The 72089-nt window shown below is 35.2% G+C and overlaps 1 long non-coding RNA gene across 1 annotated transcript, besides 4 other annotated features; it reads right to left on the bottom strand.

Moving 5' to 3' along the window:
• Positions 1-35520: 35520 nt before the first annotated feature.
• On the bottom strand, positions 35521-59630 carry PURPL (p53 upregulated regulator of p53 levels). The gene is made up of 5 exons (NR_038848.1): positions 59403-59630; positions 56227-56387; positions 54121-54283; positions 37587-37687; positions 35521-35973 (listed from the first exon to the last, which is right to left on the bottom strand). It is a non-coding gene; the product is annotated as a p53 upregulated regulator of p53 levels (long non-coding RNA).
• Positions 58946-60145: an enhancer, noted in NCBI's record as "MED14-independent group 3 enhancer chr5:27471884-27473083 (GRCh37/hg19 assembly coordinates)". NCBI's record gives its function as "activates an origin of replication core promoter dependent on BRD2, BRD4, P300/CBP and CDK7 cofactors, and independent of MED14, by STARR-seq in HCT116 cells {active_cell/tissue: HCT116}" and the evidence as "EXISTENCE:reporter gene assay evidence [ECO:0000049][PMID:35650434]".
• Positions 59158-59365: a silencer, noted in NCBI's record as "fragment chr5:27472664-27472871 (GRCh37/hg19 assembly coordinates)". NCBI's record gives its function as "represses an EF-1alpha promoter that drives an FKBP-Casp9 reporter gene in an ReSE screen in K562 erythroleukemia cells {active_cell/tissue: K562}" and the evidence as "EXISTENCE:reporter gene assay evidence [ECO:0000049][PMID:32094911]".
• Positions 59420-59939: an enhancer, noted in NCBI's record as "OCT4-NANOG-H3K27ac hESC enhancer chr5:27472090-27472609 (GRCh37/hg19 assembly coordinates)". NCBI's record gives its function as "activates a minimal SCP1, AML or CMV promoter by ChIP-STARR-seq in naive and primed H9 embryonic stem cells {active_cell/tissue: H9 hESC(naive and primed)}" and the evidence as "EXISTENCE:reporter gene assay evidence [ECO:0000049][PMID:30033119]".
• Positions 59570-59859: an enhancer, noted in NCBI's record as "active region_22430". NCBI's record gives its function as "activates an Ori minimal core promoter by ATAC-STARR-seq in GM12878 lymphoblastoid cells {active_cell/tissue: GM12878}" and the evidence as "EXISTENCE:reporter gene assay evidence [ECO:0000049][PMID:35858748]".

Below are 72089 nucleotides of genomic sequence, written 5' to 3'. Positions count from 1 at the left end.
TCCTCTGTCATCCTGTGTCCTACAGGTTATCTGTATGAAAGATGTCCTACTGGGATATCTGTAGGAAGGATGCTGAGTTATTCTGGAATCCAGGAAATGTTTTGCCTCCTTTGAAATTTAAAAATGAGTATTGGGAAATGAGGGCAAAGGTAGCCAACTAGATCCAGCCAGGAAGTTCTACTTCCACTGAAAGATAACAAAATATTGAATACACCAACATACTTTAAGCAGATCTCTGGAGATGAAACACCAAGTGTCAATAGTGAGGCAGCACAGAAACTGAGACTGAAGAGAGAGGAACCTGGCAGCCCTGCACAGATATGCCAAATGCTAGGAATAGTTCCTGGTCCTGAATGGCTCTAAGAGAAGGGAGCACGGCTGTGAACACAGGGAAATATAAAAAAAGGTGCATGGCTTGGTAAGTGCCTACATGCTAGCCGTTAATCTTAAGAAGCATCTACTGAATTAAAATCCAAACTAATATATATCCCTATGAAACCAAAGGCAAGAGATTAGTCACAAATAAAGATCCTGTGCATAACCTTGGCCATCTGAAACCATCTAAAATGAAGCCAATTGACTATATTAAACTGACACTACCTTTAAAGACAAGCCGTCTCAGATGAGAAAAAAATCAGTGCAAGAACACTGGATATTCAAAAAACCAGAGTGACCCCTTGCCTCCAGGTAAGTCCACTGGCTCCACAACAATGGTTCTTCACCAGAGTGAAATTAATGAAATGACAAATATAGAATGCAGAATCTGGATGGCAAGGAAAATCATCAAGATTCAGGAGACAGTTAAAACTCAATTAAAGAAGGACAAAGAATTCTGTAAAATGATGCAGGAGCTAAAGGATGACATAGCCATTTTAAAAAAGAACCTAACAAATTCTAGATTTGAAATATGCACTGCAAGAACTTCATAAAAGAGCTGGAAGTATTAATATTGGAATAAACCAAGCTGGAAAAGGAATCTTAGAGCTTGAAGATCAATCCTTCAAGTCAACTCAATCATACAAAAATAAAGACAAAATAGTTTTTAAATGGATAAAATCTCCAAGAAGTAGAGATTATGTAAAAAAAAATCAAACCTGCGATTTATTGATATTCCTGAGAGAGGAGAGAGAGTAATAAACTAAAAAAAACATATTTGAGGATATAAACCATAAAAATTTCCCTAATGTCACTAGAGAGGTTGACATACAAATTCAAAGAAATAGAGAGAACTCTGGCAAGATACTGTACAAGAAAACCATCCCTGAGAAAGGTAGTCATTAGATGCACCAGACTCAGTGCTAAAGAAAGTATCTTAAAGGTAGCTGGAAAGAAAGGTCAAATCATATACAAAAGAAACCCAATCAGGCCAGCAATAGACCCCTCAGCAGAAACATTACAAGCCAGAAGAGATTGGGGTCCTATTTTCAGAATCATTAAAGAAAATAAATTTCAACCAAGATTTTTTGTATCCCATTAATCTAAGCTTCGTAAGTGAAGGAGAAATAAGATTTTCCTCAGACAAGCAAATTCTGATGGAATTTGTTACAACTAGGCTAGCCTTACATGAGGTCCTTTAAGGAGTACTAAACATAAAACCAAACAAAAAAAAAAGATACTACCACAAAAACACAGGTAAGCACATAGCAGACAGGCACCATGAGTAAGCAAGTCTACATGACAACCTGGTAACAACAAAATGATGGACTCAAAATTACATATACCAATACTAATCTTGAATGTAAATGGGCTAAACACCTTACTTAGAATTAAAATATGTATGTACCCAACATTAGAACAACCAGATTTATAAAATATGTCGTTCTTGACCTACAAAGAGATGTAGCTTCACAATAATAGATGGAGACTATTTGCGGACACGAGTTATAAGCAAGCTAGTCCACGTAACAACCAGATAACAACAAAATGATAGAATAAAAATCACACATACCTATACCAACCTTGAATGTAAATGGGCTAAACACCTCACTTAAAAGGCATAGAGTATCACGCTGGATAAAAATACAAGAGCCATCTGTTCACTGTCTTTAAGACACCCATCCCACATGTAACAACACCCACAGCCTTAAAATAAAAAAGATGGAGAAAGATTTACATGCAAATGAAAAGAAAAAAAATAACAGGTGTCACTATTCTTACATCTGATACAACAGAATTTAAACCAACAACAATTAAGAAGGAAAAGAAGGGAATTACTGATAATAAAGGGTTCAATTAAACAAGAATACTTAATTATCCTAAATATATATGTACCCAATATTGAAATACCCAGATCCATAAAATAAGTCATTCTTGACCTACAAAGAGATGTAGCCTCACAATAACAGTGGGAGGCTTCAAAATCTTCCAGACAGTATTGGACAGATTATTAATGGAGAACACTAACAAAGAAATTATGGACTAAACTTGACCCTCAACCAATTGGACCTAATTGACATCTACAGAATACTATACTCAAGAACCACAAAATATACATTCTTCTCATCTTCACACTGAACATATTCTAATATCATGTTTAGTCATAAAAGTAAGTCTCAGTAAATTAAAAATAAAATAAAATAAAATAAAATCATGCCAAACACCCTCTTGGACCACGTTGCCTTCAAAATAAAAGTTAGTATCAAGAAGATCTCTTTAAATTACATAAATATATGGAAATTTTGGAACTTGCTCTCAAATAACTCCTGGATGAACTATGAAATTAGGGCAGAATCAAAAAATTAATAAAAACAGGAACACAGCTTACCAAAATTTTGGGGATGCAGCTAAAGCTATTAAAAGTTTATAGTGCTAGATGCCTTCATGAATAAGTTAGAAAGATGTCAAATTAACAATCTAACACTGCACCTAGAGGAACTGGAAAAATATGACAACTCCACCCTAAAGCTAGCAGAAGAGAAGAAATAACTAAAATTAGATGAGAACTGAAAAAAATTGTGGTGTAAAAATCCATACAAAAGTTCAACAAAACCAAGAGTTGGGTGTTCAAAATATTTAAAAAGATTGATAAATCTCTAGCTAGATTAACAAATAAAAAGAAAAAGAGAAGATCCAAGTAAGTACAGTTAGAAAAGACAAAGATGACATTATAATCAATCCCACTGAAATACAAAGGTCCCTAAGAGACTATTATGAACAACTCTATGCATACAAGTTAGAAAATTTAGAGGAAATAGATAAATTCTTGGAAACAAACATCCTCTCAGGAGTAAATCAAGAAGAAAGTAAAACCCTGAATAGACCAATAAGTTCTGAAATTGAATTGGTAATAAAAACCTATCAACTGCAAAAATCCCTGGACCAGATGAATTCGCAACCAATTTCTACCAACATGTAAAGAATGGGTACCAATCTTACTGAAACTCTTCCAAAAATTCAAGGAGGAGGGGCTGCTCTCCAACTCATTCTATGAAGCCAGCATCAGCCTGATAACAAAATCTGGCAGAAATATAACGAAAAAAAAATAAACCTCAGGCCAATAATCCTAATGAACATAGACATAAAAGTCTTCAATGAATATCACACTGACTCCAGCAGCATATCAAAAAGTTAATACACCATGATCAAGTAGGTTTTATTCCTAGGATGCAAGACTGGTTCAATATATGTTAATCACTAAATGTGATTTACTCCATAAAGAGAATTAAAAGCAAAAACGATATGATCATCTCAATAGACACAGAAAAAGATTTTAATAAATCCAACTCCCTTCATGATAAAAACCTTCGACAGACGAGGCATCAGAGGAACATACATAAAAATAATACATACATAAAAATAATAAGGGCCATCTATGACAAACCCACAGCCAACATCACACTAAATGGGCAAATGCTGGAATGACTCTGCTTGAGAACTGTAACATGATAAGGATGCCCACTCTCACAACTGCTATTCAACAAAGTACTAGAAGCCCTAACCAGAGCAATTTTGGGTGTTGAAACTATTCTGTATAATACTAAAATTATGGATATTTAACATTATGCATTTGTTAAAACCACAGAACTATTTAACAAGAGTGTGAACTTCAATGTAAACTATGAATTTTATTAGCAATAATGCATCAGTACTGTGTTATAATCTGAAGATATTAATAATAACAGAAATATGTGTGTGTGTGTGCACGTGCACACACATGCATGTTTGAGGAGAGGGGCAAGAAAACTGCACTATCTGCTCTAATTTTTTATAAGAATTGTTTTAAAAAGTTAAAAAAAAGTATACAATGACTAGAGACTGTTAAAATTGTACCAAAGTAGAAAAACTGGATTTTATATCATAGAGAATAAAATGATGAAGATTTACTCTATACTATAGCCTCTAATCATTGTATACGTAACAGCCTCTAATCATTGTACATAGAATAAAATGATGAGAATTTATATAACAGCCTCTAATCATTGTATATGTATAATCATTGTACATATAATCGTCTTTGTCTGGCACAGATTTTTAGGATATTTGATTTTTCCAGTATTTAAGGAGAGATTGATATGCATAAGACGGGATGTGTAACTTGTCGGATCAACAGCGTATCGGATTTTCCATGGAAGATGCAGTGGTTAGTAGGTGAGTAGAATGTAAACATACTGGGCCAAGATTAAAAAAAAAAATGGATGAAGAAAGAATCTAAATTAGTGTAAAGGAAATAAATGTTAAACTTCAAGAAATGCATATTAACTGAGGATTTTAATAACAATTGAACTTACAGGGTTATTATTTGAAGTGTGAGAAGATGTAAGCTATGGGAAAGGTAAGGCCGAATTTCATATGCTGTGCTAGAGATTTGTGACTTTATCCTGTCCTGGGAGACAAGTCTGTGTGCATCTTTTGCATTCCATTACATCTTACAAGAGGAGGCACTCACTGCTTTTGTTCCAAATTGTGTTCCAAGTGTGTATACAGAAGAATAGTGGCTACCAAAAAAATAGAAGAAACAGTCAGAGAGGGATGAAATACAGAAGATATGGCAGGAAAAAGAAAAACAAAGAAAAATATTTAAAGTTTTTCAAAGTAAATTATCAACAGTGACAAATGCTTTATAGATCAAGTAGCTTGAAAACTAAGTGAGCCAATCCATTTCAGTAATTAGGAAATTACTAGTGATCAGAGTCATTTTAGTGGTAACTGGATTGAAGTAGATTGAGGAGTAAGTTTGCAGTAAAAAATGAGAGACAAACAACTAGAGCAATGCTTTAATAAAATTAGACAGGCTAGTGGTTAAAAAGGGACCCATGCTGGAGGTAAATTTGTTTAAGATGAAAAAAAAATAGAACATGACTTTATGCTACAGCAAAACAACCTTGAGAAATTTGGAAATATATGACAGGAGATAATCAATGGGTCAATACTTCGTAGAGATAGAGTTCTCTGAAATTGGAAGAAAAAGTGGACATAAGTAAAAAAAGAGTATGTGGGTGTTGTCACATGATATTGAGGAATTCCGGATGTAGAAACCAAATTCAGCTAACAGGAGAGTTAGGATAGTATTGGATATGAAATTTGAGGACTGTGTTATGAAATTGTGTCTTGTGGTTTTGTGCTAAAGCTAAGTCACAGTGATCCATGACAATGATTAAAAACATTTTGCCATTTGTATTCCAAAGACTCCCTGAATTGATAATAATATTGGAGCAGTGAAGGAATAATATAAAATATTCATTAAGGCTATTAAAGAATATTCTTAGGCCGGAAAAAAGGGAAATCAACAATAAAACTATTTCCTTAATCTCTTTTCTAACCCTAGCATTTTATAAATACATAAAAACCCTGTAGAAGAGTAAGAAAGGGTAACCACTTCTGAGAAAGTGACTCCGGAGGCACACATTTTTGATAAGTCCAGTTAATTGCCCAGAAGTTCCTCCAGGCCAAAAGCAATGAATCGGTGAACATTTGTGTAGGGATGGCAGTGCCAATTCCCTTTGGCTATAAAAAGTTTATTGGAATTGATTATTTAAATCTCTTTTCAGCTAAGAGCATGTATGGTTTAACCTAGATTATTCCTTTTATTATAGTTCTGTGTACTTTTCAGGTCTGTATTCACTACTGAATTGTATGCTACCTTAAGGCAAAAAGTAGGTGTTACTCATTCTTTTCTTCAGTCCAGAGTCTCTCTCTCTCTCTCTTTCTCTCTCTATAGATAGATAGATAGATAGATAGATAGATAGATAGATAGATAGATAGATAGAGATATATAAAATGCATGCTCAATGCCTAAAATTATATACACATTAGTTTTAAAAAAGTGTTTGCTAAAGAAAAAAATGCATTGCACAAGGAAAAAGCACTCACTGTTAAATCGTCAGTATTTCTGCTTGAGAATAGAAAAGACAAAATTCCACTGAAGTGTGAGATTTAGTATATGCCCTCTGGTAATCCACTTTCCACTTTCAGAAATAATTGAGATGAATCTAAGAGAAAGATCTTAAAGTGGCCCTGAAGGAGTTTACAGCTTTGCCCTCTTTACCATGAAATACTGTAGTTTTTAGCCAATATCACATACACTACATGGAATGTATATAGAATTTGACATTTCTTTAGTTGTCCTACAAGTCCATCATCATCTGAAAGAAACAATAAAATAGTTGAAACACAATTCTTATGAGATACCAATGATCCTGGCATTTTGAGCAATTATAAGTAATTAATGACATTATCTCTCAAATGCTTTGTACAGTTTTTGGTACAAGACGAGTATGGAATAAATATAAACTTTTGTGTTAGTTTGCTAGGTGACTTACAGAAACAGAGATTTGTTTTCTCACAGTTCTGGAGGCTGGGCCTTCAAGAGCAATGCACCATGTTGGTAGGCTTCTCTCACTGGCTTGCATATGGCTGCCTTCTCCCTGTGTCTTCACGTGCCTTTTCTTTGTGCATTCCTTGTGTCTCTCTCTATCTTCTTATGATGACATTGTGATTTAGGTCCCCACCCTAAGGTCCACAGTTTATATTAATCACCTCTTCGATGACCTTATCTCTAAACATTCACATAGATCAGTGCTCACCCTTATGAGTTCATTTAGTCTTAATCACCTCTTTAAAGTGCTTAACTCCAAATATAGTTACATTTCCAGGTACCAGAAGTTGACACTTCAATTTATGGATTTTGGAGGGCTGGGTCATGTCCCTCCAAAATTCATATATTGAAGTGCCAGCTTCAATATTAAATATAAAAATAATAATGTTAGTAATTATAACATTATTAATAACATCATTATTTTATTATAATAATTATTAAATTATAGTATATTATTAAAATATAAAATACTAAAATAATAATAATTTTACTAATATTCAAATAGCTTAGCAAAATTACCATTCTTTTGTTAGAGTCAGGTGGTAAACTTCTACAATTTTCTTTAAATATCAAGTTTTTTTTATTGTATATTCTTTTGTAAGAAATTACCTTGAAACTTAATAACTTGAAATCAAACTTGTTTTCTTCACAATTTTGCATGTCAGGAATGTGAGAATAGTTTGGCTGAGCAGATAATCTTTGGTCAATGTTGAGTCAGTTGGATTGGCCTGGCCTGAAGAGTTAATTTCTAGAACAGCTGGTGAACACATAACTAGTCTCTTTGACCACCCTCTCTAAACCTCTCCAAAGATGTCTCAACCTCCAGGGTCTTTCCTCATGACCTGAGAATTTTTTTTTTTTTTGTGGGGGGGGGGGGTTGTTTGTTTTCTTTTCACAACATGGTGATCACAGGTTAGCTCACTTTTTTTTTTTTTTTTTTTTTTTTTTTTGAGGCGGAGTCTTGCTCTGTCGCCCAGGCTGGAGTGCAGTGGCAAGATCTTGGCTCACTGCAACCTCCACCTCCCAGGTTCAAGCAATTCTTCTGCCTCAGCCTCCCGAGTAGGTGGGATTACAGACGCCCGCCACCACACCCAGCTAATTTTTGTATTTTTAGTAGACTAGCTCACTTTCTTACATGGCAGCTTCGGGTCACCACAGCTTTTCCATAGTCCAGATGCAGGTGCCTGCAGCGGAAGCCGTGTGCAGTACATCCGGTTCAGCAGGAGCCTTGCACGCAGCCGGCACGTGTGCAGGCACCTGGAGCTGCCCTCCCCACTGTGCTAGCCGGTGTGCGTGGCTGTGCACGGTGGCCGGAGCCCGTGATTGTTCTCCCACACACCCCGCGCCGCTCCTCGAGGGGCTCATCCTCAGCAGGTGCGGAGTCCAGGCCAGTATCATCAGCAGAGCACAGCCTGCTGGGCCGGCCGAGGGGGTGGAACAAACTCAGTGGGTGTGAGCAATACTCAGACAGAACGTGCCACCGGCCACATGGGATCCTGTTACATTACCAAGCATTATTTACTTATCAACAAAATGTAATTGCAAATCTGTGTCCACAGAATATCCCATATGATATCACACAAAGTAACTTAAATAGCCACAACCCCTGCCTTCTGGAATTGTACAATATAGAGCAGAAAACAGACTGCTACAATGGCATTAAATAAAAACCAAAGCACTGAATGTTTGCATTCCGTGCAAGAAAATGAAATCAAGCATGACTTGCATGTCTTCATTACATTTTTATCAAACTTTTACTGGCAAGTAGTAATACTGATTAATCTCAGACATAAATTTAACATGTATTTTATGTATCATTGTAGTACAAAGGCTAGCAATCTACAAAATGCTCATACTCCACAAAGCATGAGAGAAACTACAGGCTAGATATTAATTGAAATTATGGATTGGCTTTGTGTGAGTAACATTTTTATGTATCATTTTCCTAGAGATTAAAGTATTACAGAAATGTTATTACAGGCATTGAAAACTTGATAACACCTTTCTTCATTTTACATAGTGCAACTTGAAAGTGTGGAATAAATATATTTGGGGGAGGAATAAATATATATATCAGTCCTGTATCTGAGATTTGTTTTGCAAAGTTATTCTCCCAATCTTTTCATTTTTCTAAATGCTGTTATTTCAATTTAATTATGGAAAAAAATTTTGTTTTGTTTTAAGGTAAGATACTCATTTCCATAATTCATGATCTTTTATTGTTTAGAGGCAGATGGCTCAAGTATCAAGCAAAGTTTACTTTAGAAAGGCCAAACAATTCTTATTTTAGCATATACTCAAAATAACAGAATGAAAATATCCCTATTTATTGGTGTCATGTACAACCCAGAAAATTTCTAAATCTCATTTCCATAAGAAATGCACGCACACAAATAGTTCTATATCACATAAGACTGTTCAGAATTTCTCTACCCTACACCATAGATCACAGTTTAAAAATTTTTTTCTCATATAATGTGATCATATAATAACAGGATATCAGAAATTTTTAAAAATGCCTACCATACATATGTGAGTTTTGTCTTTTAAAGGGAAAAATAATTGAATAACTGTCTGGATTTCTTGTTTTGACATTATGTCAAAAAATTTCTCTATTTTTTTTTTTTTTTTTTTTTTTTGAGACGGAGTCTCGTTCTGTCGCCCAGGCTGGAGTGCAGTGGCGGGATCTCGGCTCACTGCAAGCTCCGCCTCCCGGGTTCACGCCATTCTCCTGCCTCAGCCTCCCAAGTAGCTGGGACTACAGGCGCCCGCCACTACGCCCGGCTAATTTTTTGTATTTTTAGTAGAGACGGGGTTTCACTGTTTTTTTAGCCGGGATGGTCTCGATCTCCTGACCTCGTGATCCGCCCGCCTCGGCCTCCCAAAGTGCTGGGATTACAGGCGTGAGCCACCGCGCCCGGCCAAAATTTCTCTATTTTTTATCTGAGAGTTTTAAATTGGTGAAAATTGTTTTTCTGTAGAGAAACGTACCCATTTTGTTATTAATTCTCTGCTTGAGCATTGGAATTTTATTTTAGTTTGTTATAGTGACATTTGATTTAATAGAAATGGGGTATTCAGTACTAAAATTGCTTTTAGATAAAGTAGATATGAAAAAACAGTATGGAAAAGATTTTTTTATCTGTAATAGAAAAAGTTCAATTGATTTAATTACATATTCCAAGTGAAAATGTACATTTTTCACGAAAATGTGCTTTAAAGTTCTTGTATATAATACAATATTAGTCAACAAGAAATGGTAGCTAAATATGATACAAATTAACATTCATGTGTGTAGCCTACTCTATAAACAGTCACAGGCCAATTAGTGTGGTAGGATTTTTCATCTTTTCTTTCTTTTTAAATGTTATATTAGAAATATTTTAGACATATAGAAAATAAAACAAATGGCATAATGAACCTTCATTTACACAAGTGTTATCAACGCACGGCCAAACTTCTCCATGCAGCATCCCAACCATTTCCCACCGTCACCATTTTAGCACCAGATTCTTTTAACACAAAGTCTCGATAACATATCATATATTAAAGGCAATATTATATCCCCTTTAAAACATATATGCATGGCTTTTAAACCCTTAGTATCATTAAACAGCCAGTGTTCATATTTACCTGAATAATATGTAAATTTTTCAATTCCTAATTTTTTAGTTTCACGAAGTCATAAGGATATAAATTTTTATTTTCTGAGATCTTCCTACTTTTATCCGAATCTAGCCTTGTCATTGAGTTTATTGTCCCTGTTTTGTTCTGTTTGGATTTCACTCTCAGCAGTTTCTCTTTAGTGCAAGCTTTTACCCTTGAGTGGTGCTTAGGTTAGTTATTTAGATTCTGAAAGAGCTCCATTCCTAAGGATTTCCAATAGTCCCCAGACACTCACTGTAAATTGTAGTCTGTGATACTCCTGTTTAATTCCTGCTGATGTTCTTAGATTTTTCTGCAGTATGTGTTAGCAATATGTGGGCTTCTTGGATCCAAAGATTACGACATGTTTCTTTCCTCATTTTTTCTAGCCCAAACTCTTGTATCAAGAGATTCTTAAGACTGCGGTGGCTAGTTCCTACCCATTCGTATTTTGAGGTTTATGGGAATATATTGTTATGCAATGCATTAGTTTGTTCCATCACAAATTAATATCTTCTAGTCTGGAGTTCAGAAGTCCAAAATCATTTTAGGTGTGCTAAAATGTAAAGATGTCAGCTGGGATGTGTCCTCCTGGAGGCCCTGGGGGAGAATCTATTTCCTTTTCTTCCGTTGTTTTCCTTGGCCTTCTAGAGGCTGCCTGCATTCCTCAAACTCATGATCTGTTTTTCACAAAACTACAAGTTTTTGTCTCTTTGGCACATTTCCCATTTCTCAAGTCTCCCCTGCTGAACTTTTATAAACTCACATGTGATTACATTTCGGGCCTGTGATGGTTAATATTGAGTGTCAACTTGATCAGATTGAAGGATGAAAAGTATTGATCCTGGGTGTGTCTGTGAGGGTATTGCCAAATTAGATTAACATTTGAGTCAGTGGGGTCGGGAAGGCAGACCCACCCTTGATCTGGTGGGCACAATCTAATCAGCTGCTGATGGATATAAAGCAGGCAGAAAAATGTGAAAAGGCGACACTGGCTGAGCCTCCCAGCCTACATCTCTCTCCCATGCTGGATGCTTCCTGCCCTCAAATATCAGACTCAAAGTTCTTCAGTTTTGAGACTTGGAATAGCTCTCCTTGCTCCTCAAGCTTGCAGAAAGCCTATTGTGGGACCTTGTGATTGTGTAAGTTAATGCTTAATAAACTTCCATATATATAATAAACTCATATAAGAGGAGATATATATATATATATATATATATATATATATATATATATATATATATATATATCCTCTTAGTTCTGTCCCTCTAGAGAACTCTGATTAATACAAGGTTTGGCACCAGGAGTGGCTCTAGAGGAATAGAATATTAAGGATGGAGCTCTTCCATTGGTTTTGGGGTTTCTGGCATTGGCTTCTCAATATGATTTGACCCCAAAATGCTAAGCACTCTACTTCTAATAGTATGGAGAACAGTGATAGTCCTTGTCATGAACTGTTTAGAGAGTTATGCAAGATAAATTCATCTGATACTCCGGATTCACCTCTTGTGAGGGGCAAGGAGTTTAGTGACTCTATACATAATACTTTTGACCATATGTGGAGAACCAAGGAGCATAATTGAAGCTGGTTGGTTGCTCCTAAGTTCAGTGGACAAAGTGATGAAAGAGAATGGTGAACTCAGGGATTCTGTCTCCCACCTACAGAAGCAGATGCTGAGCCTCAAATCTGCCACGACTGCCCTGAGTGAGAGTCTTATCTCCTGTAGAGAAAAAGCTGAAATTGTGGAAAAACAGCCACAAGCTCTTATCATGCAAGTGGCTGACTTGCAATGAAAGGTGCCTGCACAGCCTCACCAGGTGTCTACTGTTAAGGTGAGGGCAGTGATTGGAAAAGAATGGGACCCTGCAACTTGGAATGGAGACATGTGGGAGGACTCAAATGAAGCTGGGGAACCTGAGATTGTAAACCCTGATGAACCGTTTTTGCTAGAAGAAACAGCTTCCCCATTCTCAGTAGTGACAACAATCCCTCCCTGACCCATGCTGCCATCAGCCTTTCCACTTTTGTCTGAGGAGATAAACCCTGCACTTCCTGAGACAACAGTGATGGCCTCCCCTGAGGCAGTTGCCAGGCAAAATAATGTTGATTCTCCTCAGATGCCACCCCAAACAACCCTATTTGCTTCTAGACCTATACCTAAAGTCTCAGTGTGCTCCTAGAGGTGAGATTGAGAGTGTGATCCATGAGGTGCTGTGCAACAGTAGAAACGAACTGCTTGAGTTATCCAATTCATATAAACAAAAATCTAGAGAACCAGTATGGGAATGGATATTAAGGGCATGGGATAATGGAGGAAGGAACAAGAAGTTGGATCAGGCTGAATTTATTGATTTGGGCCCACTAAGTAAGGACTCTGCATTTAATGTTGCAGCTTGGGGAATTACAAAGGTTTTAATAATTTATTGGCTTTGTTAGCTGAAATATGGATTAAAAGATGGCCCACTATGAGTGAGCTGGAAATGCCTGATCTCCCTTGGTTTAATGTAGAGGAAAGGATTCAAAGGCTTAGGGAGATTGGGATGGTGGAGTGAATTAGTCACTTTAGACCTACTCATCCAGGCTGGGAGGGTCCAGAAGATATATCCTTGACCAATCCCTTGTGACATAGATTTGTGAAGGCAGCACCTGCCTCTTTGAAGAGCCCCGTAATTGCTCTTCTCTGTATGTCAGACGTAACAGTGGGAACCACAGGCACTCAACTACAAAATTTGTATACAATGGGACTATATTGGATGCCGAGGTGGCAGGTACCAAGTGGAGACACTAAACCATCAAAGGCAAGGTGGGTACAGCTACAGTAATGGACAGCGAAGACAAGACAGCAATCAGAATAGCCTGATTCATGTAAAGCTCTGGCCTTGGCTAATCAATCATAGTGTTCCTACAAGTGAAATTGATAAGAAGCCTACTGCATTGCTACTTAATTTTTAAAAGAAAGCCTGCAAGTCGAATGGAAAAAAGACTACTTTGAATTATAAAAACAGAGAATCACAGCCTTTCAATCAATTTCCTGACTTGAGCCAGTTTCTAGACTCAGAACACCTTGAATGAAGAGAAGCCAAGTCCCCTTGAGGAAGGACCCCACTACATTACTGACAATTTATGCAGTGCATCTCTTTCCCATTCTTCCCCAAGGAGGCCTCCAGTCTTTTATCAGGGTAACTGTGCATTGGGGAAAGTGAAATGATCAGACATTTTGAGGGCTACTGGACACTGCCTCTGAGCTGACATTGATTCCAGGGGACCCAAAACATCACTGTGGTCCTCCAGTTAATGTAGGGGCTTATGGAGTTCAGGTAATTAATGGATTTTTAGCTCAGGTCCAACTTACAGTGGGTCCAGTGGGTTCCCAGACCGATTCTGTGGTAGTTTCCCCAGTGCCAGAATGCATAATTGTCATAGACATACTTAGCAGCTGGCAGAACCCCCACATTGACTCCCTGACTGGTAGCATGAGGGCTATTATGGTGGGAAAGGCCAAATGGAAGCCATTAGAGCTGTCTCTACCTAGAAAAATAGTAAATCAAAAACAATATCGCATCCCTGGAGGGATTGTGGAGATTAGTGCCACCGTCAAGAGCTTGAAAGATGCAGGGGCGGTGATTCCCACCACATTCCCATTCAACTCTCTCATTTGGTCTGTGCAGAAGACAGATAGATTTTGGAAAATGACAGTGGGTTATTGTAAGCTTAACCAAGTGGTTACTCCAATTGCAACTGCTATACCAGATGTCATTTCATTGCTTGAGCAAATTAGCACATCTCCTGATACCTGGTATGCAGCCATTGACTCCGCAAATGCCTTTTTCTCTACTCCTGTCCATAAAGGCCCATTAGAAGCAATTTGCCTTCAGCTGGCAAGTCCTGCAGTATACTTTTACTGTCCTACCTCAATGGTATATCAGCTCTCTGGCTTAGTGTCATAATCTCATTCAAAGACCTTGATCATTTTTCCCTTCTGCAAAATATCACCCTGGTTCATTACATTGATGACATCATGCTGATTGGATCCAGTGAGCAAGCAATAGCAAACACATTGTACTTATTGGTGAGACATTTGCTTGACAGAGGATGAAAAATAAATTCAATGAAAATTCAGGAAACTTCTACCTCAGTAAAATTTCTAGGGATTCAGTGGTGTGGGGCCTGTCAAGATAGAGATATTACTTGTAAGGTGAAGGATAAGTTGCTGCATTTGGCCCCTCCTACCAAGAAAGAGGCACAATGCCTAGTGGGCCTATTTGGATTTTAGAGGGAACACATTCCTCATTTGGGTGTGTTACTCCAAGCCACTGACCGAGTGACCCTAAAGGCTGCCAGTTTTGAGTGGGGTCCAGAAGAGGAAGCTCTGCAATAGGTCCAGGCTGCTGTGCTAACTGCTCTGCCACTTGGGCCATATGACCCAGCAGATCCAATGGTGTTTGAGGTGTTAGTGGAAGATAGGGATGCTGTTTGGAACCTTTGGCAGGCCACCATAGGTGAATCACAGTGGAGGCCTCTAAGATTTTGGAGCAAGGCCATGCTATCTTCTTTAGATAAATACTATCCTTTTGAGAGACAGATCTAGGCCTGTTACTGGGCTTTGGTGGAAACAAAACGTTTGACTATGGGTCATCAAGTCACCATGCAACCTAAACTACCTATCATGAACTAGGTGCTTTCTGACCCATCTTGCCGTAAAGTGGGTCATGCACAGGAGCTTTCCATCATCAAATGAAAGTGGTATATACATGAATGGGCTCTAGCAGATCCTGAAGGCACAAGTAAGTTACATGAGGAAGTGACTCAGATGCATGTGGTCTCCACTCCTGCCACCCTGCCTTCTCTCCCACAGCCTGCACCGATGGTCTCATGGGGAGTTCCCTATGTTCAATTCACAGAGGAAGAGAAGACTAGGGCCTGGTTCACAGATGGGTGCTCATGATACACAGGTACCACCAGAAAGTGGACAACTGCAGCACTGCAATCCCTTTCTAGGACATCCCTAAAGCACAGTGGTGAAGGCAAATCTTCCCAGTGGGCAGAACTTCGAGCAGTGCACCTGGTTGTGCACTCTCCGTGGAAGGAGAAATGGCCAGATGTGTGATTATATGTTGATTCATGGGCTGTAACCAATGGTTTGGCTGGATTGTCAAGGATCTGAATAAAGCATGATAGGAAAATTGGTGACAAAGAAATTTGGGGAAGAGGTATGTGAATGTACCTCTCTGAGTGGTCAAAAACTGTAAAGATATTTCTATCCCATGTGAGTGCTTGCCAATGGGTGACCTCAGCAGTGGAGGATTTTAATAATCAAGTGGATAGGATGACCTGTTCTGTGGACACCACTCAGCCTCTTTCCCCTGCCACCCGTGTCGTAACCCATGGGCCCATGAATAAAGTGACCATGGTGACAGGGATGGAGGTTACCTATGGGCTCAGCAACGTGGACTTCTACTCACCAAGGCTCACCTGGCTATGGCCTCTGCTGAGTGCCCAATTTGCCAGCAGCAGAGACCAACACGGAGGCCTACATATGGCACCATTCCTCGGGGTGATCAGCCAGCTGCCTGTTGGCAGGTTGATTATATTGGACCTCTTCCATCATACAAAGGGCAATATTTTTCCTCACTGGAATAAACACTGATTCTGGATGTGGGTTTGCCTATCCTGCACGCAATGCTTCTGCCAAGACTACCATCCATGGACTCATGGAATGCCTTATCCAACATCATGGTATTCCATACAGCATTGCCTCTGACCAAGGCACTCACTTTATGGCTAAAGCAGTGTGGCAGTGGGCTCATGCTCATGGAATTCACTGGTCTTACCATATTGCCCATCATCCTGAAGCAGCTGGATTAATAGAACAGTGGAATGGCCTTTTGAAGTAACAGTTACAATGCCAACTAGGTAACAATACTTTATAGGGCTGGGGCAAAGTTCTCCAGGAGGCCATGCATGCTCTGAATCAGCATCCAATATATGGTACTCTTTCTCTCATATCCAAGATAAACGGGTCCAGGAATCAACAGGTGGAAGTGGAAGTGGTACCATTCACCATCACTCCAAGTGATCCACTAGCAAAATTATTGCTTCCTGTTCCCATGACATTATGTTCTGCTGGCCTAGAGGTCTTTGTTCCAGAGGGAAGAATGCTGACACAGGAGACACAACAATGATTCCATTAAACTGGAAGCTCAGACTGCCACCCGGAGAGTTTAGGCTCCTCCTACCTTTAAGTCAACAGGCTAAGAAGGGAGTTAAAATGTTGGCTGGGGTGATTGACCTGGATGATCAAGAAGAAATCAATTTACTACTCCATAACGGAGGTAAAAGAGTGTGCATGGAATACAGGAGCTCCATTAGGGTGTCTCTTAGTATTACCATGCCCTGTGATTAAGATCAATGGGAAACTACAATAGCCCAATCCAGGCAGGACTACAAATGGTCCAGACTCCTTGGGCATGAAGGCTTGGGTCACTCCACCAGGAAGAAAGCCACGACTTGCTGAGGTGCTTGCTAAAGTCAAAGGGAATACAGAATGGGTAGTAGAAGAAGGTAGTCATCAATACCAGCTACAACCATGTGATCAGCTGCAGAAACGAGAAAGATATGGGTATTTCATCCTTCTTTTGCTAAAAATATGCTTGTGAAAGTATACAATCGTATTAAGAAAATATCTTCATTTTATTTCCTTTTATTTGATCATGTGACATAAGTTTTATTGACTTCATATTAGCATTTAGTATTGTTAATTTTATGTAATAGTGTTTGGATTGGGGATTGGTGCGTTTCTGGTTGTACAAATGACAGTTGTATTATATTAGGCATAATTATGACCTTATTATTGTCTTTATTTGAAGATTATCTACAGTCTCAGCAGATACGTTTGGGTTCAAGTTGACAAGTGGTGGACTTGTGATGATTAATACTGAGTGTCAACGTGATTGGATTGAAGGATGCTAAGTATTGATCCTGGGTGTGTCTGTGAGGGTGTTCCCAAAGGAGATTAACATTAGGGTCAGTGGGCTGGGGAAGGCAGACCCACCCTTGATCTGGTGGGCACAATCTAATCAGCTGATAGTGAATATAAAGCAAGCAGAAAAATGGGAAAAGGCAAGACTGGCCTAACTTCCCAGCCTACATGTTTCTCTTGTGCTGAATGCTTCCTGCCCTCAAACATCAGACTCCAAGTTCTTCAGTTTTGAGACTCGGACTGGCTCTCCTTGCTCCTCAAGCTTGCAGATGGCCTATTGTGGGACCTTGTGATCATGTAAGTTAATACTTAATACACTCCCCAGATATATGTACATATATATGTATGTATTTTATATGTAGGCAATTTTGCTTAGTAAGTCTTATTTTCACATTGTTAATAATAACAAGTGTTTTTCTGGGCACCTAGGAAATACCATTTGTTTAAAAGCCAAAAGTTAGTATCTATATTCTTATTTATCTTTCAGGTTAAGTATTTTCTCTATTGCAAATTAGCCACAAAATTATAGCAAGTAAAACATTTTGTACACTGAACAGTAGACCTGAAGAGTATATTTCTAGATAGGATAAAAGAACTTGTTTAAAACAAGGTCACAGAAATCCACTCCTATGTTTTGTTTTAGAAATGTAATTATTTAAGCTCTTACCTGTAGATCAGTTATGCATTTTTAGTTAATTTTTGTATGTGGTCTGAGGTAAGGGTCCAACACCATTATTTTGCATATAGATATCTGTTTTATTCAGCATCAGTTTTTTTGAAGGCAATTCTTCCTACATTAAATTGTCATGTCTCTCTTGCTGAAAATCAAGCTATAAGCATAAGGGTTAATTTCTGGACCCTCAATTTCATTTCACTGATTTTATTTCTTTTTCTTATGTCAGTACAACACTCACTCAAATAGTGTAGCTTTGTATTAAGTTTTGAAATCATGAAATGTAAGTTCTCTTATGTTATTCTTTTTCACAAGTGGTTTGGCTTTTGGGGGTTCCTTGCTTTTTTACATGAAACTAAGCCCAGTTTATGAATTTCTACAAAAACTTTAGATTTTAAGTGGCAGATGTACTACTCTTCCTTTCACTTGAACATTAGAGGCAATTATATTTTTCATCATTGGCCAACTTTCAACATTTTTTATCTCAAGAAATAAAGAGGCCTGAGGAGAGGAAGAGAGATGGGGGGATGACCGATATGCAGGAGTCAACACACACAACATGTGTCAATTAAGTTCTCCCTCTTATATGGGTACAGTTTGTGGTACCCCAAAACAATTACAATAGAAACATTAAAGATCACTGATCACATATCATAATGACAGACAGATTAATAATTTTAAATGTTTGAAGTCTTATGAGAATTACCAAAGTCTGAAACAGAGATGTGAAGTCAGCACATGTTGTTGAAAAAATAGCATTAATATACTTGTTCAATGCAAGGTTGCTACAAACTTTCAATATGTAAAAAATGCAATATCTACAAAGTGCAATAAAATGAAGTATGCCTGTACAGGTTTATGTTATCTGTAATTAGATATCATTTTACTTCTTCATTTCCACAATGTATGTTTTGATTTATTTCATTTTCTTACTCAATTGCCCATGCTAGAACCTCCAATGCAAGATGGGAGAGAGATGATGAGAGCAAATATCACAATTCTAGTGAAAATCATTTAATTTTTTACGATTAAATATCATGTTAGCAGTGGGTTTTTAGTAGATGGCCTTTATCAGATTGAGGAAAATCCTTTCTCTTTCTAGTTTGATGAGTTTTAATTATGTGTAGATGCTGGACTTTGTCAAATGCTTTCACATCTATTGAGATACCCATGTAATTTTATCCTTTATTGTATTTATATGGTATATTACATTTACCAATTTTCCTGTTTAAAAAACAATTTAACATTCCTGGGATAAGCTCACATGGTTATAGTGTATAATCCTTTCTGTATGCTGCTGGATTTGGTTTGCTAGTATTTGTTGAGAATTTTGGTCTGTAGTCATAAGTTATATTGGTTTGTAGTTTTCTTGCAATGGCTTTATTTTGTTTGAATCACAGGGTAACAGTGGCTTCATGGAATTAGTTCAGTATTCCCTTCTCTTATATTTTCTAGGAGAATTTTTGAAGGGTCGGTGTTAACTCTTCCTTAAACATTTGAGAGAATTCGTAAATGAAGCCATCTAGACATGGACTTTTCTTTATGGGAAGTTTTTAAATTGATAAATAAATATTTTAACTGTACATTTATTCAGATTTTTTGTTTCTTTTTTTTTTTTTTTTTTTTTTTTTTTGAGACAGAGTATCTCTCTGCTGCCAGCCTGGAGTGCAGCGGCGCAATCTCGGCTCACTGCAACCTCAGCCTCCCAGGTTCAAGTGATTCTCCTGCCTCAGCCTCCTGAGTAGCTGGGACTACAGGTGCACGCCACCACGTCTGGCTACTTTTTGTATTTTTAGTAGAGATGGGGTTTCACCATGTTGACCAGGATGGTCTCAATCTCTTGAACTTGTGATCCACCCACCTCGGCCTCCCAAAGTGCTGGGATTACAGGCATGAGCCACCGCACTCAGCCAGATTTTGTATTTCTTTTTCAGTCAATTTTGGTTTTGTAATTTTGTAGTCTGCTTCTGGATGCAACTTTCTTTTGGAAGTGAGTTCTGAAATTAGATAGCGATAATGCTTGTATAATTGTGTGAATATAATTTTTAAGTAAACACTGAATGATATACCTTAAAGGAGTAAACCTGTTATGTAAGTTGTATCTTAATAAAACTCTTATTAAATATATTAAACAATAATGCATTTTACATGAATTTAAAGTTGAAAACATTCCTTTATAAACTGTATGAACTTAGAGCATTTGGTATGTATGGTGATCCAGAATTACTAGGCTTATAATTATTGATGTATTTCTTGGAGAGGTGAAGTTACACACAATTAAAACTTTTAAGATATATTTAAATATCTGAAGACTCTTTTTGCAAATTTGCAGTTTATGAATGTACCCTTGAAATGTACATTATGCATTTGCTTTTACTTCTTAACAACTGTAGAGGTCTTGGCAGTGAATCACGTTTAAGAAGCTCTAAGATGTCTTACCAAACCGTGAATGATTTACTTGTAAAAGAATGACATTTAACTATGCACCTTTCAAGGGTCCCCAGTGTAAAATGAAACATAGTGTTCTTTGTTGATCTTACGTGATACCCTGTGGAGGTTAGTAAAAATTTATTATCTTTCTTGACTTAAAGAGGTATTTCTTATCTTAATGGTAAAGTGAAAGTAACATACTTCATATGGGTTATAAAAAATATTAACCTTTTTTTTACCCTTAAGGAATTATAGTCAGCCATAAACTCTGTAAAAAGGATGAGATCATTACTTAGATTGGGAGCATTTCAAGATGAGAGAAGATAAGAAAATGTGAATGTCAAGATTTTTTGAAAAGTTAACATTTAATTGCACACTTTACAAAAGTATATATTAAGAAGTCAATATGTTTGATCAAATAAAAGATAAAGTAATTTTTTACACTTTTCTTGGAAAAAAGAAATAGAGGAATTATAAAATAATTTTTGCGATTATAATACCATGATATATAAAGGCCCAAACATATACAAGATTTGGCCATTAATGAAGTTAAGTAAATGTATAAATTTTAAGTGTCTATGTAAGCTTTAAACTTAAAAGCATTTCAACCTATATAGAATCTAATTTTATTTTATCGAATGATAATGCAGTGCCATAAGTGAATAATATGATACTCTTTTATTTTTTAATCTAAAAAGCCATCCAGCTTTATTGAGATAAAATTGGTGAACCAAATTGGATATATTTAAAATGTACAAAATGATGTTTTTATATATGTACACATTGTGAAATGATTATCATAATCAAGCTAATTAACATATCCATCACGTTTCATAGCTAACATTGTTTTGTGTGTGGTGGGATAATTAGAAATCTACTCTCTCAGCAATTTCAAGTGTACAATACAAAACTATGAACTACAGTCATGGCTGGATGTGGTGGTTCATGCCTATAATCCCAGCAATCTGGGAGGCCAGGGCGGGAGGATTCCTTGAGCCAAGAAGTTTCAGACCAGCCTGGGCAACATTGCCCTGTCTCTTCAAAAGGAAAAAAAAAAAAAAAGTTTCACTGTAGTCATTTTGCTATACATTAGATCTCCATGGCTCATTTATCTTGCACGACTAAAACTAGTATCCTTTGACCAACATTTCCCCATTTCCTTCATCTCCAGCCCCTGGCAGCCCCATTCTACTCTTTGCTTGTTTGAGTTTCACTTTTTGAACTCCACATATAAGTGAGGTTATGCAATATTGTCTTTTTTTACCTGGCTTATTTTATTTGGTTAAATATTCTCCAGGATTATCCTTGTCATTGCAACAACAATCTGCCACTCTTTTATTAATAATGATATAATTGTTAACATCACTATTATTACCATTATCAACAGAAGAAGCATCTCTAATATTTATTATATCTTCTATTCCAGCTCAATTATACATCCTTTGCTGTAGTAACATCTGATATTATATGCCACAGTTTTGTAAAGAAAGAAAACTATTTGGCCCTAGTTTAAGAGATGAGAAAAAGCAATGCACAGAAAGTATAAGTAATTTATATAATTCCACCCAGATAGCACATATTGGAATTAGCATTGAGCATTCAAATACATAGACTCTCATGTGGTGATTTGTCTTTTCACCATTTAACTTCTTTTAAAGCAAGTTTATGTCTTACTTACAAACTCATTGGCCTGGAAAGGAAAATCAGAAATTCTGGATTTTAATCTCAGCTCTTATTTCCTCTAGTTTTATTGCATGGGATAATCAGTTCTTTATCTATAAATGCATGTATATCACTATTACTTAAAAATATATTTCAGTTCATAAATTCTAGCTATGTCTCTCGTTTTCTACAAAAATATTCCCAACATTTTTACTTCTACAATCCAATTGACTTGTGATGTATTTCATAAGCTTCTACAGTCCCATAGAGAAAACTAAGTCTGAGACAAAATTAAGAAAGGATATTTATTCATAAAATTGCAGCAAGAGAACACATCTGCATCACTTTTGTTTCAGTGGATTTTAACGGTGTTAGAAATGAGAGTCAATTTTATAGAGTAAGGAGAGGAAATACCTAGACAGTCTCTTATTGATAAGTGCTCTCATAGTGTTGGGAAGCAAAAGGCACTTTCAAAGTGGTCTTCAGATATATTTGGCAATCCTTAATTAGCTGTAAAGGGGCAAGCAAGCAGTTGTGGGGCATTTCAAAAGAGAAAGGATCGCTCAGTATTACTGCAGAGTGTTTACTGTAGCTGTTCATTTCTTAGAGTAAGTGGGGATCGCTAGAATGCTTTTCTGTGGTCAAGCCACAATAATGGTCCTTAATTAGGGGAGAAGAGGCTGCCATGATAGGCAGTTTCTCATTAGAAAGACTTTGATTGCCGCCACATGTGGTGGCTCATGCCTGTAATCCCAACATTTTGGGAGGCCAATGCAGGCGGATCAAGTGAGGTCAGGAGTTCAACTCCAGCCTGGCCAACATGGTAAAACCCCGTCTCTACCAAAAAAAACACAAAAATTAGCTGGGCGTGGCACTCCTCTAATCCCAGCTACTTGGGAGGCTGAGGCAGAATAATTACTTGAACCCTGGAGGTGGAGGTTTCAGTGAGCCAAGATCGTGCCACTCACTCCAGCCAGGGAGACAGAGCAAGACCCTGTCTCGAAAAAAAAAAAAAAAATTGACTGCAAATTTATAAAAATACAACCATGAATAGGGGGCTTATTCTAATGGCACACATTTAAAGTGAAAATTAAAAATTAAATTATGAGATAGTTTTTAAATACAAGATTTTTTTAAAAAATGAATTATTTAAATCAGAATTTCTAAAACTTATGGTAACTTATATTTTAGAAACAGAAAGGTGGAATTTTTTTCCAGCTATGAATCTATACAAAACATATTTAATATTAACATACAAAAATATTCTTAGTGATATCATCATATATTTCTAATATCACTTGCTTTAAGGACTTCAGGCAAAAATAAGAGGACTGCTTGTTGGCTGGTTAATTTGGCTTGTTTTTCCTTCCTGTAACAATTTGTAAGTATTATTCAGGGTTTTTCTCTGGTCTTTATATATGACACGTAAATTTACTGTATAAGATATTGCGCAGTGGCTCACGCCTGTAATCTCAGCACTTTGGGAGGCCGAGGTTGGGGGATCACAAGGTCAAGAGATTGAGACCATCCTGGCCAACATGGCGAAACCCTGTCTCTACTAAAAATACAAAAAGTAGCTGGGTGTGGTGGTGCACGCCTGTAATCCCAGCTACTCGAGGGGCGGAGGCAGGAAAATCCCTTGAACCTGGGAGGCAGAGGTTGCAGTGAGCCGAGATTGTGCCACTGCACTCCAACCTGGAGACAGAGCGAGACTCCATCTCAAAAAAAAAAAAAAAAAAAAAAAAGGAGAAAGAAAAGAGATATTTTTGCTAGGTTTTAATAATTGAACACAAATTAATGATATTTCTTATTCGTGTTGTTACTGCCTTACAACTATTATCATAGTTTAATATTTGTGTATGTGCATGCATGAGTACCTGGACCTACAAACTAAGTCCATGAACTAAACCTGTCATGTTCCAGAGTACTAACACTGAACAAAAATTTCATTTTTTTTCCACCTAACTTTCTCATGTTTCTCATCTTACTCCTTTCTGTCACATCAGCTATAGAGATGAAAAGATCTCGCATGGATAACTATTTTAAGAATAAAATATTTGTGCCCTCATTTGTTCTTTTAAAAGTCAAACAAATATAGTTTGCAAATTGAAGTATTTAGAAAAAGTTATTTTCTGCTTTTTAATTGTTTGGTACTTTAAGTGTCGTGAAGATTTATCTTGCCTAATTTAGTTTCTTGCTGTATAATTTTCACCTTCAGGAGAATACACATTCAAGATATTACTGTTGGATTAAATCCTAGAAATTTTGATGAAGCAGTTGATTGTAGAAATGGAATGGTATCAACTCGTTAATCCATGCTACCTTAACAGCTATGTTGGAACTTTCCTTTTTTACAATAAGAAATCAATAAAAAGGGAAGTAATTCTTCCTAACAATTAAGGGATTCTAATTTTCAGCATTACAGATGATTATGGATGCAATTTTAGAAAATAAATTATTAAGGAATTTCATATATTTGCAGAAGTATGATCAAAATTACAACAAAAACTACTAAATGTGATTATTTAAATCCAAATATGCTCTACTGACTTGAATATCATATTGTGCTATTTATACATTTATTCTATCATTGTGAAAATTTGTATAATGATCTAACATTGGAAATTTTAACAAAAATAAAATATTAATCAAAGAATATTTTCAAGAACTCCCATATTTATGTTCACTCCAAGAATGTTATACTGAAATACTTTTAAACTATTCTGATCATTATATATTTATATAATCATAATATTTCTATATTCTAATTGAAATTTTTATTTAAATAACACTGAGAATTGAAATGTATGGGCTGCTATATGGATTTCACCACAATTTCCCTACCAACTACTTTTATTCATAAAATAAAATGAGACATACAATTACTGCATGAATATGAGACACACAATTACTGTTTTTAAGAATATGAGACATACAATTACTTTTCTTCTTGTGACTAATACATACAATATGCATATTTCTATTGTAACTTGACAGGCAAATTTGATAAATTAATATTTTTAACATAGAATGTAACAGTGATAAATATGAGATGCATATAAATTTTAGGTAAAAGAAATATTATACATCCAAATATAATTTTTTTTTTCAAGACAGAGTCTCACTCTGTCGCCCAGGCTGGAGTGCAGTGGCACTATCTCAGCTCACTGCAAGCTCTGCCTCCCAGGTTCAAGCGATTCTCCTTCCTCAGCCTCCAGAGTAGCTGGGACTACAGGCGCCCGCCACCAGGCTTGGCTAATTTTTTGAATTTTAGTAGAGACGGGGTTTCACCATGTTGCCCAGGCTGCTGGCGAACTCCTGAGCTCAGGCAATCCTCCTGCCTCGGCCTTCCAAATATAATATTTAAGGTTAAAAAATTGAACTATGAAAAATTGAAATGATAAGCTGGAACAAAAATTCTAGATGAGATTATAAGGTGACACAAAGCAGCAAATGAAAAGTGATTTTCTTTTAGCATAATGCAGTTTATAGGCAAAGTTATCCAAGCTAAATTAAAATTATTAAAACTTATGTGGCTTCCATATGTTAGATAAGAATTCTTGTAGTTACCCATATCATAAAAAGAAAACTAAGGCACAGAGAAACTAACTCACCGGCCAAAGTTCACATGGTTAGTTAATGGAAGAGCAGATAATTAATATTTGTAGGGTGTCTTTAAGGCCAACTCCTAAACAAAGTTAGATGAGCCTTTTCCAATATTTGGATTTAAGATGTTATAATTTGCCTGCATTTATTATTCTGAGTTTGTAGAATGATATTTTAGGACATGTTCTGATAAGATTGGAAAACTTTGGCAACATATTCTTATTTGAAAATTCATAAAACCATGTATAGAATAAACACTCTGTGATGCCTTGAGGTTAGGAAGTTGTTTATGTCAGCAAGTCCCAAATTTATTTCAACATGGAATGTTATTTTCATACAGTAAATGAAATAATGGTCCTTGGAGAAATAACACCAAAAATTACTTTTAAATTATTTGCACTCGTTTTTCCTTGCAAAAATGAAGAAGTAAAATATACAGAAAAATGCGTTTGTACTAGTAAATGTAAATATTATAGCAATGTTAGTGTTGAGAAGAGAGCTGTCATAGAAACTAACAGATGGATGGATGCATAGATTCATAGTATTGAAAATCATGAAAAAATAAGATTGAATGAAGTAGAATGGTAGAGTGCTTAATGTTACAAAGTGTTCAAATTTTTTCCACAAATGCAAGCTGGTTGTATCTAACTTTTAATTCCAAACGTGCTCAACACTAGTCTTTTTTTTTTTTTTTTTTTTTTTTGAGATAGGGTCTCATTCAGTCACCCAGGCTGGAGTACAGTGGCCCAGCCACAGCTCACTGCAGCCTCCACCTCCCGGGCTCAAGTGATCCTTTCACCTCAGCCTCAGCTGGGACTACAGGCATGCACCACCATGCCTAGCTAAAGTTTTTTTTTTTTTTTTTGTGGAGATGTTATTTTCCCATGTTTCTTAAGCTGGTCCAGAACTCCTGGGCTAAAGTGATTTGCCCACTTAGGCCTCCCAAAGTGGTGGAATTGCAAGCATCAGCCACTTCACCCAGACAACAGGAGTCTGTTAATATTCGATCCATAAAGTAAATTATTGTATTTTTGTTCTCATGATGTTTCCTTTAATTTATGACACATTCTCATACTTACATAATCACATTAATCTTAGACTTAATTAATATTTATATCTTCCCCATCACACCGAAAGTATTTTAAGAGGTTCCCATGTCTTTGTGGACTTCTCCACCCTTATCATATTGCTATATACAAAATGTAAACTCTAGGTTTTGGAGGATGTACTTTCCCTTTTTCATGAATATTTGTAACAATCGCATCTGAAATAAAATTTGTTTGGATATAAACTTGTGGGTTCAAAGGCAACTTCCTTTAAGAAAGAAATTATTTCTCAATTTTTTTTTTCCATTGGGAAATCTGATGTCTATCAGGAGATGATCTGCTTTTAGTGTCTGGAAACATCCAGAGATTTCTCAGTATCTTTATTGTTAGTCTTCAGTTTCATTGTGTTTACAGTTACGGATATTTCCCTTATCTTCTCTGTCAGGTGTTCCTTTAGTCTTTTGATATAAAGAGGTCTTTCACCTTTATTTAAGTTTTGAAATCCGGTGTATACATTTCTCTCTTGGTGGGAATTCTAGCATTCAGATTTTGGCATTTCAACTTCCAGCCTTTGTAAAACTTAGGTTTCATTTTCTACTTTCTTCTTTTTTTATGTTCTGTTGCTTTTTAAGAGAGGACCTCAATATGTTCCTTTAACTAACTGATGAATGTATTTTCAAATGGATCCAGTCAGCTCCTTATCCCATTTACTGTACTATGTTTCTCACATGCACTATTTCCATTTTATTCTTCCTAGTATTTTTTCTTATATTGATAGTGATATGGTTTGGTTCTGTGTCCACACCCTAATCTCATCTCAAAATGCCATCCCCACATGAGAGAGGGTCCTGTTGGGAGGTGATTGGATAATGGAGGCTGACTTTCCTCATGCTGTTCCCATAATAGTGAGTGAGTTCTCACCAGATCTTATGGTCTAAAAGTATTTGGCAGTTACCCCCTCACTCTGTCTCTCCTGCTGCCATGTAAGACGAGCCTTGCTTCCTCTTCACATTCCACCATAATTGTAAGTTTCCTGAAGCCTGCCAACCATTTGGAACTGTAAACCTTTTATTGTTTATAAATTACCCAGACTCAGGCAGATTTATTACACAGTGCAAAAACAGACTATACAAATAATTGGTACCGTGGAGGATGGGACACTGTTATAAAGACACTTCAAAATGTGGAACCAACGTTGGAACTGGGTAACAGGCACAGATGAAACACTTTGGAGAGTGAAGAAGAAGATAGAAAGATGTAGGAAAGTTTGGAACTTCCTAGAGACTTATCGAATGATTTTGACCAACATCCTAATGGTGACATGGACAATGAAGTCCAGGCTGAGGTGGTCTCAGATGGAGATGAGGAACTTCTTGGGAAATAGAATAAAGGTCACTCTTGCTATGTTTTTGCAAAGAGACTGGTGGCATTTTGCCCCTACCCTAGAGATCTATGGAACTTTGAACTCGAGAGAGGTGACTTAGGGTATCTGGTGGAAGAAATTTCCAGGCAGGAAAGTCTTCAAGTTGACTAGGCTTTATCTAAAAGTTTACTCCCATATGCATGAACAAAGAGGTTAGCTGAAACTGGAATTTACGTTTAAAAGGGAAGCAGAGCATAAAAGTTCAGAAAATTTGTAGTCTGACCATGTGGTAGAAAAGAAAAACCCATTTTCTGGGGAGAAATTCAAGCCCACTTCAGAAATGTTCATAAGTAAAGAGAAGCTGAATGTTAATAGCTAAGAAAATGGGGAAAATGTTTCCAGGGCATGTCAAAGATGTTTACCAAAGCCCCTCCCATCATAGTCCGGGAGGCCTAAATAATTTCATGGGCCAAGCCCAGGGCCCTGCTGCTGCTCCATGCAGACTCGGGACTTGGTGTTTGCATCCCAGCCACTCCAGCTCCAGCTGTGGCTAGAAGGGGCCAAGGTACAGCTCAGGCCGTTGCTTCAGAGGATGCAAGCCCCTAGCATTGGCAGCTTTACATGATGTTGAGCCTGTGGGTGCACCGAAGACAAGAATTAAGGTTTGGGAACCTCCCCCTAGATTTCAGAGAATGTATGGAAACACTGGATGACCAGGGAGAAGTCTGCTGGCAAGGTCCAAGCCCTCATGAAGGCCCTCTGCTAGGGCAGTGCAGAGGAGAAATGTGGGGTTGGAGCCCCCACATAGAGTCCCTACTAAGATACAGTCTAGTGGAGTTGTGAGAAGAGGGTCATCATCCTTCAGGCTCCAGAATGGTAAATCCACCAACAGTTTGCAACATGCAAAGCCTCAGGCATTCAACACCAGCCCATGAAGGCAGCTGTGGGGGCTGTACCCTGCAAAGCCACAGAAGCAGAACCGCCCAAGACCTTGGGAGCCCACTTCTTGCATCAACATTCCCTAGATGTGAGACATGGAGTCAAAGGAGATTATTTTGGAACTTTAAGATATAATGACTACCCTGCCCGGTTTCAGACTTCCATGGGGCATGTAGCCCCTTTGTTTTGGCCAATTTTTCCCATTTGGAATGGGAACATTTACCCAGTGCATGTACCCACATTTTATCTTGAAAGGAAATAACTTGCTTTTGATTTTACAAGCTCATATGTGGAAGGAGTGTGCGTTATCTCAGAGGAGACTTTGGACTTGGACTTGGGATTAATGCTGGAATGTGTTAAGACTTTGAGGGACTATTGGGAAGGCATGATTGTGTTTTGAAATGTGAGAAGGACACGAGATTTGGGAGGGGCCAGTGGCAGAATGGTATGGTTTGGCTCTGTGTCTCCACCTAAATCTCATCTTGTATTGTAATCCCCTTGTGTCAAGGGACGGACCCGGTAGGAGGTGATTGGATCATGAGGGTGGTTCCCCCATGCTGTTCTCATAACAGTGAGTGAGTTCTCATGAGACCTGATGGTTTAAACGTATTTGGCAGCTTCCCCTTCTTGCTGTCTCTCTCTCCTACCACCACATAAGATGTGCCTTGCTTCTCCTTCACCTTCTGCTATGATTGTAACTTTCCTGAGGCCTTCCCAGCCATGTGGAACTGTGAGTAAATTAAACCTTTTTTGCTTTATAAATTACCAAATCTGAGGCAGTTTTTACAGCAGTGTGAAAATGGACTAATACAGTTGGGCATTTTTGTTTCTTTCTTTTTCAGTAGATCTGATCTTGTTCTAAAATGGTTGTTTGTCTTTTTAAATTATCATGCTACTCCTTGGGTGTCTATTTACTTAAATTAACTCATGGTCCACTGAGGTTATTGATTATTCTATTAATAGTAGCTCTTGATATGTATTGGGTTAGTGTTAATGTCAAGTCATGATGTGTGCCCACCAAGTGTGTGCACTTTGGTGACTAAGTTGAAGGGAGTGATACACTTCAGCGTGGAATGTTCCAGCAAAGTTCCTCTTGTTGCAACTCCACAGGCAATTACTCTGGTCAGGGATTCACCTTTATCCCTGAAGGGAGACATATCAGTAGAAGCTGGCAATTTTGTTAGATTTTAATCCACAAAATCCAAGAATTGAGAGAAGGAAGTCATAGAAGATTGAATATCCAAAGGAGGTAATGGTTACCAGAGGCAACACTGGGGAAAAGCAAATGTCAGATGCTGTACACCTCAAACATCTTCAATCTTTATTTGTCAATTAAATTTTAATTTTTTTAAAGCTTGCCTCTTATTTTATGTTACTTTTGCCTATAGTTACTCACCTTCTCCACACCTATAACATTTCAAGACAATCTTCTGTCTTCCTGAGAAGTTTTCTGAGTTTTGTTGGTGTTATTGGTGGCAAATAGCTTTGACAGTGGTTTCGGAAATCATGTTTCATATCCTTTCAGAGCTGATTATGGAGGAGGGAATCAACAGCCTTTGCTTTTGAGTATATTGTGAGGAAGCTAAATGTTTATTTTTATATTTGCAGCCTTATGTAAATAGATAAGATGTGTAGGTACTCAATATATTCTCAATTAACTAAAGAATTTTGTGGATATCAAATTATTCTTTATCTCATGGCAAATATTATCATGAAAATAACTTTGTATTTTGTTAATAATATAAAACATTGGATTTAAAACTAACAAAAGAAAACTCCTTACTAATGAAAATGCTTTGATGATCTTTAAAACACATATTGCTATAAAAACTTATATGAAATGATCAACCAGTTATCTAAAGAAACTTTTAAGAGTCAACTTTTAAGATCAGTTTTTACTCTAATGGACATTTATTCAGTGATATAAAAAAATTAAAAGCCAGGCGCGGTGGCTCACCCCTGTAATCCCAGTACTTTGGGAGGCTGAGGCTGGCGGATCACGAGGTCAGGAGATCGAGACCATCCTGGCTAACACAGTGAAACCCCGTCTCTACTAAAAATACAAAAAAAAAAATAGCCGGGCGTGGTGGCGGGCGCCTGTAGTCCCAGCTAATCGGGAGGCTGAGGCAGGAGGATGGCGTGAACCCGGGAGGCGGAGATTGCAGTGAGCCGAGATCGCATCACTGCACTCCAGCCCGGGCGACAGAGCGAGACTCCATCTCAAAAAAAAAAAAGAAAGAAACAAAAACAAAACAAAGCAAAACAAAAATTAAACTGTTTTTTCTTCAGGTGTAGTGAAAATGTAATACATATATATAATTTATAGAATTACCTGGAAATAAGAGAATGTGTTTTATAAGTAAATATATACATATACACACACACACAGGTGTATATGTATGCATGAATGTGTGTATATTTATACTGTGTGTATATGTGTATATATGTACACATATATGTATGTGTATATATATGTACACACATACACAGACACATACACACATATATATAGGGACATGATTATGCTTTTTACTCAACTTGAAAATACAAATTCTACAATTGTATTAAGTTGAACTATTTATTAATTACCTCATTTTAAGGAAAATATCATATATTATTTAATTTTTATGATTAAAAATACTCTGATAAAATTAAATCGTTAATGAATGCAGAATATAGTTAAAAGATGGAAGTACATTTGAAATCTGAGATACAAAATAGCAGGACTTGAATTTTGCTATTGTATTAAGAGCAAAGTAATATTTCAAATGTAGAAATATATTCAGAGGAGATTTAGCTTATTTAAACATTTTTGTCTTCTACCATTATATCAGAAATTCAGGTCATATTGCATTATATAAAATGAGCACTTCATACATTCACTATAAATTTTATAATATTTACAAAAAACTTTATTGTCTATGATAACTTTCACCTTAATAACATAAGATGATATTATAGGGTACGTAACTATGTAAAATATTGTTTCCTTGTGGACTTTCAGAACAACTACTATGAAATAGCCAACATAGTGGCAAACAGTAATTATGAACATTATACAACCCTGCTTATCAACAGGAATAGGCAAGTCAGAGAAGTAAAAGCTTGTATTTCATTTCTACACAAAATAAAAATGAATTTTCCAAATTGCTGAACTAAATGAACATGTGAGTAAATAATTTCTAATGCCCATAATTTATGTTTGTTAACATTTGCCTGTGTGACCAAAATATAATAGCACAAAATGACCTTGGAAAATATATGGAAATATGTCTAAGTCATAGAAGCAAACCATGGTATGCCTCATATCTCATTTGTTAGAAATTCCTCTCTGCCCTTTTCTGGTTTTGTATTGTTAGTATTAAGCTCTTATGGTCAGGGTTTTCTTTCATAGCTAACAAATAAAACTCTAGGCCTTTGGCTTTCTAAAGCCAAAGGGGAAAAGAAGACAGAAAGAGAAAGCTAAAAATGGAGAAAATGTTTAATTCTCTCTTATGGCTATGGAAATGCAGACACCATTCTGTGTCAAGGAACTAGTTTTGATAAAGTGGTGAATTGAGAATATTAACAAAAGCATCAATCTTATTTGCCTTTTAAATGTGAAGACATATGGAAATGTATAATCCTCTTCAAGTTAGTGTTTAATGAACATGTATTTTAAGGCCAATGCTCTACAAACATTGTTACTATGTCCTCTAAAATACAATCTTTAATCCTTGAAAGTGTTCCCATCTATTTTATTCTTTTTCCGAACTAAATAGTTGCCATGTTAACATTTAAAATATATTTTATATTTTTATGAACACTTTAATAATACCTATGAAGCCTTTTGTTAAGCCAGAGAAGAAACTACATTTACCATTCTCTCCCTTCATGCATGAAAGTATGATTTAGATGGATTCCTTATTAAAACAAATAATTTAACAGTCTTTCATACTTAATTTAAGAAAATAAAGTACTCTATATAAATGATGGTCCCCCAAACTGGACAAAGTCAATGAACTGTGCCTTAGTTCTTGACCATTTGTATCCAGAAATATTTTTCCTTTTATCATAGTATTTAGATTTTACCAAGTCATTATTTTGACTACTATGGTTAAAATATACACTCTATGAAGGAAGAAAGATGCCTATCTAGCCCACCACTTTGTCCCCAAGCTCCCAATACACTCCTGACACACAGAAATCATTCACTAAATATTTATTGAATAAAACAGTGAATTATGAAATTGATAGATGATTGTTTCATTGAGGATTTGGAATTTGAGCTAATAAGTTCTTGAAGGATACCATAGTGAGGGAAAGGGCAAGAAGATGATACTCTGCTGAGTATATGGGAAACATAAAGTTTTTAAAATGCCTGACTATAGTATTTATCAGGATTGTATTTGCACCTAAGATATAAAGTTAAGTTAGAGAAAGTATTTTGGAGAACTGATTTTCAAACCAAGACAGTTTTGGAAGTCTGGTATATATGAGTAAAAGGTTTCAATTTCTCTTTTAAAAAACAGCAGTATTAAATAATATAGAAGATATTGTATAGGAAATATATTCCAGATATGAAAGGACTAGAGGAATGGAGCTTTATTAAAATTAAAATGTATTAAGCAAACTAATTTCTGAAAGCTAAAAATGATTTCTCAAATATATTTATATAACATGTGCTATAGAAATAGTTTCATAAAATATAAACAAAAGTCTCACAGAGTCAGAGTAAGAAAAAGTTATATCATTACGAAATTTCTTTCACATAACTAAAATTTCAAGGCAGCCATCTTTGTCTTAAAATCTAGAATGTAAAACCAGGAAACAGTAGAATTTGCCTTTAGAAATGCTTTATCTCTAGCATTTCTTAATGTGGAGTCAGTATTTATTGAATAAGTAAACATTTCTGCAAATTTTAAATATTTATTACTTGTTACAGGGGTTTCCAGTGAGCTTTTTTATTGAAAAATTATACTTCCTAATTTACCAGAAAGATACATACAATCTGCAAGGTCCAGAATGAAATCCTTCAAAATCTAATTATGAACTCATTAATGAGTCATACACATTAAAAAGAGTTAACATGTTTATAAATGCAGAACATCTTGTTTTTATTAATTTAATCTATTTTGTGTTAGTCAAGTAGGCCCAGACTGGTCAGCACTAATTTTTCTCTCTGTCCCTCGGGTATATATCTCTTCAAATCCTTTTAAAAATGTCGCCAGGTTTCTGGTGGAAGACAAAGCTATTACCTTAAATAATGTTTAAAAGTTAGTTTAGGCTTTGTAGACTTTCTTGTGTGGATGAGTGTCAGAGGTTAATACCAACAAAATATGGAAAATACATGTTGATGAGGGAAAGAAGTGGGTACGGATATTGATAAGCTAAGAAATGGGCTGTTTGAGTGTGTTCATTTTCTCAACTTTGCTGACAAAAAATTGAAAAAACAGAAAAGGTTGCCTATGCCCAGAAGCTGAGTTCTGTAACTGATTAGTCTCTGTGGTGCAGAGATTCACCAGTACCAGGGACCAATTAAGTTCTGATGATGGCGACCTCAACTAGGACTAATTTATTGTCAGGGAACCCTAGGAGGTCAGTGACCAGCCTGTGCCCACATAGGCATTTGCTCCCCTAGTGTCTCAGCAGACAGAATTTCCCCGTCCAAGCAAACTTCCTGACCCAGCCTGAAAACCACATGTCACTCACTGAATTTAAAAGATCGTATGAGAAAGAAGAAAAAAAATGTTTAAGTAATTACATTATAAAATGTCTTTCATAAATTAGTTTTTGGGTTTGTTTTTATTTTTTAATATAGAGTTCCTCCCCAGACTGAAGCAAATAAAAATTTGGTGAAGATAATGACTAAACTCCATGGAAATGGCCTTTATAAAAGCCCAGTAAAATTCAGTTAAAAGCAATGGGTCAAACTAGGAAGATATATACAAATCAATTTAGAATATCTATAAGTGCAATTAATATAGTGAGAAATCAGGAATTCAATATCCATAAAACTGGGGGCAGTGCAAAGAAGAGGGGTGAGTAACCAGACAGAAAAGCCTAGTGCAGAGTTTCTCGAACTTGACACTGTCGACATTTGGGGCCAGATAATTCTGTGCTTATGAAGGGTTGCCCTGTAAAATCAACAATATCTCCATATGTTGTCAAATGTTCCCTAGGTGTCAAAATCAACTCTATTTGAGAACCAATGGTTTAAAGACAGGAGTTGAGCAGTGGATCAAAAATTTAGGCCTATCTATGCAAAATAGTAAGGAATGAATCAAAATAAAGTTGTGCAATAGATACAGATGACTAGTGATACCATATTCTGTCTCAGCAATTAATAATGGTACAAAGTAATTACAAAATGACACTCATTGTTAAGCCCCTCATTCGTTATATTTTATTTTAACTTCATAAGGTATGACATAAATATTATTTTGGCTCCTATTTTATAGAAAAGAAAAATAAGGTTGGTAGATAGTAACATCATAGTAAATATTATATTATTATTCACGTAGGCCTAAATTCACAAACTATGAATAATAATTAGAGGATGCTGGCCAGGCACGGTGGCTCACGCCAGTAATCCCAGCACTTTGGCAGGCTGAGGTGGGCAGATCACGAGGTCAGGAGATCGAGACCATCTTGGCTAACACTAGCCATCTCTAGTAAATATACAAAAAATTAGCCAGGCGTGGTGGCGGGCGCCTGTAGTCCCAGCTACTCAGGAGGCTGAGGCAGGAGAATGGCGTGAACCCGGGAGGCAGAGCTTGTAGTGAGCCGAGATCATGCCACTGCCCTCTAGCCTGGACCACAGAACAAGACTCCATCTAAAAAAGAAAAAAAAGAAAAAAAGAATTAGAGCATGCTGCCTTAGTTTTTTTGTATGTTTCCTTCTTGGAAAGGAAGCAGTGTTTGGATACCCTAGATCTAAGCTTTAAGAGTTGGTAAGTATCAGTGGACTCCAGGAATTGCACAAATAATAATCAAGGTTCTTTTCATGTGCTAATTTACTTCTTCCAGCTATCAATACTGCTTATTACCTACATTAGCATAGTAAGACACAGAGACAAAGCTGAAGAGAAAATGTTAGGATTTCATTTCATGTGCTCACATTAACTCTGGCTTCATTGCGTTGTCATATTATAGTTTTCATTTTTCTACATTGCCACAGTTTTATTTCATTGTATGTACTTTTATATGTGTTTCTGTAAGCATTGGAATCATTTGAAAGAACATGGGTTATTTGTAAATATTAATAACTCAGAAGTTCAACAGTATGAATGGTAGAGCCACATAAACCCATGTAAAATTCAGAATTTAATGTGAATTTTAGTAAAGTATTTAAATTTTCTCTTTAAATAATTTGAGTGTTTTCTCAGTTGCAACATAAATATGACCTCTGCTATGTTTTTTGGTAGATGTAATATTGGAAGATATTTAATATGCAGAGTTTATCTCTGGCTATGTAGATATTCAAAAGTTATATGATTCACCTCCGTTTATTTTATGACTGTCAGAATAAAGGAAAAATTCATAAAGTATATCTTCAGTGCTAGATGTAAATCAAATAAAATATGTATGGTGGGGCCATTTTTATTTGAATTTGCTCCTGTTGATAGGGACTGTGCTTTGTGGCTGTCTGATAGATATGAAACATTTTTATTTATTTCTTTTCCTTTTCCCAAAGTGAGATGACTATCACTGTGACTCATTCTTTTAAGTTGCTTCTATATGGTGACTAATGAGTTCACTCAAACACCTGGTCAATCCACTACACAATATCCAGCTGTTCACTTAATAGAAATAGCGCCTGCAGGCACACACCAGCTTGGTGTGCAAAAATGAAATGCATATTTGAAAAGCTGTTTTAGGCTCAAATTATTAATAAGTTACCTCCATCAGAGCACTTTAAATATAGGGGAAGAAAATTGGCCTGGAGGAGGACAGGATCTTAATATATTTATTACAAAATTGAAAAGAAACTGTTTTGCTATTGAAATGAATATAGCAGTATGGGGTGTGTATGATTTTACAAGGAGTTTGCAAACATTAATATACTATAATATGTAATAATCACATAACTGGGGCTGAGATATATTCCTAATAAATGGTAAAAAAAAATGTAGGTATTACACGCTCTCTAAAATTCTCTCAAGGACGTGAAGTTTTACTTGGATTTTGAAAAATTGATGTATATATAGCCTGAGAGAGTTGAAAAGATGTCTATTCACTAAGATGGGTAGAATGAAGTGCAGAAAAAAAGACAGGAAAGTGGAGGACAAATATCTAGGAAAATAGATGGACAAAGAATAATCTGGTGGTATTATGCAAGATGAATATGAGTGTCTGTAGGGTAATAGGGGGAGCAAGTTTAGCAGTGAGAACAGTATAAAATCTATTGCGATTATTCAAACATGAAGTAAAAAGAGGCTGAACTCACCGAATTGCGGTAGAATAGAAATGACAGATGTGTGAGATATTGCACATGATAAATCAGGTCTTCTTTTTTCAATCTCCAAAATAGCCGGATAGTTAAATATGCTGGTAATACAAATTTATGGGTGTGGTAAACAAGAAACAATGTAAATGAGAATTTGAAAGGGTCTGGAATGTTTTGATAAACAAGCTAGTTGGCAAGCACATTTAAATGACAGCTCCTGTGAAGAAAAATATGTTCGATAATAATTAAACACCATCAGGAATTAATGGTTTGATTCATGAAGGAGCAGTGCTTATCTTTCAGTCAATAGAACCCATAGCTACATTTATCATCCACACAAAATAATATTTATCACATTTTAAAATTTATAAAACATTTTTACATACTTTATCTCATTTGACATTAAAAGGCCACCTTCAGGAAGACATAGCTCATATTGTAATGGGCATTTTTTAAGTGCAGTCACTCATTGATTTCATTGTGTAGCCATCCCATTGAGTAGGAGTACATTCCCGGCTGTATAGCAGAGATGCTATGTTAGGCAGAGACTTATTTGCAGTTGTAAGCTTAAGAAGGTGTATCAGTCATTGTCCTGGAAGGAAAAATTGTCTTCGAGGAACGTTTAAAATGTTTAAATGTTTGCAGTACCCGGCTGGGCGTGGTGGCTCACGCCTGTAATCCCAGCACTTTGGGAGGCCGAGGCTGGCGAATCACGAGGTCAGGAGATCGAGACCATTCTGGCTAACACGATGAAACCCCGTCTCTACTAAAAATACAAAAAATTAGTCGGGCATGGTGGCGGACGCCTGTAGTCCCAGCTACTCGGGAGGCTGAGGCAGGAGAATGGCGGGAACCCGGGAGGCGGGGCTTGCAGTGAGTCGAGATCGTGCCACTGCACTCCAGCCTGGGCGACAGAGTGAGACTCCATCTCAGAAAAAAAAAAAAAAAAAAAAAGTTTGCAGTACTCGAAGGTGAATGAAAGCAGGGAGCTTTTGTCTCTATGGAAAGAGGAAGGTGAATTTACAAGAACCCCACAGGAACTACCATTTGGTAGAGAAATGTGACCAACATGTAGGAGCCTGGGAGGGGATCAGCAGGGAAGCAGGAAAATAAATTCTTCACCTTTTCCTACTCCCTGCTCCCTATAATTCTGATCTTCTCTTAACTGCTTCTCGGTAGCCAAACCCATCCACGAGCCAGTGGAATGGAATCTGTTGACCTAGTCTGTATGAGGAAGCCTCCCTAGAGCTAGAGAAGAGTAGAACTATATGGCAAGTGGCTTAGGAAGGAAAAAAATATCCAGCAATAAATCTGTGGTGTGTCGTTAAGAAAAGGTGTCAAAATAACTACAGTAAATTATACGACTATATGCATCTTCCTTACCCAGAGATTCATTCTAGGCGAATGGTCAAAAACAATTTTTTCCAGAGAAGTTTACTCAGATTTGTCAAGTGAAAATGTCCTGGTCTAACTTAACTGGACCAGAAAAATTACCCTAAAAAATATATGGGATTGGGCATGAGTAAAACTGACCATTTTTGAGGGCACTGTATGTTCAATATGCCCCAGATAGATCCATAATAAAAACATTATGTGCACAAACATTAGTCGGTTTCCTGAAGTTCTGGTAGCCATAAATAAAAGTAATTGTGTATTGTTTTCTGGATCCCACAGTTTTTTTTCTTTATCATATTGCACAAATTGAGATGCTGCTTCAAGTTCCCTTACATGCTTTTTAGAAGAGTCCTGTTTCCAGAAGTAATTTATGAATAATTCACTCTTTCACCACTTAGAAAGTTAATTAAAACATAGAGTTGCCATAAAGTTCCTAATTATTCCTATAACTATTTCATAAATAAGTAGTTTAAATTGAATATTCAAATGTCAAGCCCATGGTAAAATTCTCCAAAAATTATTAAGTGTTGTGGCAGACACTATCAGATCTCACTAACACACATAGTCTGCCTCTCCTTTGGTACCCACCATATTAATTTTAGATCATGTGATTGGCATTGGCAATTTACTCATAAAACAGTTATGTGTCTGGATTTTGTCAGACTCCGTCTAACAGCAGGGGCACAATTCTCTAAGTTGTCCTCCTTCGTCGTGACAAACACTGATACCCAATACCACAAAGGCTACAGGGAAAGATGCTGGGGACTGCTGCACCTTTGGTGCCTATTTGATTACAATGAGCAGAGCCCCTTGAGGACCAGCAGTAGAAATATACAAAGAATAAGTATTAACTTTTATTGTTTTAATACCCTGATATTTTGAGGATTGATACAAAGAGATCCACCTTTAAGAATGCAGCTAATGAGACTTCAAGTAATAAATAATGTCCTAGCATAGTTTGGGCTTACAATGGGTCCACTGGCTCAAAAGACTTATTTTCACTTCCCTTTTTCACAAATGTATAATTGGAATAAACATTATATTCTGTCAGCTGAAAAAAATGTTCATATTTGTTCCTTGGTTAGTAGGGTGAGATCTGCAGTAGTGAAGAAGGGCAAGTAGAATTATCAATAAGTGCTGCTTCCTACTCAACATATTGTGTCAAAAGTAATATAGTATTGTGTGGCAGGGGAAAATATGAGATTGGATATTCTTGAAAAAATGACACAGGTGATATTCCCTCATTACATCCTCTTTTTGATTTACCAGTGTGACCCTTACAAAAGCACTCTGGAGAATAAAAGTAAATGAATGCAAATTCAAGAAAATCATAGATCCAATTACAGCTGCTATTCCAGATGTTTATTTGCTCAAGTAGATTGGCACTCACTCAGATTCACTAACATACAGACATTAATGTGGGAATAGCAATTTTCCCCCACCCCTCTGAGAAAATAAGGGCATCAACGATTACATTTATGTAAAATGGTAACAATATACATTTATGAATTAGCTCGAGGACTATGTTAACTCTCATGCCATTTGTCTGACATAGTCCAAAGAGACTGTACCTGACAAGAATATCACATTGTTCCACTATATTGTTGACATCGTGTTAATCCAATCAAATCAGAAAGTAGCAAGTATGTTGGTCTGGAGTGTATGTGATACAATCTACCTAGTTTCAGAGGCCATGGAGCATGCCTTGACAGCTCTCCAAAACAAACAACAAATTATTGTACCTAGTTTCATCTACCATAGGAAAGGAAACTCCTGAAGCAGAGAAATCAATGTTTGTTTTTTTAAACCATGTTTTATAGTGAACCTTTTCATTCTGAGCAGAATATATAGTAACATATCATGGTGGGAATTTAAAGAGCAATTATTACAAAACTCTGTATTGAGGAGGTTTCTACCGTGGTGTTGATGAAAATTCAGAGAATTAAAAAGTGTGCGATAGGTTTTTAAGGTTTAACTGAACAACCTTCTATTGGATGTAGAAGATCATATAAAGTAAAAGGCCAAGGATTGTATAAAATTATTAAATTAGTCTATTCTGTATGTAGAGTTGAAACCTAAATAAACATGGAAGAAATATTTAGAGCATGTTAAATTGCTTGAGGAATCCAAGTGAGAATGATAAGAAGGAAATAGATTTCTGGATCTGAGCTAGAATATACATATATAAAATTTGAACTGCTAAACACATATTTAATATCAAAATCCAGAAGCCTCAAAGAGCTGACTTTAGTTTGACAAAGAAGTGGAATCAAAAATAACTCTTTGGTTACTGCAACAGTTTTTTTAAAGGAGTAGAATGGGCAAAGGATACTAAGAGACAAACATTCAGTAAGGGAACAATCAAGAGTGCTGGGTTATCAAAATGAATACAGATATGTGCTTAAAGAAAAATGGACAAATTAGTTATATCCTTCATTTCAGTTGGAGTAAAATATGAATAAAAATGTGATCATTTGATTTGATGTTGAGAATGTCATTTTTGTGTTCATTGGAATGGTGGGGAAAAAAAAAAAGTCTTTTGCCAATTATGCCAGATGTGGCTTTTGGTAAAGACAAATCAGAGACAGTTAGAGAATGGTAATTGAGTGATGCTGAAATGGAATCAGCAATGTACTTTTTTTTTTTTTTTTTTTTTAGATGGAGTCTCGCTCTGTCTCCCAGACTGGAGTGCACTGGCGCAATTTCCCAAAGTTGTGGGATTACAGGCATGAGCCACCATGCTGGGTGCAATGTCCTTTTTTAAGAGGCAATTTTGCTCTAAGAGAGGTAGAAGAGTGATATGGGAGTAGTGAGATTGGAGAGTATATAAATGCCAGGGCAAAAAAAACAGAGCTTTCTACATTATTTTCCTTTCAAACTTGGAGAACCAAGACATGCATGTTTCTATGATGTTTGAGATTTTTCAGTAAAGTAGGGTAAATGAATAAAGAAAGAGAGAAACAGAATAAATATAATATGGAATCATGTCTTTTCAAAAGGTAAGTGAGATAGGAAACTGAGAAGAAAGGAAATGCTACACTCCTGTCACAACATTAGCCAGAAACAAATCATCTGCAAGTTAATGTCTCTCTCTAGTTACGCTTTCTGTAAGCCCTGATGGATCATTTTACTGGAACATTATGTATATTTGGTTATTTTATTATTCTCTGTCCTTGAAACCCACATATAAACATTTGTTATTTATTTGAGACTCTGTTCATATTTTCTTTGAAAAAAATGGTATCCACCTGCATGCTGCATCAACTCATCTCATGTCCACCAATGAAATGAAACTATCTTTTATTCTCAAAAAATATATACAGTCTTTTTCCTACTGTCATTTTTCTCTCTATTTTTTTTATAGTGTTTTATCACATCCAGTTGTTCCTCCACATATTTGAATATTTGTGCTTGCTAGTGCCATATTCCATATTCCATTTCATATTACCTCTCTGTTCCCGTATATAATAAACTCACTAAAGAAGACTGTCCCATGCAAGTGATTTGTATTGAGCAAAGCCTTCCCGTACATGCACTATTTTCTAGATTCTCACCATTTGATGCCTTTCACTTGCCATTCAATTTTGTGCAAAACATATTGATGTCAAAGAATAATGTTTTCTGAGGAGTTGGTCTGCCAAAGTTGTGGGAGTTTCAATCTTCAAAAGGAATAAATAGACAACAGTTTGACTATGTGGCTTAGTCTAAAGTGTAATCTTAGAGATTTATACTAAAACTATACTACAATATATACAGATCTGGATTTCCTTATATGCTCTTCTGCAATGTAACTTCACTAGCTCTCACACATCATAAACTCTCCAAAAGGTAATTGATTTCATGTTTGTGTACAGTGACAACTGCTTCTTTGTCTCAGCACATTTCCAGTCATTCCTAAATAATTTATTGAAAAGTTAATTTTTAAAATAAATAAAAAATACTCACTGCTTCTTCCTTGGTGTTTTTGTGAAAATAAAAGATGTTAACAATATATTATACATTATTATTAAATTTTCGTTATGACTATTCAGGTATTTTTACATAAATATAATTAATATTACTTAAATAATGTAAAGATGTTGAAAATGATAAATCAGTAGAGCTTTCATTTATTTGAAACTATCACAACATATGTGTGGTTAAAATAAAACATTATCTGGAGACTTTATAATTTTATTTCTACATTTGTGGTTGTGCAACGTAAATATTAACAATAATTTCAAAGTAAAATTTTGCAATTTCAGAAAAGATCTATAAAGACATTTGAAGTCGTAAGGCTACATTGATGTTAGCTATGCTTTGTGACAAAACTATGCCAACTATACCAAATATTATCTAAAATTAAAGATAAATTGATTTCATTCAAAAAGATTTGCAATTATTTTGCTTCAGTAGAGATATTGTAATGAAGTAATATAAAAATTAGCCATCAAAGACTTGACTTCTGAACACATAGAAAATGATCTGCCTCACTGAATTCTTGTTAATTTTACAAAGTGAGATGTTTATAGCATACAACATTGTTATTATATAAATTTATAATACATTTCACATTTATTGATTTTCTGTTTATTTCCTTGATTTTATTTTTCTCCTAGTGGTGGCATTTTATCTTTAGTTAAAACATTTCAATAAGATCCCTTTACTGCACTGATGCTGTCATCAGACTGAGCCAAAAACATCTGAAAATGTTGACAAAGCAAGGTGATTTTGAATTTGTGACAAGCACTGCTTTAAGCTTCAGTTTCACAGAAAGAAAACAGTCCCTTTTACAGACCTACATTACAAGTAAGTACACAAGCAAGTATCAACATAAATATTTGAAAACAAATGATTATATATTTATCAATTAAATTGGTATTGGGATGTGTGTGTGTGTTACTCTTCACTTCAAACACTAGGAATACCAGATAAGCTACCATCTATGTATGGATGATAAATAAAATATGATTAATATCACACTGAAAATAGTTCTCATAAAGCCCATTTAGGGATTTTGTTACAGTACTTGAAAAAAATCGATTTGCTAGCAACATAATAAAATCTTAGAAATTTTAAAAAGTGATGTTTTCTGGAATGTCATCACAGCTAAATACATCAGATAATGTGATATATGAGAGAAAAAGATTTTATATCCTTGTATTCTTGGTGTATTAAATAATTGATAGGGTTGTCTTCACTATAATATTAAAAAGGCATTGCCCTTCTAAATGGTATATGTTTTAATAATCATTTTCTCAAATTGTTAGGCTTAGTGGGTTTGATTTTAATTTAATAATTTATTGACTTTGGCATAAGATTGCATAACTGCAGGAACAAAGATTTTTTAACATTTTATTGTATAATTTTCAATAAAACAGAATTCCAACAGTTGTGAGAAATGAAAAAATCAAATACTATATGAGCTTAAGTTCTGCTGAAAATTTGCTAGGTTAAAATAAGAGCACGTTGGGCACTTTAACACTTCAAACTTAAGCAAAATATAATATTCTGGTCCACAGGTACACACAATGGCTATTTTTGCAGTCCAGTTTCTTTAGAAATTGCATACCTATTTCAATGTAATATTCCTAAAGTGCTTCAGGGTAATTTTTACAAATCATGATCTTTTGGAATAATTCATTAATTTAACTAATATTTATCAATGTATGCCTACTATAAAATCATTCCTGAATATTATCAATTTTAATTCAGTGTGAAATTCTTCCTCCTTAACTTTAATTCTCTTTCTTTCTCTCTTTTTTTCCTCTCCCCTCCTTTCTTTGTTCTTTCCTGACCACCCTCCTTCCTATCCTCCATCCTTTATTTCTTGTATTTTTGAAAGAGATAATTTGGGATTCTTTGGCAGCCAAGAGGATTGGCAGCCAAGCTAAGCGTGTATGGAATATAAAGAGAAAACACTTGAGATTGAGGTAAATCTTGAACAGCATTGAAAGTCAAGTTGGCGTTAACTAGATAAAATGTGACTAGGAGATGGGCATAGGCAAATAAACACATGGAAAGGTGAGGGAAAGGGCAAAAATCAAATAATGTAATGACACTGAGGGAGTATACTTTGCATGTGAAGAAGTGACATAAAAAAGGTCATGCAGGAAATGAGGGTACATGTTGTTACAAATCCTAGTTGCCATCACAAGAACTATTACTTTTAATATAAAAAAATGAGGAAAGCACAGGATTATAAGAAGAAAATGTCAGGATCACAATTGCTTTCTGAAAAACATCTTCACTGCCTCTATTGTTCAGTAAATTGTAAGATAAAGTACTTGTGGGAAGATCTTTGTAAGTTTTTATTTAAACAGGAATCAGCTGGGCTTGGGAAGCCAGGGCGGATCACTTGAGGTCAGGAGTTTGAGACCAGCTTGGCCAACATGGCAAAACCCCTCTACAAAAAATACAAAAAATTTAGCAGCTCGTGGTGGTGCATGCCTGCAATCCAAGCTACTCGAGAGGCTGAGGCACAAGAATTACTTGAATCAGGGAAGTGGAGTTTGTAGTGAGCTAAGACCGCACTACTGTACTCCACCATGGGTGACAGAGTGAGACTCCACCTCAAAAAAAACAAAAAAAAACACAAAAACAGAAATCAATCAGCTTTGATGATTAAAATAACACAGACCAACAACGATGATTGAAAAATCATTTAAAAAAGCACTATGTAAAATATCATTTAAAAATAGCACTATGTATTATTACTATGTATACATATGTACATACACATATACATCACATATTTCTTGTGTATATTAATAACATTATTTACCCTATCATAGGTAAGTTATTTCAATTTTTAATTTTTTGATTTAATAAGGATATTTGTCTCAATTAGTTCAGCTTAAGAAAACATCTATTCAATTTGGACATCTATTTGTCCAGCACAAGCTTTTCTGCTAAGCAACAATTTTCCAGCTGCATAAAGGCATTGTCAATTGCATTTGTCACAAGTACTTCAAATCTAATTTGTTCTAAACAGGGTTTACCTTCATGATACTTTACAAAAACTATTTCAAATTATTGCTCATATGGCTTATTGATATCCTATTAGTCTACAAGCAAGACATTTTCCAATCCTCTAAATCTTCCCTTCCCTCAATTTGCTATGTCTGACTGAGAAACCTTATTGCATCTATGTCATGAATACTTTTAAATCCGATTTCCTTTGTTCACTCACCCTGGTGAATTAGAAAAGATATATATCACTAATTTACTATTTTCCATATTTTCTCTAAGTATCAATGACATTAGGCTAATTGCTTTTTCTATTTTCTATTCTATCACATTTTTATTCCATCCCCCAATTTCAGTCCATCTTTCACTTTCAGTCCATTAACCAAAACGTAGACTAGAATGCATGTCTCCTACTTTCATCCTTAGAGTTCTTATCTATTGCACTCTAAAACAAGATGTCTCGGAATAGGCTAGGAAGCCTAGTATTATCTTGAACACTTCAAACCCTTTAGCTTCATATTGTCACTCCTTTTTCCACTTCTTCCCATATGTATGCTTATGCAATATTCAGCTAATTGCACTTTACCTAATTTAATCATTGTTTGTGGCTTTATTCCTTAGCTTATGCTCCCCCTTTGAACAAAATCTCCCTTCCCTCTCTTCTTATTCCATCTGGCTACAGGATACCTACCCTCTGAGACTAATTTGTAAATATATTTTCTTCCCAGCATACTTTCCAAATCACTTCAGGTTGCGATAAATATATTTTCTATATGCTCAAATGGAATCTTAATGTTACAGGTGGAGCTGTTCAATGTTATTTAATAAATCACAATGCAATTTTAAGTACCATTAGACCGTTTTTTCTCATAATTTACTGATATTTGTAGACTCTTATTACTTATTGTCCTTAGCAGTCTACTTTGAATCAGTTACAAGGGCACAAATATCACTTTAAAGTACCTTTAAATTACATCTTTTAAAATTCATAAGAAAAGCATAAAGCAGTACTTATGCTTTTCCTCATCCATGTTTTCAAGAGTTCTGACATTTTCAGAAAGTGTTTCCTGAAAAAGAAAGGTGAGACGGTGTTTAATAAGAAAAGAAAATGCAAGCTTATGAAATAAGAAAACTTTGTGCCATTAGATGATAACCTCTTTATTTTTGGCTTTCTATTGTGCACACAGGCAAGCTCTCATGTAAATTAACGTATCTTTGAAAGTGTATCTATTTTCTAGAAGAAATACATTCCTTGATAAAATCCAGTCTATTGTAATCCCAGCTACTTCGGAGACTGAAGCAGGAGAATTGCTTGAACACGGGAGGCGGATGTTGCAGTGAGCTGAGATAATGCCATTGCACTCCAGTCTGGGCAACAAGAGCAAAACTCCAACTCAAAAAAAAAAAAAAAAAAAAAAAAAAAAAAAAAATCCAGTCTACTAATCACAGTCTAACCTATGTAAAATCTCCTTACATCTGACCCTCAAGCCATCTCAAAATCGAGACTATTATAGAAAGTTTTACGTATGTATGACCTTACTGAATTTATAGCATAAAAAATTTAATTTTTAAATGGCAAAGTGCACCATAAAAAGAAGCCTAAGAAATTAAAGTCTTTTTGTTTATATATCATATCTTGTTTAGCATAATTTTATGTTAAAAATTTACTAAACTAAGATCATGGCTCATTAAAATTTAGCCAATAACCAAACAATTCTTCAAAATGAAAATTTAACCAGCATTATTTTATCTAAGGTGGATGAAATATAGGAGCTTTACCAAATAATTTTAGTTATCGGGTAGTTTAAGTTTAGTTACATTATTGGATATAGGATATACATAAATGTGTTACACTATTGGACGGGACTTGTAAGAGTCTGAGATCTCTTCAGTAGCCTGTTGCTCAAGGAGACTTGCATTTCAGGCTTCTAAAGGCCATAGCAATGTTTTATGAGTTTCCTATGCTGAATCACACTGAGCCTATGAGAACAATTATGGAATTTATTAACATATAGCTATTATTCCTCAGTATATCTAGACTGTTGCTCTATTAGATTTCTGAAGGACCAACTATCTCAGACAGCATCTTCATATCTCATACATTTCCTGGTTGACAAATCCACATTTCCAAATTGCAGTCAGTCTACAATGGAAAAGACCTGCAATCTATGAGATATACATGACCAGCTGGATTTGATTTTTTTAAAGATTCCAATGTTAAAATCGGTTACTGAATAATATCACAAAACATATTTCTTTTTCCACCTAAGCCACTTATTTATGGCAGTAATGTAATGAAGCACATTGATTTATGACAGTTTTTGGTAGCGACATATGAATTTCACATTGAGTTTCTTGCTCAATTAAATGCTTCCATGAAGGTGACTAAGTCATAACTTTTAACATCTGAAAGCCTAGATCTTCTGATGACTAATTATTATAATTACTATTTTTAGATTTATTTAGTGTCTTTTAAAATGACAATGTGATAGACATGAAAGACTCCAATCTTTCATAGTGCCACAAAAGATAACATAAAAATATTTAATATTCCCAAACGGCTATATGCTTTATATAAATATTAATAACTTATTAGTAAATAATTCTGTTTTACACTCAAATATTTTGAAAACCTTTTGATACCTGTATTTCCAAAGATTACATTTTCAGACTGGACTTCTAGAAGTCTGAGATCCTTTCAAAAACCTGATACTCAAGGGTATTGTGATATCAAAAAGTCATTCTCAGGTTGAATATACATATTGATTTAATCATATATATATATATGTATACACATATATATACCAATTAGTCTTCTATATTTTCAGGGATAATATTATTCCTTTTATATAAGGATAAATGATTTAGCCTAAAATATATGATCACCTAGTGTTGAGGGTGTGGTCAACAATTTTGTTTTATTGTTTAAAGAAAATCTTCCCAAATCATATAGTGAAAAATGGCATATACGTGGCAGCATATGAAAAATGCTAAATTAAAAATGAGAAAGTAACATAGGAGTGGTTAGATTTGATAGGCCTGGGTGATGATCTCTCTTCAGGATGACCTCCACATTCTCTCACTGTTGCCATTAGTAGGTGAGTTTGAGTATTCATAAAACTTTTCATGGTATAACTGACCCTCTATGCATTTGCCATTTTGTACAACAATCTAAACCTGGTTCTTTTTGCTACAGATATTACTAAAATTTCATTACTAATTATGTAGAAGAGAATAAATGCATCTGTGAAAAAGCCTTTTAAATAAGCCTTTTAGTGTAGTTATTGAAGCATTAACCACTGACCATGAAGCAATACAGCTGTTGTTCAATTTCCAGTTTCCTACTCACAATCTATGTGACTTTAGCAAATTATTTATCCATTCCATGTTACAGTTTCCTCATCTGCGATATAAGCTAATACACACCTAACTCATCGATTTTTATAAAGACTTGGTGATTTATTACTTTTAAAGTTTTCCAGTTTTTATGCACACAGAAATGTCAGGGCTTTCATTATTCCTGCTGAAGGTATTTTGTCAAACATCCAGATCATGTGTTCTTAACTTGGAGTTCATGGAATCTGTGTGTGAAATTCAGGGATTTTGAGATCCGGCATGGAAACAACACATCTTTGAAATTTCAGATTATTTTCATTGGATATATCTTTTGCAGATACATCAAAAAGCCATTTATAGTTACCTTTATTGCAAAATCATAATTATTTTGATCAACAAAACATTAGTGATTACCATCTTCCTCTCTACAGATGGCTATGCCATAAAACTGGCCATCTATTGAGCTGTATTGGGCCTGGCGATAGTCATTAGGCCACAAAACACTCAAATTCAGAGTTCTCCAATTCTGACCCAGACAAGAAGTTACTTTCCATCATTGCCCATTCACAATCATTTGCTGATCAATATGTAAAAGGCAGTTAACAACCAGCCTAGAGTTTAATGTTCAGCCATTACATTCATTACACTAATCCTTCTTGAAACATAAAACTTAACTTGCCTAGATTTAAATGCTTTCTTATTTATTGTGTTATGAGAAGCATATATATGTTACAATTTATAAAATACTGTAATAATTGTCAATATATTTCATGTTTATTGTAATACTATGTATTTCTATGTAATTTATGCATTTAAACACATATTTTGATGGGTAGTTTGTAAAACTGAACAGATCGTCCAAGTGGGCCATGGCACACACACGTGCACACACACACATTTAACTTTCAGACTCTACCTACTAAGCTGGTTTGTAAAAGCTCAAAGGACACTTTTTTTCATGAAACTTTCATGGTTTTCCCCAAATATAGTAACAGTAACTACTATATATGAAGTGACTTACTTTATATCAGGCAGGCAATTTATATATACCATTCTAATAAGTCAATACAGAAAATCTGCAGGCTATTTGTTTTAATTCTCAGTTTACAAATACAGTCCATAGAATTTCAATAAATACTTAAAACTAACCAGACTGCTACAGGTTGAATTAAAATTACAAATTATAACTTTAAAGCAATATTAGATATATTTCTGTTGTATTTATCTGTCACTTTTTTCCTTATTGTTTCTAGTACATTCTAATGCTTTATATAATTGATATCAGCCTTTTTTTGTGGCAAATGATGCAAAGATTTATACATAGTGGGTACTCACTACATATTTGTTTGACAAATCAAGGCATTGATTTTAATTCAGAGAGGGGAAGCGGAGACAAAGGAAAGTAACAAATCGAACAACATATTAAACTTGGCCGGGCACGGTGGCTCACAACTGTAATCCCAGCACTTTGGGAGGCCAAGGTGGGTGGACCACAAGGTCAGTAGTGCAAGACCAGCCTGGCCAATATGGTGAGACCGTCTCTACTAAATGTACAAAAATTAGCCGTGCATGGTAGTGGGCACCTATAGTCCCAGCTACTCAGGAGGCTGAGGCAGGAGAATCACTTGAACCTGGGAGGCAGAGGTTGCAGTGAGCCAAGATCACGCCACTGCACTCCAGCCTGGGTGACAGAGTGAGACTCCATCTCAAAAAAGCAAAACAAAGCAAAAAAAAAAAAAAACTCATAAACCCACACATTAAATATTCAGAGATTTGAGTCTTTTTCTTTGTTAATTCCTGTAGATAATACTGACTTTTGCAAATTAATTTTTTTTTTGTCTTGAGTTTTGCTTTTTCAATTTGTAAGACCTTAGAGAGTCATTTCAAAAATAGAGCTAAGCCTCTATATACTCATTTCTTAATAGTATATCATTTCCTAAAGAAAATCAAGTGTGTTTTGTTCACTGTGTAAAAATCCATAACACCAAAATAGTTTGATAAAATGAGTTATTGTATTTGTAGTTTACATTTATTCTCTAAATTAACCTACTTTTCTTTGTAGAACCTCCTAATCCATTTAATCACAATAATACTAATATTAATATTATATTAGCCATTTTCCCCCAAGAAATGTGTTCTAAATTGCTCCATAGCACACAAATGCTCTTTTCTCCCATGTTTTCCTTAAAGGAAATATATATCTAAGAGATTAAGTGAGGTTACAAAGTTCACACACTCTTACAAACCTTGATGTTAGGAATCAGATGCTTAGTCTTTCTGGCATTAACGGCATATAATTGTGATAATAGTATTATTCATTGATTTCTTTGTTTCGAACCATTTACTGTACTGAGCACGTTAACACAAATCACTTCAATTAAGCTTGACCAAAAAACAACAACAAAAAAACTTTGCTTCATTATTTCTTAAGTTTTTTCTATTAGGAAACTAAAGAATCAATAATTTTAGAATATTGCTCTAGTTTATAGAGTTCGTAATAGAGTCTTGATTGTAAACTCTAAGTATTGTCTTTTGTAGGCATGTGTTTTTAGCCATTAATCTGTGTGTTTCCTAGGAGACAGACCAATGTGTATTGCCATCCCGCCCCATGCTGGGCCTCTGTTACATCTTTCATGAAAAACCTGTTCATCATTTATTTCTCATGAAAAATCGTTGCATATTTCCTTATCATTTCTTTCTCTGTCCCCTGGGGCATTTCTTATAATAATAGTTGTTAACCATTTACTAATTGCCAGTCACTCGTCTAGATGCTGGGAACAAAACAGTGTATAAAACTAAACTCCCTTTTCACAGAATTTACATTTTAGAGATTTCCTCTTTGAGTAATGGATGATTTAAAAGAGCTTCGCTTTCCTAGATTACAATCACTAATTTTTAATTAGGTTTCATTGTAACTGGATAATACACTATAAATTGTTAATCTTTTTAAACTTATCAACATTAGGTTTATATACAGTAAAGGGTCTACCATGGTGAATATACATGAACACGGGAAAACAATGTTGACTGCCGTTTTCTAGAAATATCGATTAGTACAAAGTGTTATTTGGATCTATGTCTTTATTTTTGCTTTCTTATTATTTCTCCAGTGGTTGTATCAATTATTAAGAAACTGGTGTATAATCTTTTTCTATAATTGTGAATTTATCCATTCTTCTTTTTAATTCTGTCAGATTTGTTTCAAATATTTTGAGCTCTCTTATTAGGTATATACATTATAATTGATATTGTTTTTCTGATAAATTTTTATTTTATTTTATTTTATTATTATTATACTTTAAGTTTTAGGGTACATGTGCACAACGTAAAGGTTAGTTACATATGTATACATGTGCCATGCTGGTGTGCTGCACTCATTAACTCATCATTTAGCATTAGGTATATCTCCTAATGCTATCCCTCCCCTCTCCCCCCACCCCACAACAGTCCCCAGAGTGTGATGTTCCCTTTCCCGTGTCCATGTGATCTCATTGTTCAATTCCCACCTATGAGTGAGAATATGTGGTGTTTGGTTTTTTGTCCTTGTGATAGTTTACTGAGAATGATGATTTCCAATTTCATCCATGTCCCTACAAAGGACATGAACTCATCATTTTTTATGGCTGCATAGTATTCCATGGTGTATATGTGCCACATTTTCTTAATCCAGTCTATCATTGTTGGACATTTGGGTTGGTTCCAGGTCTTTGCTATTGTGAATAGTGCCGCAATAAACATACCTGTGCATGTGTCTTTATAGAAGCATGATTTATAGTCCTTTGGGTATACACCCAGTAATGGGATGGCTGGGTCAAATGGTATTTCCAGTTCTAGATCCCTGAGGAATCACCACACTGACTTCCACAATGGTTGAACTAGTTTACAGTCCCACCAACAGTGTAAAAGTGTTCCTATTTCTCCACATCCTCTCCAGCACCTGTTGTTTCCTGACTTTTTAATGATTGCCATTCTAACTGGTGTGAGATGGTATCTCATTGTGGTTTTGATTTGCATTTCTCTGATGGCCAGTGATGGTGAGCATTTTTTCATGTGTTTTTTGGCTGCATAAATGTCTTCTCATAATACTCCTTTTATTGAAGTCCTTTTTATGTTAATATATCTTCTCCAAGCTACATGTGCTGATTCTTTATTTGAAATGTATTTTCTAGCAATTTAATTATTACCTATTTTTGTATATTAAAAGTGGATTCCTTGTAGCCAATAAGAAGTTAGATCTGGCTTTTAAAAATTGACTTTGTCAGTCTATCATCTCTTCCTTTAGTCCTTCAAATCTGTTTCTCACTAGTATAATTTCCACCTAGTCTGAGAAATTTCCTTTATAATTTCATGTAGAACATAACTATTATTCTCTTGATTTTTTATTCACCTGAATATGTCTACTTCACATTCTATTGAAGGTTATGTTCAATGGGTACAGAATACTAAAATGACAGGTGTTTTATTATGTCTTCTTTTTTTTCTTCTTTTCTTTTTTTCCTTTCTCTATGAAATTTGAAAATATTGCTCCTCTGTCTTCTAGTCATGGTTTCTGACAATCCATTCAAATTATTACTTCTTTATGTACAATGTTTCACTTTTCTCTAGGGCTGTGAAGACTTTTTCTTTATATTTGCTTTTTAACATTTGATTTAATGGATATAGGCATAGTTTTCTTTGACTTTATGTTGCAGAATTTTGCTCCTTAGTTCAGCTAAAACCTAGGTTCTCGTCACATGACCAGGAAAATTTAGGAATGCAGACATATTGAAGGGTTAGTAGAACAGGGTTTTATAGGGCAAAAAGAAAAATAAAACTTTCAGCAAAGCAAGAGGGGTTCCTGCTAACAGGTCCTCACCTCACAGATCGATTCCCACATTACCACAGGAGCTGAAGAGAGCAGGCTCCTCCCCTGCATAAGGCATGACATCCACGTGGCTCCATCCACTTCCTCCAGTGTGCATTTTGGGCTCCAGTCCACTGTGGGCATACCCAGACAAGCCCTGGGAAGTTTCCCTCATCTACACAAAAGCATCTGATGTAAACACTTGTGTGACGGGTTGGAAATTTTCCAGGTACACCTTTTTATCTGCCTAGGCATTTGGCTGTCTCATTCCCCCCTCTAAAGAAGTACCTCTAACTGCCATTAGAATAAGGATAAAGATAAGGATGAAGACCAATCTTAATTGCTTCCTATTGTCAGGGAAGCTGTTTTGGGAAAATGGCAATCAGATTTCCCTCAGAGGCCTATTTCAGGGTTCCCAGTAAAAAAGGCCATCATCCAAGGCTCCAGGTGCAGACTGGAGTTTGATGGCCTAAAAGTGAGAAGAGACAAACAGGTTATTAGAAAATATGTATCAAAACGAAACAAGCAGTGGGTAAGGACAACTAGAAAATCCAGACGCCTTTTACCAGTTTGCACAGGGAGAGAGAGGCCAAAAGCCCAACGGGGAAAAAAAACCTTTTACCCTTTTGCTGGCATGTCATGTTTCTGTGTTCCCTTCCCCTGAACCTAATCCTAAGCCAATTAGTCTACGGTTTGAGAAATTAACTCCTCCCAGTTAGAAGGATGCATCTGAGGGAAGTGTTCTGTGGTATGGGACACCATTACCTACCTACCAGTGAATAGAGGACAGAGGAAGAAAAAGGAAAAAAGAAGGCATTTTTTTCAGAAGAGTCCCAGGGGTTCAGGACATGTTCTAAAAGGGTGCAGACTAAAGATGAATGGCTACTCATCTAGAAATAGGGGAGCATGTGTGCCTGGTTCCTTTCTTTTTCTAGCAAATACTCAGGGTGTGTGAGGGAGAGAAAGTGAGTTGTTCCTCTTTCTTTCCTCTGTCCCTGTATTGCTGAGTCCCACCAACTGTGACAGGGTGCCACCCATGGGTGTCAAAGTGGCTTTCATCCATGTTAACAGGGGGTCTAGGGGATGGGAATAGCTGCCCTGTCTTATGTCCTCCCTATCTCCCCTGCTGGCAGTAGCCTTTTAGTTCTCTAGACCTCATTTATGCCATGGATACTAGCATGACCTTTATCCATGAAACAGGAAGCTTGGCTTAATCAGCGGGAATTAGTCATGCTCACCTGTGCTGTGCCTTTTGACTTTCATTATTGTCTGGCTTCTGGATCCCTAAGATCCAGTTTTCTTAGGCCTTTGACACAAAGCTTGGAATTAACTTTGGGACCAAAAACGTGTCTCAGCATGGAAGTTGCATAGACTCCTTAACATAAGCCATAATGCTAAAGTGAAGCTGTGGAAATGAGTTCTCCTCCAACAAAGGAAAGAAAAGAGTGTCTTGTGACACACCCAGATAACTGGTGGCTATAGTTATGCTTGCTCAGATTTGGGTGTATGGGGTTTTACTTTGGTTAGCTCCCTTGGTTTTACTTTCCCAAAAAGTAAACCTCCGGATCATGGGCATCCTATTTATTCCCATCAGCTGGCAGGATTTGCAGGATAATTGTTCAGAACTAAAATACTGATCCAGGTTTTTACATTACCCATTCTCTTTTGTCCTTTCTGAGCTGCAGCCAGAGATTGTTGGTTGGTTCACAGGCACAAGCAGGGTCAGTCTAAAATGTAGGTAAAAACTTAAAAAGAAATAATAAGTCTAGAAACTAATGATGATAAGTTTTGAAACATAATTTCTCTCTGTCTCGTCCTCATTTCTGTTAAAAACAAATCATAATAGGAGTGTGTTGCTTGCAATATAGACTTTAGTCTTATAATTGGCTTGATTATGTGCATAAAGTGCAGCAAAAACAATTATTTCTACGTAGGCCCTCTAGATTGGCTTTCATGAAAATCTGTTTCACAAAGAATCTCAGATAAGACCATTTAAAGCTGAGCCCAGCCCTAGGTTTTTATCCTCACACACCTATGAATTGGGTAAACTCCTCTCTTCTTGAGGTCCCAAGAGCATATGATATCTGGGCCTGTTGGAAAGTGACATTCTTTACTCACCGCAGGTTAAGAACCCTGTATGTGGACTGTGTAGACAAACATTTGAGGCCAGTTTTCCCAAGGGGTTCCCATCAGTTCTGCAAGTTGAGCTTGACTGCTTAAAGGGAAGCACACATTTCCAATCAACGCCTGGTAAAACAACCAGTTTCTCCAATTGCATTCTGTTGCAAAAGAAAAAGGATTCTTATTGCACTGATGCAAATGACTATACTGCCATAAGTTAAGAATACTCAATATTAGTTTCCAAATTCTGGAGAAGCCAGGCAGAGAGAGACAAATAATGCTCCAAATTTTGTTCACAGGAGTACACCTTACTCAATTATTAAAGGTCATAAATAGTTCAAAATAAGTTTCCTGGACTCTGAAAAACAAAATAATGATCAGCAATATTCCAAGCAAAAGCTAAAACGATTACTTCAGTTTTCTATTAGTTCAGTCCATTCAGTTAACTCTTGTTTTGCTTGCTATCCATGAACATTTCAATTTTCATGAGCCCTGTATGTTTTTCCTTTATTCCAATGTCACAATCTCCAAAGTTATCAGAAGCCTGCATTTGAGAACACCTGTCAAAGTTCCATAGCTGATTATAAACATCATGTGAAGAGGATAGGATCAAAACAAGACAACAATGGTTTGTGAGTAACAAAATGTCCAGGGTAGTTGCAGTCAGAAACATGATTGACAAATAAATTTGGTTATCTCCATGGTTTACAATAATTTAACATAATAGCTATAATTATGATTGATAGTATATGCTCAAACATTAGAATTTTTTAAATCCCATAAAAGTTTGGAACTATACATTAGTATTATTATTAGTACTATTAGTATTATTCACAAAAATACAACCGAAAAAGGATTGAACACCGTTTTGTCAATCCCATGTACCTAAAACATACCAGATAATCCATTTACCTTACTTTTTTTGATGCTGCAGGTGTCCTCTGTAGCATCCAAAAGTCTGGTATCAAGAAAGACAATTTTGAAACTGAAGTTTGATTTTGGGAAGGCTGTTAAGTATGTTAGGGATTTAAAATACTTGATGTTATGAAATAGGATTCCAGATTACCATGTTATTTACTTTGCTAAAATGATGACTCAGAAATTCTAAAAGCAAAAATCTGTTATAACACTTTACAAATTTTGCTGAAGAGTAGCTTACTGCTTTAAGAGTGCCTTGTTATGCTTTTATTTCAATGCTGAATTTACAGAAAAACCATATAATATTCTTTGAATTTAGTCAATATGTTCACACATGGGATTTCCTTTGCAAGGTTAATTTTTGCAATCCTTCCACAACTTGTTTGAACTTTTACTGTTATCTTATTTAATTCAAAACAATCTTTTAACCTTAGGCAGAATTTTACATTTCTATGCCTTCTTATAATCTTTTACTAAAAACATATTTTACTGTTCTCACATAACTCAAATGTAAATATATTTTTAGTGGTCTCAATTACATGTTATAATGGTAACTCCTAGCAATTTTTACCTTTAAAGTAAAACCTGGTAAGTTGTTTTAATTATGTGCTAGGGGCAGCCAAGGTTTGACTCCTTCCAGCACAACTAAGGGCGTGGTTAGTAACATATGTCTCCGGGCCTTACCAGTTGTGAAGCCAGCAAATTGAATCATTCTCAAAAAGCATTTTATAGCCTTAAAACATTTAGCAAACCTAGTATCTGACGTGCATAATTTAGTCCACCTATTTAAATTTTGATGACATATGCATTTCACCAAATAATCTTTAAGGCTGTTTTTATTTCTCAAAGATTAAAGTCATGAGAACTAAAAGCTACCACAGCTTTTATCTTTCCATTAAAAAATATTTGATCCAAGTGCTTATTTTTCTTTAGGCCAATTAATTAGAGCTGTTTTTATAAACATCACAAATACAACACATATATAACTACACAGCCAGGCAGAAGAAAACTCAGCAGCCACAAGGTTTTTCATTTGCCAGTCTCCTAATAGGATTATTGTCCTCCAGGCGGATCCCTTTAAGAGACAGGGCTAGGAAAACATGCTGCTTCTAGGGCGTAATAAACAGGCATAATTGGGAAGCAAAAACAGATTTTGAGAGGGATCTATCTGCTTTTAATTCCTGGGGTTCCATGAGGAAAACAGATTTCTTCCCAAAAAGGGGTCAGTGGTGCCTTCTGTTTTTCTCAAGGAGTCCCATGCACCCCAGAGTTACCTTAGAGCCTCACGTGCATGCATCAAGAGTGGCAAGACAAAATGGAGAAAAAGAATTCGGCCAACTGAGAAAAAACCCTTTTTCCAGCAAAACAAAATCCAAGGGGGAAAAAAATTAAATAAATAAAGGCCTTTCAAATATGCCTATAACTTGGATATACACTTTTAATTAAGCTGTGTGCTCTTTAAGAAAATTGTTTTAAATCCCTTGTTATCTGGTTTTAGTTATGCCGAGCAGCCAATATTTCTGGCTTTCAAACTTTACTAAAGGCTCAGGGAAAGAAAAATCCAAGGCTGTTGAGGGGAAAAGAATCAACAAATTGCAAAGGTCATCCAGATATCAAATCAGAAGGAGTTTATTCCTTAAGCCAGGATTGAACCCAGCTGCCACTGTAAAATGGTGGAGGCTAAACGAAACATTGCCATGAGGTTACAGGTCACACTTGAAAGACGTAAAACTAGATGGAGACCTGCGGCAAAGTTGCTACTGACCATACAGAAAGCCATGCAAAGCACACTAGATTGGCTACAGATTAAAATCAACCTCATGAATCATTTTTAATAATTAAAACTTTACAGAGAATATAAACAGTGATCCTTATAATTCCTGGCCTAGTAAAATGTCTTCTAAAAGGAAAAAAAAAAAACAAAACTCTCACTTAAAAGTTAACTGCTGGCAGGGTAGAGAAAGGCAGAAAAGTTTAAAGTGCAGAGTTGGAAAGATGCCTGCAGGAAGAAAATCTTATTCTTATGGAAATGGGTTCCTCCAGCAGGGCGAGGAACTTAAGAGGGGAGCAGGGAGCCTCTGGTTCACCTGTCTATCCCTTAAAAACAGGAAAAGGCTGATATTCCCGACCGCTGGAAGAGACAGGAGTGGAGGGGAGGGAGGTACAATTTCCCCTACTCTCAGAAAAAGTCCGACGACACAAAGGCTTAGAAGGTAAAGGAAAAAAAGGGGCGTTTTTGTTCGCATCTTACTCACCATTTCTCAAGCCCCGTGTTTGGGTGCCAAAATGTTGCAGAATTGTGCTCCTTAGTTCAGCTAATACCTGGGTTCTTTTCACACGACCAGGAATATTTAGGCACACGGGCACATTGAAGGGTCAGTAGAGCAGGGCTCTATTGGGCAAAAAGGAAAACAAACAAAAAACTATTTGCAAAGCAAGAGGGGTTCCTGCTACATAGCACCACCTCACACATTGATTCCCAGGTCACCACAAGAGCTCAAGAGGGCAGGCTCCTCCCCTTTGCAAGGCATGAATTCCTCATGGCTCCACCCACTTGCCCCAGTGAGCATGTCAGGCTCCAGTCCACTGTGGGCATGCCCAGACAAGCCCTGGGCAGGTTCCCTCATCTGCACAAAAGCATCTAATGTAAACACTTGTGAAGAAGGCCAGAAATTCTCTAGGGACCCCTTTTTATCTGCCTAGGCATTTTGCTCCCACTTACACTATTTGGAATTTGCTGAGCTTCTTTCATTCGTAAATGTATGTCATTGACTGTACTGCAGATTTTGAAAGTCTTTGGGTATTTAGAAGTATGCCCCAATTTTAACTTTGGGTACCGAAATTACAAATACGTTAGACCTTTTAATATTGTCCTTCACGTTTTGAGGTTTCCTTATTTTTCTGTTTCAAAGTATCTCTTTAGTCTCATTCATTGTTCTGTGTTCTTTATATTGGGGAATGGCTATTGATCTATTAATTTGTACCATTTTCTTTATATTCAAAGTTGATTCCTTGTAGGCAATAAGAAGTTAGATCTGGCTTTTTGGACATACTATTTTATGTTCAACATATTTTCCTACTATTATTCTTTTTTTGCTGTTGAACTTAATAAATGTTTAATTTCAGATATTTTATTTTTCATTTAAAAAATTTCCATTTGCTTCCTTTGTAACATTCCTTTGTCTCTGCTAATATTTACTGAATGTCCATTACTTGTTTTTGTTTTTGCTTTTTTCCTAGCCAAATTGACAGCAGAGTGTCTAGCAAGACTTGTAGTCACCTATGCTTTTCCACTCTGTGAATGGGAAAAAATATCCCAAGGAAAAAAAAAATAATGCAAATCACTTTAATAACAGTTGCTTTTTCAAATTTTGGCATCTCTTAAAAAAAACTAACTTGTTTATTTTCAGAGTTTTCAATTAGGGTATTTTTAATTTACTTTTTTTACTCTAAAAAATGTATCCAAAGTTCCCCGTCTCTACTTAGAAAAACTACAAAAATTAGCCAGGCGCGGTGGCAAGCGCCTGTAATCCCAGCTACTCAGGAGGCTGAGGCAGGAGAATCACTTGAACCCAGGCAGCAGAGGTTGAAGTGAGCCGAGATCTTGCCACTGCACTCCAACCTGGGCGACAGAGTGAGACACCGTCTCAAAAAAAAAAAAAGTATTCAAAGTTTATAGTTACAATTAGTAGGATGGATGGACTATGGGGAGCTTTCACTGCCAAAGATGAACCAGAATTTCAGGGTTGTATTTTTGCTTTTGTTTTTATTTTTTGAGATTAACTTTAAAATAACTTTATTAAGTCTGCTTTCTGATATTCCACTTACTATAAAAAAGAATTTTATCCAAACAATAAATTAATTTTAATAGACAGGTTTAGAATATTTGTTATTTAGTGTTCATATAAAGAAAACAAATATAGATTTTATTTAGTCTTCTTGTCCTATTATACACATATAAATATATAATTAAAATAAAGCTCTTTAATTTTGTTCCATTTGATCGTGTATTTGTCTTATAGAACCCTTTCTATTTATTGTTTTCTTCCTTCCATTTTGTTGCAATAATGAAACATTGTTATCTATCATTTACTCTCTAAGTACTTTGCTGGTATAAGGACAGGTTATAAACTTTGTATAAATACTTATACTTAACTGATTTCTTAAACTTTAATTTTTTTCGAAGACATAGAATTATGTCATTTAAATTATTTTGTATCAGGCTTTCCAATTTTTTACAACTTAGTTGCTTTTATTTAATTTCATGATCAAGTTAATAAAAATTGAGACATTTCATACAATTTTATCTTTACATATTATACTGGGCTTTGTAGCATCCATTGAAATAATTAATGACATTATCTTAACATTTTTGGAGGTAATATTAATACAATAGATTTCTCCTCATTGATGCACTGTCTCACATGAAGAGAGAATGCTCTATCTCTATTACTGATGCTTCCTCACTGTAACACTTTGTTACCTATCCACTCCTAATTTCATTCTATTCATGATGTGTAGATGAGTTAATGTTAATTGATAAGTTGAGGAAGACAAATTCTTTATAAAGAATACAACTCTCTGTTTTATTTTTCTTTGGAACTAAGAGATTCTCAAAGGCCATATGCACTGCTGTTTCCTCTGGCCCATAGTAAAACAGCTTATTCCTGGGGAAGAATCTGTTTAGACAGAACACCCTTGAACAATTCTGGAATCTAGCATTATAAGCTCCCTTCCCCACAAGAAAGCACTAATCATGTAGAATCTGGTTTAACTTTACTGGTTTCTTATCCAGTTTCTCATTTGATTAAGAACTTGGGCATACAAGAGTGGTGTTATTTATCAACCCCCTTGGTACACCAGCATTTTATTGCTCTTAATTTAATTGAGTATACTATCAATCAACTGAGTTTTACTTAATCATATATGAGATATTCTGATATTTTTAGTAATTGTCAACAAATTTTATTGTGTTTTCTTAGAATAAAAATATAAATTTTTTGTTACTTTAAATTTTGAAGCATTTTTATTGCCTTTACTGGTTATTCTTTGAACATTTTCCAATGTAATTGAGTGATTCTGTTTTCTTAACTTTGAATCAATTCAGATTTTTATAAATTATATGTAAATATCTCTGAGAAGTTGCAAGTAGCCAACTTTCACACTCACATGGGATGTGTAAAATAGAAAACTATACTATGGGTCCACTGTAAATATATACTAGAATAATACATTCTATCTTGTCTGACAAATAAATTTTCATTAATATTATAAATATTTGCTATAATGGTGGCTACAGTTTTTTTTGACTCATTAGTAACAACGGTATGTTTCACATGGTAAAGTCTGAGTCAATTTGAAAATCATGTTAGTTACAACTCTCACTGATAATAAATGCTATTTTGGTTTGGCATTTTTTCATTCTTTCAAATTAAGGCAATGAAAACTAAAAATCAAAGCGTTTGATGTGCTGAAATTACTCTAAAGTGTGTATAGTGATTTAAAATCATTGAAAGGCTTTACATTTTATGGGTACTCTACTGTGGAATTTAGAGCACTTTGATAATTTTAAATTACTCTTCACTACACAAAGCAATTTAAATTTATTGGAAACGAAATCTGGAAGAGTTCAAATTCTGGGCAATGTTGTACATATTGCTTGAAAATTACTAAGAGCACTTAAGCGTTTTTTATATGCACTTCATTTAAAGGTGATCCAAGATTTAGTGTGGAATGATATAAAAACATTTGGAAGTGCTAGAGTCACTGTAGCTTCAATTCTAATTCAGAAAATTTAAGTTTTCTGATAAGTACATTAATTTAATATTATTTAACTTCAAATATTCATAACATGATATTTAAAATATAAAAATATATTTAAAAATATTTTTGTAATGGTCTTATTTTTTCCGTCTTTTTACAATTTATTTCAGGGAAATTAGTGAAGCTCCACTGATTATAATTTGAAAAATTCAGAGCTAAGTTCAGATAAATTCTGATTCTATTAAAATGGTGCCACCAAATGGTTTCATTATATCTATTATATATGATATCATTATATGCTACTACAAGAAATTACATTATTGGGCAAACTATCCCATCTCAATATAATATGCATCCATTATAATTAAATCCATTATTTTACTAAGTTAAATAAAAATATTTAAACATATACAAATTATTCTGCAAATTTGAATGTCTCTTACATTAATAATTGGTAGCCTCACACATGAATAGAATTTTCAGTGAGAGATACAATCTTCAGGATGATGATGTTTGAAAAAGTGAATATTAAAAGCATTCTAACTCATGCCTTAAAACCTTTTAGCAGTGGGTTTCTCTCCCTGATATAGCTTCAAGTTTATGTACAAAGTAACATGCTGAGGAACAGCAGTAACTAATCCGTGGTTTTGTCTGCACATTATAAGAAGTGTCATTTAAAAATAGATCTTCCCGTGCACAATATTCTCCTGAACCTTAAAGAATGGGGGATTTTCTCATTTTATTTCAGAAGAAGTAGGCCCTTAAGCATTTTGTCAGCATTTCAGGAGTGATGAATAAGCTGGCTTGAAGTACTTCATGCATACGTTTTAATGATTAGAAGGGACTATAATTCTCTCTAGCCTACCTACAATTCTATAGGAACTAAACTCCTGAAACTGAATCTGCATTATCTAGTAGGCATCTTTATAAATGAATTTAGAAATGCTGCACACAGTATTTGCCTCCAGTGACATTCATTCTAATTAAATTCCAAATAAAATAGTGTGGGTGTAAACCAACCAGAAGCTTTTTTCACTACTGAAAGGCAGAGAAAATCCTTAAATAGGTTCCCTTTCATTGCTAGTGACTCTGAAATGACATTGAGAATTGTCCATTCACAGCTTCTTTTTTTATAAGAAGGGATTCAACTTAAATTGTCTATGCCTTCAAGACATTCACTACAGCGTCCTTGCAACAAAGTAACAGGAGAGTCAAATTCATGTATATCACATGAAAACACTAAAAATGTGATCTATCTGGAAAAGAGTATTCAATAGCTTATTTGAATATGTTAAGCAATCATAATTTAAATGCTTTGACGAAATTCGGAAGATGCAAGTGCCTCTCTCATTGTTTGGAGACATCAAAATTGATTTTAATTTTGATTTGTGATGGACTGTCTCACTTAACACTTCCTGAATATGTTAATTTGATAGAGCAGTATTAGAAGACACTTAGTTACAATATGTTTTTAAAACACTCATGTACCAAATGTTAGAAACCCAACTCAACGTCATAGAATTATTATAGGGAAAAACAAAGAAATACTTTTAGACTTGATTTTTGAGAAATAGTTGCCAAGGTAGAAGTAGGAGAGATGGAAGTGAAAAATAAGTGGCTTATGAAATTATTTACTTTAGCTTGCAAGGAAAAACATTACTCTTGTTAAATCTTAATGAAAAGGACACTCAATTTGATTGTCAAGGATTGCATAGTTTGAAAAACACTGGTATCTATAAACAATTTCTTCCTAACATAAGAAATTGTTTGAGGAACCTCAAGCCTAATTGCCAAATTGTGAATATGACGAGACTTGACTCTTACATTATTATTTACACAGTTTAACCTCTTTCCATTTTAGTAAAGTCAGCATTTTTAAAGAATAAAAATAACAAATAGAAAGGTATCAAGGGGTGAGAGTAAATAAACAAAATCTCATGGACAATAATATAAAAGGAAGAGTGTAGAGAAAAATGACAGAGGCATTAGGTTTGGAACTAAGGCAAGGAAACTGCTGAAAAAAAATTTGGCTATAATAAAATTATCCCCAGAAAAAATAAAACATTTTTGTTTATCTATAGGCAATGAGAAAGTAAGGAAAAAAATTGGTAAAACTGAAATCAGGAGGCTTATGAAAATAAATTAAAGAGGACAGGAAGAAAAAATGAAAATACTCAATCTCAACTCACAGAGTAAGCTCTGCAACCACTTCAATTTCAAGGGATTGATATTTCTGGTAGTTAGATATTAACAAAAATTGGAGGTCTATTGTTATTCAGTAGATTGATAGATTGACCCATTGGGGTATAATGTAGACATAGGGGTCAAAACACCCTCTATTTATATAGTTACATAATTTTATGTTAAAAATATATGGCGAGTGAAGAAAGAACAAATAATGAACACATTATGTAAGTTGCAAATTATGTAAGAACTATAATTTTTAGGAGACTTTGTATTTATATATACTACTCTTTTGGCTCTTGACTTTTACATATCTATGAGTATTCTTATTTCTAAGTCAATGTGAAATTGTGCAGTGCTCACACATTTGCAGAATCAAAATATTTATGGTTTGTGTCTTTATTAATTCTTTTTTCCATAAGTTTTAAAATGTCTAGATTTGTTCTTTTTTTAGAATTATGTGTAATAACCAAATAGTATCTCTTGTTTGTTTGTTTTTTTTCTGTGAATGCCCAGCCTTTTTCACTTAACTGCATATATTATTTATTAAAATTAGTTGTTTATTTAGGAAAGCTCTTTCTATTTTCAGGTTGGTACAAAAGTAATTGTGGTTTTTGCATTGTTGAAATTTGTCATTTGATATTGGAATACGTTCTTAAATAAATGTAGTTATGTTATACATCATTTTAAGGGGAATTTCTCACTTCATTTCTTTTTTTGCTAATGACTTATTACTTGCTGTTTATTTTATGTTTATTTTAGACTATGGAATTGATGTCAGACAAAAAGCAAATTCAAGCGACTTTCTTATTCGCGTTTAAACTGAGTCACAAACCAGTGGAGAAAACTCGCAACAACAACAACGCATTTGGCCCAGGAACTGCTTACAAACATACAGTCAGTGGTGATTCAAGAACTTTTGCAAATGAGATGAGAGCCTTGAAGATGAAGAGCTAGTGGCTGGCCATCAGAAGTTGAAAACGACAAATTGAGAGCAATTATCAAACCCAATCCTCCTACAACTATACGAGAAGTTGCCGAAGAGCTCAACGTCAACCATTCTACAGTCGTTTGGCATTTGAAGCAATTGTGAAAGGTGAAAAAGCTCAGTAAGTGGGTGCCTCATGAGCTGAGCGAAAATCAAAAAAATCTTCAATTTGAAGTGTCATCTTCTCTTATTCTACCCAAAAACAATGAACCATTTCTCTATTGGATTGTGATGTGGGACAAAAGTGGATTTTTTACAGCAACTACTGAAGACGAGCTCAGTGTGAGAAGAAGCTCCAAAGCACTACCAAAAGCCAAACTTCCACCAAAAAAAGATAATGGTTGCTGTTTGGTGGTCTGCTGCTCGTCTGATCCACTACAGCTTTTTGATTGAACCATTACATCTGAGAAGTATGCTCAGGAAATTGATGAGATGAGCTGAAAACCGCACCACCTGCAGCCGAATTGGCCAACAGAAAGGGCCCAATTCTTCACCACAATGCTTGACCACAGATTGCAAAACCAACACTTCAAAAGCTCAAGAAATTGGGCTACTAGGCTCAACAAATTGCCCCATCCACAATATTCACCTGACGTCTTGCAAACCGACTACCACTTTTTCAAGCATATTGACAATGTTTTGCAGGGCAAATGCTTCCACAACCAGCAGAATGTAGAAAATGCTTTCCAAGAGTTCATTCAATTATGAAGCACAGATTTTTACGCTACAGGAATAAACAAACTTACTTCTTGTTGGCAGAAATGTTTTGATTGTAATGGTTCCTATTTTGATTAATAAAGATGTGTTTCAGCCTAGTTATAATGATATAAAATGCACAGTCTGAAACCACAATTACTTTTCCAACAATTGAATATTTTCACTTTATCAAATGATGTGAAATTTTAATTTTATTTTTATAGTCTCTTAAACTTCTTGTTGAATTCTGAGACATAGTTGCATAGTAATTGATAAATGACTATTTTAATGAACTTAATTTGTATCTGAATTTTACACATTTAACTTCTTTGAGAAAAAGATTTTAAGCCTAGCAATAATACAATATTCAAAAAAAGTTTCTTTTTTTGGAACAGAAAAAAACTTTGGCACATATACTTTAAATCACATTGCAGTACATCAATGACTTTATAATAATAAAATGAGACAGAGAGGAAAAAGTCATGAATAGTTTCCTCTAAAACAAGTATCCAGTAACAATGTGAAACTCAAGATTAATTGACAGTATTTGTAGATTCTAGTAATTATGTCTTTAAATATATGATGTTTTGTCAACTCTTTCTGTCCTATGATGTCAAATCAAATCTAACGGAGAGTATATTATTTTACATATATACACATATCTTTTCATCCACAGTTCTTGGCTCATAACTCCCATAGTCCTTATTATTTCCTAAGTGAGTAAAACAATAAGCATATATTTTGTCAAAGTATTTGGCCTTTTTTCCTTGGTTCCTGAATAGCTTCAGAACGATAAAAGTAAAAGGCAATCTTTTCTTATAATGTGCTGTAAGCCTCGGAAGCGGGCCTCATAAAACAGCATCTCTCTCTGACCTTCTCCTGCCCTTCTTTCACCTGTTCCTTTTTCTCCTCAAAGCAGCCCATAGAAACTGAAAATATCCCCTAATCTTCAACTGCCTTTCTGTCTTGGAGCCAGTTATAAAGAAATTCTCTAACCTACCGTGTCTGATTGTGGGTCATGAGACCCCTGTTACATAAGGCATCTAGTCCTTTCTGGAGGAAGGAATGCTGAGCAGAGAAGCCAAGGAGAATCCGAGCAGACAGGCCTTTCTGGGTTTCCTCACTGAGTCTGCTAGTATTACCGTACTTCAATCGTGCCTATCAGTGAAGTCTCCATAGAGGCTCAGAGGGTGGGGTATGGAGAGCTTCTGGACAGCTGAACTTCTGCAGGTGCCTGGAGGATGGTGCACGCCGAAGAGTGCAAGGAGGCTCTGTGCTCCTTCCCTCCATCCTGAATCCCAGATGCAAAACGCATCTCAACTGCATCTTTTAAAACAGCCTTTGTAATAGGTAGTAAATAAAGTACATGTTTGCCTGAGTTCTGTGAACTGCTCTTACAAATTAAATAAAAAAAGGGTTGTAGGAACCCCAATGCAACCAGTCAGCCAGAAGCACAAGAAAAATAACCTGGGCATGCAATTGTTACTGTAGGTGGCATTCAGTCTTGTGGAACTGAGCCCTCAGCCTGTATGATCTCATGTTATCTCCAGTTAGTGTCAAATTGAATTGAAGTAGAGGACATCCAACTGGTTTCCTCTGCAGAATTAACTGCTTGCTTGATATGTGGTGGGAAAAAAACCCACGTTTGGTCACAGAAGTCTTCTGTGTTAATTATTATGATAGGAGCACAAAGGAAAACCTTTTTTTTTTTTTCTACTCAGGGACCCTCCTTACAGCTCTATCTTTTGAGAAATTAAATGTATAAAATTGTCTTATGGCACTGATAGTATCTACGAACTGCTTCATGTATTATCAATACTATTTGTCACGTATTTCAAAACAAATTTCTGTAATATTTTGAAGTACTGTGTCCGGAGTTGCTTCCTTCTGGTGGCTTCTCGGTCTCGCTTTTTTCAAGAATGAAGCCGCAGACCTTTGCAGGCAAGTGTTACAGCTCTTAAAGGTGGCATGTACCCACAGAGTGAGCAGCTGCAAGATTTATTGTCAAGATCGAAAGAACCAACCTCTCCCACGTTGCTGCTGCTGGCTAGGGTTGCCAGCTTTTATTCCCTTATTTGACCCCACCCATGTCCTGCTGATTGGTCCATTTTACAGAGTGCTGATTGGCCCATTTTACAGAGTGTTGATTGGTCCATTTTTTCAGAATGCTGATTGGTGCATTTACAATCCTCTAGCTAGACAGAAAAGTTTTCCAAGTCCCCACCTGACCCAGAATCCCAGCTGGCTTCACTTCTCTGTATCAAATCCTCTGAAAGTAGTGAGAGTCTATACTAGTTATTTTGGAAGATTAATAAGAAAAATGAGAATATTAACTTAAAAAATATTGGTATAGATAATGTAACTGGTTGTTAATTATGGTTGGTTGTTCTTTGGTTATCATTAGCTATTGATTGAAAAAGTCAAACATTATGTTAGAGAATGAATGGATAGATAAACCAAAATGACAGCATTTACCTTTATACCAAACAGTGTTCTTTTCTTGCTAGTATCATGAAGAATTTAAAGAAGGTAATTTATTGTGAAGGTCTACGTTTGCCATTTATTTTAAATTTGTCTCTTTGAAATAGTTCCCTCTGATAAAATATTATTATTGCATTTTACTAATCAAGAAGCTGAGACTGAAAAACATCAAGTGGCATGCCTAAATCATAAAATAAGGAGAGCTAAAATTTAAAACGAGATTTGTGTTAACTTCAAAATAATTATAATTATATAATAATAATTCTACTATATCGTGTTAGCTCTCTGAAAGCCAACTCTTGCTGCTCTGTTGACAAGCTTTGAAATATATAAATATTTCACAAAGTGTAATAGCAAGCCACAGTACAAAAAGGCTTATAAAGTTGAATGAGAGAAAGTCAAGTATCACACTTCAAACAGCTACACTTTTCTCTCTGATCTCTCCCTGAAAGAAATATATTACTCAAATAATGTTGAAACATTGTATATAAAGCTTGAGGACACATTACAAAAAAGGATGATATGCTTCGGGCACAAGCATTGCCTTGCTATCAGTCAGTGAAAAGCTCTGATTATAAACAGATAAACTCAGAGTTAGATGTACAAAAGCATGTTGTACAAAGTAATGATAAGCCTTATTAGATGTGTCATGCCAAATTTTGGACACACCAAAAATGCTTTCCATGGAATCCCCTGCTCTGAGAAGTGTTGAATCTACAATATGCAGATAGTTATGACAGAACTTACTTTTACAAAGCCTTCCTGTCCTCATTGATTTGTTCTGCTATTTCGGTTACTTGCTATTACAAAGTTTTTGTAAATGTGTGATCCCATAGACTCTCAGTTATGATTAATTGGCAGGTCTATCACTGTGCCAATATCACATTATTTTAATTATTCTAGCTTTATCGTAAAGCTAAATCATAAATCTTATAGATTAAGTCCTCATCTACCGTATTCTGTCAATATTTCTTGATAATGGCAGCTCCTTTAATATTCTGTATAAAGGTTTCAATCAGCTTGTAAGTTTGAAGAGTAAAAATACTTTAAAGGCATTTATTAAAATTGTATTGAATACATAGATATAATTAGGTGTACTGAAACTGTTATGGTATGTTAAAATTTACATAAACACTTTATCTCTCATATAATTGTTATTTATCCTTAATAAATTTTATAGTTTTTAACAAATGACTTTTATAATAAGTATTAGATATATTTATATGTTCCTTACACTTTTTATTACTCTATTAAAACTTATGAATAAAATTGCAATTTCTAATTGGTTGTTTAGTAAATATAAAACATGATTTTTATATATCTCTAGCAACATTATGACATTTCAAGTACTAATCTGTTTTGGGGTTTGGGGGAAAACTATATCATCAATCTATAAATGACAATTTTTTTCTTCCACTTGGTAATTAAATTCTTTTTTCTTGAGATATTGTGCTACCTGGCCAGGTATTTTACACACACACACACACACACACACACACACACACACACACACAATGATGTATGTATACATATCATTATATATCATTTTTATATTTTACCTGTTTCTAAATTTTAAGAATGGCATATATTTGTTTCAGCAAATAATTCATATTATAGGTCAGAAAGAAAACCTGAAAGGAGATTTTTTCTGAATTGTGTTTATAAGCACAATTTTTAGTTATATGCATATTTCAAAAATCTTACTGTCCAAAAAAAAGCTTTCAAAAATTAAGGCATTGTAAAAGATCATTATGCCCTATTATATGCCAATACATCTTAAAATCTTATTGTTCTCTTGTGGTGGAAATTTTCAAATTAACTTATGGAAAAAAGGGTAGATAATATGAGTAAAATAGTGTATTGAAAAAATAATATCATCATAGTCAAATTTTTAAAAATTCAAAAACCAGAGTTTAGCAAGTGAATTATCTTAAACCTCCAATAAATGGAAGTTACAGAGGAATTTGTTTTAAAGAGAGAGTAGTGTCAACTGAACTAAAGGTTGGTACATACACAGAGCACACAGGCACACACACACAAGTGAAAATTACAGATCAATATCCCAGGCAAAATATATGTAATTTTCAGTAAAAAATTCAATTGTATAGTTTTATAAAATAAAGTTTATTTCAGAAGTAAAATAATTAAACTTTATGTAATGAACTAACCCATAATTTACTAGTAAACACTGACCAAAAAAGGACAAATTTTGCATTATTTTAAAAAAAGTTACGGTTTCTTTGAAATCATGAAAACATTTCAACTCCTCAGTGTTACATTTAATTAAAAAGTTGTAACTTGGTCATTTATTTGTCTATTGATCAATTTGTCAATCAACCTCTGTATTTATTTATATATTGCTTCCATATAAGAAATAATAAAGTATATCATCTTTCAATATTTTATTGGTTTTAACATTATCAATATCAGAGCATAATTTTTCAAAATGTGTACTTAAAATAATTTTAAAACTTATTAACAAAACAGACATTTGAGTAAAAAAGAATAATAAAGCAGAACCCTAAAATAACAATCAGGGTACATACATACATACATACACACACACACACACACACACACACACACACACACACACAATCAACTGTATTTTTAGATAAATAGACAATGAATGACCTTAAGAGAGCCTCAAGGATATAAAATGAATCATTTAAATCCAGGATCTATGAGACATGGTTTCCTTCGTCGTATCACATAAGCTAAAAAAAATTCTGGTGATTAAAATATAGATGCTTTATTACATAAATAAATGTCCTCTGCATTAGATGAGGTGATCCCACAAGCTGCACTAACAGACATCCTGTATTATTCT

Source organism: Homo sapiens, chromosome 5 (genome assembly GCF_000001405.40).
Source record: "Homo sapiens chromosome 5, GRCh38.p14 Primary Assembly".
Taxonomy (NCBI): Eukaryota; Metazoa; Chordata; class Mammalia; order Primates; family Hominidae; genus Homo; species Homo sapiens.
Note: the sequence above shows the minus strand (reverse complement) of the source record. Positions and strands in the feature narration are given on the sequence as shown.